Source organism: Etheostoma spectabile, unplaced genomic scaffold (genome assembly GCF_008692095.1).
Source record: "Etheostoma spectabile isolate EspeVRDwgs_2016 unplaced genomic scaffold, UIUC_Espe_1.0 scaffold00018313, whole genome shotgun sequence".
Taxonomy (NCBI): domain Eukaryota; kingdom Metazoa; phylum Chordata; class Actinopteri; order Perciformes; family Percidae; genus Etheostoma; species Etheostoma spectabile.
The window spans coordinates 50,251-121,178 of record NW_022604203.1 but is presented as its reverse complement, the minus strand read 5'-3'; the positions used below and the strand labels follow the sequence as shown (position 1 = coordinate 121,178).

The window sequence follows — 70,928 nt, the reverse complement described above, 5'->3', positions numbered from 1 at the left end:
CAATCTGACCAGCAGCTAAACACCTTCCACCATCAAGCACTGGCGACCGGGATCCTTGTAACACGTTTATTTGAGTAACAAAGGGTGAAACTGTGAGAAAACAACAATGACCAGTTACTAGATAGTAATGAGTCACAGATATTAAACAAAGATAATTTTAAAAACAATATAACTACACAACCAGGCTAGCAAAATGTAAATGAAATAAAGAAACACGTAATGTATTGTTATACAGTGTACGTAGTATAACCTATGTTGGGTATCTAAATAACTAAGATATACTTACATGTGGCATTACCCAAGATAAAGTGGTAAACTAGCTTACTGAAGTATATCGTCAGTAGGGCTGAACAATATTGTGTTTTAGCATTGACATCGCGATGAGCGCATGCGCGAAAGTCACATTGCAGGACGTTACGATGTTGACGTTAATACTTTTTTGTTGCTGCTTGATAGAAAGTAACCTTTCACCGTTTCTCCTTTACATGATTATTACCATCCGAACATTCCCCTTTAAGACAGGTACCATGCGGGCAACGTGTGTATGTGACGTTTGTTATGGAAGTGAGGCTCTTCGTGTATAGAAAAGCATAGACATAATAAAGGGTAGACGCCGCATTGGCTCCTGAGCGCGAGATTTCAGCCGCCATCTTGGACCGGTCATACTCGTTACTTAGCAGCAGAAGATACAAGAAGCCAGAGCACTGTGCAGGATATTCCTTTTCAGATCGGCAGATTTTTATCTTATCTTTTTAACTCTGGGTTCTGTAAAGCATTTTGAATCTATGTTTTGAAAAATTGCTACATAATTTAGGTTTCCTGAGTTTTAAAGGGAGATTCTTCCACGTAAATGTGCAGTTTAAATAAAAACTGCCACTTACATTTCATAGGCCTACTGCTACTTTAAATAAGTACTGGTACGCGTGCTTGTTAGGGGTGAAAGATATATCAACGCAATATCGTTTACACAGTACATCGTTATAGAAGTGAGTATAACCATTAATCTGGGGGTCCAAAAGCAGCACTAATGTATGCTTATGTTGTTATTACATTGGGATTGTCTCTGGTTTAGTTGGGATTTGTTTGATTAGACTTGCACGTTACTCTTATAATTATTTATGCATTTTTTACTGTCCAACCAGTAGAACAGGTCCTGTTCTGTAGACATGGTCCAGTTATTTATTCATGTTGGACCAGTCCAATTTGACTGTCAGTTGATATAAACCTGTTGTAAGAAAACTTGTAATTTTACATATGTTTAAAAATATCGGAATTCATATAGATGTTGCAATATCACATTCTGTCAATGTCGTGCAACCCTAGTGTGTGTGTGTATGTGTGTGTCTGTGTGTGGTGTCTGTGTGTTTGTGTGTGTGTGTGTGTGTGTGTGTTGGGAGTGGGGCTGCTAAATGTAAGGTCCGGGAGGCGATTGATGCAGAACAACGGGGTAGTCCTGTGTGTGTGTGTGTGTGTGTGTGTGTGTTGTGTGTGTGTGTGTGTGTGTGTGTGTGTGAGAGAGAGAGACAGAGAGAGAGACAAATATAAAAAGCTTCAAGTAGACTCTAATAACATAACGTTTTTGGTTGTCTGTCCCTAACTAAATACAGAAGAAAAATTACCTCGTCCCTGTTCTGTTTTTAAAAAAACATTAGGTTTTTGGGGATTATGTTCCCAGTTTTGATCTCGGACGTCTGGTGAATTTATATCATATCAGAATATTCTATTACTGTTACGCCCACTATGCCTATAAAATACGCCTAACCATGTGTCCTGTGTCATAGCTACATGTATGACACAATGTATGACCTTTGTAGCAAAAAAAAACATGAAAATCAGGTTTGTATTCAGTGAGATTAACTAATTAAACGCGCTGACAGCTCATTTCACCTGCCAAACTCATTACACTGAGTGGAGCGGGTGACCGGTCCAAGATGGCGGCCCCACGTCTCGTCAGCGCCAGTAGGCAGTACGGTCGATGCGGCGTCTACTCTTTTATGTCTATGTAGAAAAGTACCGGAGGCAGCAGCTGCCGCTGATACAGTGATGTCATAGTTTTCATGGGTAGTCAGGGACGCTACAGTAGTCAGTGTTTTATGTTCTCTACAAATACAAACTAAATCCCCTGATTAATGCAACATAATCACACGTCTCCCGGCCATTTCCCACCGCAGAAAGCTGCTATCAGCCAAGCTAAAGCTAATATAGTTAGCTTAAAGAAACCAGTAGAAAGCTGCTACCAGCCAGGCTAAAGCTAATATAGTTAGCTTAAAGAACCAGTAGAAAGCTGCTACCAGCCAGGCTAAAGCTAATATAGTTAGCCCAAAGAAACAAGCAGAAAGTTGCTACCAGCCAGGCTCAAGCTAATACAGTTAGCCCAGAAAAAAAGCAGAAAGTTGCTACCAAACAGGCTAAAATGAATACAGTTAGCCCAAAGAAACAAGCAGAAAGCTGTTACCAGCCAGGCTAAAGCTAATATAGTTTGCCCCAAAAAACAAGCGGAAAGCTGCTACTAGCCAGGCTACAGCTAATATAGTTAGCTTAAAGAAACAAGCACAAAGCTGCTACCAGCCGGTCTAAAGCTAATACTACAAGCAAATACATGAGGCTCCACCCAACAGTTTTTGTGATGTCTGGCGTGTGCAGTAACAAAACATCAAGTGCATCCAGGACCTGCCTGGTGTGCAGCTTCATACAGAGATGGTACTATCAAGAAGGGGGGTGTTGTCCTGACCAAGTATCGCTGTGCCAGAGGGTCCACGTCTCTGGAATCATTTCATTGCCACCTGAACAAGTTCATTCTATCTAAGTAGTATGTGTTTCATGATTGTACTTTTGTTTTTTGAATGGTAAATGGACATATTTTAAAGAATAATTTTAGAACTGTGCTGGAATTTGCAATAAAAACCTGACCTTTCCCATTTTGACAAATTGTTTTGAATCACTTGAGGTATTTCAATGAAGTATTTGGTCTTTGACAGTTACCTTGCAATCTAAAACTGTATATCCTATTGTCTCTGGAACAATAGTTGGCAGTTGGAGGAGTAATGGCTCTTTACAGTGAATATGCAAAAGAAGATGTTCACAAATTCAGTCCAGGTAAATGCTCAGCCCATATTCACACAGACCTAAACCTACTCACTTAATGCTGGTTACAATATTCTAATAATCAACAATGCCAGAGAAAAATGACAAAGAGTGATAACAGTTAACAAGCATTACGTTAGTTAAAGTCCCTGTTGTTTTACGATGTGAAGCATTGTCATCTGCAGGTAGTGTGGCCGAGTGGCCTAAGGTGCTGGATTAAGACTCCAGTCTCTCTGGAGGCGTGGGTTCAAATCCCACCACTGCCATTTGCAAATGTTACATTGCTGGAAGGTAACCAATTTGATGACTTGGTGTTCGGATGAAGTTATCCCTTGTGACATAGCTAAGTGAAGTACCTAAAGACCCCTTTCTGACTCTGGATTTTATATCTGTACTTGCAATGCCCTGTTTTTAATGACCACCCAATCGTAAGTGTTCAATGTGAAATACTCATTCATTAACAAAATTGTCGGTAACTGTGACGGGGCGCATGTCAGCCGTCACGGTAGCGATACGCTACCTATACCATCCTGAGACTGAGACTGTAGGTATATATTATGTGCCCGTATATGTTTAACGTGTTCATATGTTTCATACATTTTTTACAATGTTTAAAATCTTCAGTTAACCGAGCCAGTCTCTATTTCCCCACAGTAATCTCTTAGCTTTCTTGTGCGCACATTTAAACATCTAAAACTACAGTGATTTACCTGCTTATTTGAACCTGTGGCCTTGTCCAGCAGAGCAGAGTGGCGCAGCGGAAGCGTGCTGGGCCCATAACCCAGAAGTCGATGGATCGAAACCATCCTCTGCTAATTGCTGTGCTTTGTCTCCACATAAAGTCCACTCCCAGGCTGGTGAAAATTAACAATGTATCTGTTTGTGAAGTGAAATGTTTCCTCCTGCTGAAGGGTACAGTCTTTATGTTATGTTATTCCATCCATTAAAATGGAAATTAGAGTGCTCATCCCGCTGTAACACCCATTAAAACTGGAGCATTAATATTGTATAGATAAAGTACAATAAAAACTGTAAAATGTGTATGTTTGAAGTGGTTGTTGTGCTGTCTACAATAGCCTGAGGTATAAAAGGGAGAGCATACTGCTTAGTTTGCGTCACAGGAGGTCTTAGTCTAACACTACGCTCCAAAACCCTTCAAGTCAGATTACCACAGGAGGCCTTGGTCTACCACTATGTTCCATAACCCTATCAGTCAGATTACCACAGGAGGTCTTAGGCTGAATCTCATTTCTCTATCTTACCCCTACCCCTTTCCCTACGTCTTGAGCGTTCACGTGAGTGCTGTCCCAATATGTTTTTGATCGAGGGGTAAGGGGTGTATGGCCCTAGGAACCATAGACAATGAATGAAAAAAATCAAGGGAGAACGCCAGCTTACTTGAAACCGAGGGTAGCGATATACAATGTGCAACAGGCAACAATGGCTGCCGCATCGACCAGAGAGACGCATTTCTGGTATTTTCGGCTTAAATAATGATTTAAAAATTACGACAGTCTTGTTTTGTGGTCTATACAGTCCTGTCCGTACATGCTTGCAACCATGTTCCTAACTGAAACTTTTTAAAAATCGCTAGCTTGCTATGCTATCGCCAATCGCTAACCACTAACGTTAACATTGATTTTTACAACAGTCCCGCATTTCTCTGCCTTAAATGGACTGTATACATCGCATAGACTATATATATTAATATTACCGGTCTATGATACATCGCTACGTGCTTTACATATACCGCCCTGTATCACACAGGAGGACACAGCAGCTGATCCACTTTAGGGCTGAAAACCAGCAACGTTTCCTAAATCATGTGTTCATGTTGTACCCATTCATTATTGCATTGGTACTGTATTATTGTAATCATTTGTAATTAATTCCTGTTCATGCACTTGTGTATTGTTGTTGGTTTTGATACGGGACACTGATGATTTGGGGGGGGGGGGGGGGGGGTTACTGACCAACAGGCATTAGCCTGGTCAGGAATATCAGAATAGCTGTAGTTAATTTGTTTGTTTTTGGTCTTGTGTGTCTTCTTTTTAGTTTTACACATTCGTGGAGAGTTAGCCAGAGTGGCTAAGATGGCGGTAGGTTGGCAGACTCTTTTTCAAAGGTGATTAGTTATTTCCATGGTCTGCAGTACACGGATAATTAACCCATCAAACTTAAAGACAGTGGCACATTAAACTAATAGTAGCAATAACATGCATATATGCAGGGCAGGGCAGGGCAGGGCAGGGCAGGGCAGGGCAGGGCAGGGCAGGGCAGGGCAGGGCAGGGCAGGGCAGGGCAGCCTCACCTCCCTCTCTCCTCCCAGGAGCACAAATCCCCCCATTTATATAGGGTTGTCAATTACCACCCCACTGCTTCAGTCCATCCCATCCTAAAGCAGGTTGATCTACTCCATAACATTAATACCTTGCCATCTCTTAACCTATGGAACTTGGTCACCAGTTCCCTCCTATCTTGCTGACTACAAAACAGGTCAGGATTTGCATACCTTTTTATAAAATGACCAAAAACAACCAAAATAAACATTCCTATACGAAAGAAAACCCTCTACTTGGTTTGGCCCGGTGATGTCATCCATGACCACCCTATTCCTATAAAACAGGAAATACTTAGGCCGGCCCCTCCCCAACCAATTGTCTTGCATGGTGGAACTGAACAAAGGAACAAACAATTGTAAGTAGCAATACAGGGAAAACCATGTTTCAACTTGCAACCTATTAAAATGGAACTGAAACTAACGTGACTGTGTGTTTACTTTACTAATGACCTGTATGGGACAAGTGGTGAGCAAACCCACTTCGTCACACACCCTCCCTCTTAAAACCGTTACTCATCAGAGTCAGCAATGACATTCTTCTTTCTATGTCTGTACCGGACCTGAAAACGATACGGCTTGTAATGGGAAAATTACATTTAACCAATGATTTTCATATTAATTATTCATGATAAGATCTCCAATGCCTCTCAGAGTATATGACTTCTGTATCTGTCATATGTGTGTTTCCTTGATGGAAGACAACTGGGTTTGTTACAGAAACAGTTGTCTAAAACTGTGTTTATCATAGCAGGTCCCAGGTCGAGACCATAGCCCATCCTAGAGACAAGATGTCCTTTTTCAGATGAGATAGAATGACCGGTCAAGAAACTTGACACACAAGGGGCAGGTTCAGAATTACGTAAGAGCTCCAACTGTCTGCCTAAGGTTCACTAATTGTTGTGTTTGAGATTAAACTGTTTTCCAAACAAGGTTTATTTTCCTCTGGGGGCACTGGATATAAGGAAGTGTATTACTGATTGTATTCACCAGAACTGTTGTCACTCTGTAACTTGCATTGTGAGAGCTGTTCTTGTCATTTTTCCAGGCCTGATTTCAACATCTTTGATGCTGCTGGAATAAAAATTAATAAATAAATTATTTGATATTAGTTGACTATAATAGGATATGTAACTGAAGGAAGAATCACCGGGTCGTCATGGATCTAAGAAGAGGGAGCCAACTCGTAAGGATCTGCACCGCCAATAAACTGTAATTTTTCGAAATATCATCCTTCCCTAAATGCCTTTGCATCTTGGATGCTTTTCTGTTGTTTAGACATGGCTACATTCACATAAAATATCCAAAGTGCACAATACTGCGCTGTACTCTGTTCAGGTGTTTACACCGAGTTCCTCCAACATGGCCCGGGCATCTGGGTTCACACCCAGAGGTGCTGTGGCTTAGTAGGTTAAAGTGCCTGTCTAGTAAACAGGAGATCCTGGGTTCAATTCCCAACAGCACGTTGTTGCAGAGATTACCTCTGTTTGCACCATGTCTATCCATTCCACATGCTACCCATTAAACCCTGGTTGCAAATGAAAAAGGCATGTTATGTTAACACAGACTAAAGATGACAAATTAAATTCAAGTTTAAGCCACAATATACACAAAGTTCATTCATCAGCCATTTCTGTTCATTTGGCCAAAGTATGTTGTTTGCACACTGTGTACGCTGTACACTGCAGCCTCGGCTACCTCTTGAGTAAGCCAGAGATCAAGGTTGTCTGATCTGGCCTCTTTTGGCAGGTGATTAACTACGCTGGAAACATTACTGGCCCAGTGGCGCAGCTCCAACCCTCCGGAGGCTAGGAGGGCCCATAGCTTGCTCACTAGCTGTGTGGCAGTCCTTGATGTTGGCAGGCTCAGGAGGCAGTTATCCACATAAAACATCTTTCCACTGATGACCGGACGTTATCTCCAGACGCACCGTGATCTGAGACATGCTTCTGCAAGGCATAGCTAGCGCAGCACGGATTGCCAGGTACTTATACCTCTTCTGCAGACTGGCTACTGGATAGGATTGATCCACCAAGCCTAGGCAAGCTGAGTAGAAAGCCCGATCTCCCGGGAACGCCTCAGGATCCCCCAGTCAGAGCTGGATGATGTGGCTCGGCAAAGTGGAGTTTGGGGTCCCCTGCTGGAGCTGCTGGACAAAGATGGATGGATGGAGGGAACCCTTTTCACTAGCTCATTGTATTCTTGCGAGATGAACTTTGCTACAGGAGGCGCTGTAGCTTAGTAGTTGAAGCGCCTGTCTCGTGAACAGGAGATCCTGGGTCCAAATCCCAGCAGTGCCTGGTTATCACTTAATGAAGTGTTTCCACATGGTTCCTGATACTTAACATGTGCAACAAAGTTATAGCCTGATTTTCTAGAGCACTAAAGTGACATGTGATGTTGTTTTGTACCATAACATTACATATGTCCATGTAAAGCGAATAAAAGCCTTTTGTTGGAGGTGTTGTTGCAACTTTAGTGTGAAGATTATAAAGTTTTTATTATCATGAATTTCAGTCTTACCTTGGAAGCTTAGGGCTCCTGCACACTGCCTGCATGACGTGAGCGTGTCAGCTGAGGTTAGAATACCTACCGTATTGGTCAATACTGTTAACATGGGAGGAATAAAAACAGACCCGCCACACAGCAAACGCTATGTTGACTGTTGAGGAGGACTAAATTAGGACTGTGTTTTAAGCTTTCCATGGCTTTCCATAAGAAATGGCATGATAACAGCTGTTTTCAGTGTTGATGGAACATGGCCTGACCGGAGGGAGTGGTTAATGACCTTTGTGATGAGGGGACTTATGGCATGGAGGTTGGATTTTACCAGGGCTGTGGGGAAAGGGTCTCTCATTTCTCAAGGTCCTTGCATAGGACTTCTGTTGTTCTCGGTAGGCCTGCCTATAAACAATGAGTCCTGAGGCGTCGCTCAAGGACACGTCCAGCTGTTTTCATTTGCCGGAGTTCGTAGGGTTCCCCTACTGGAGCTGCTGGACGAAGATGGATGGATGGAAGCAACCCTGTTCATTAGCTCATTGTATTCTTGCCAGATAGGCTTTTCTGTAGAAGGCGCTGTAGCTTAGTGGTTAAAGCGCTTGTCTTGTAAGCAGGAGATCCTGGGTCCAAATCCCAGCAGTGCCTGGTTCTCAATTAATGAAGTGTATTATATGCATATGACTAGTGATTCATAACAGGTGCAACAAAGTTACCAGTTGCCTGCTTTTACAGAGCACAAAAGTGACATGGGATGTTGTCTTATAACATTATATGTGGCTGAAAACAGTCTATACCAGTGGAGTGGAATGCTGGCTTTCATAGGTGCAGGTGGGCTGCACGCTGTTAGGTCAGCCATTTTGGGAATTACTGGTTTAGACTTCCACCGATGACACTCATCAAGTGTGCAGGTGACGACGGATGGCCTCGCGCACTCTCACCCATCTCACTCCGGACACCCATCTCACCCCGGACACAACCTGTTCCAGCTTCTCCCCTCTGGTAAGCGCTGCTTTACGCCAAAACCAACGGAGTCAGGACCAATTTCTTACCACAAGCCATCACTCTGATGAAATATTTGCACCGCTCTTCTGTGGCTCCTGAATGAGAGTAAGTTTGTTGTTTTGTTTGTGAATAATACTCATGGGGGTGCTGTGGCGTGAGGAGCATTAACTAAGATCAATCCAATGCCAATGCTTGAGTTAGACCAATGTCAAAGTCTTACAGTAAGCAACCTTCTTTGCTCATGATCTTCTCCATAGTCCCGATGTTTCTTCTGGCATCTTCTGTGTTGTGATATAGAAGTAGTGGAAGTGGTTCCTTACACAGATTTTCCATCTTAAATACTGAATGCAGCCATTTCCACTCAACTCCACCTTCTTTTTGATCAAGTTTCAGTGGTCTTGACTATTGTAAGTAATGAATGGCTTCATGAATAGACAACCATCATCCCAATGTATGCCATTAACAGTCTATGAGTGGTCGATTAGAGTCCAATAACTTTCTTTGGGCAACTCTTTTTTCCTCCAGATAGAGCTCATTCAGCATTAGAAAGTACCACTTAGTGCTGAATATCTATTCCAAAACTCCCATTCTTTTATTTATTTAGCCAGCGGTGGACAACTGCTGAAATGTACTTGCTCTGCATGTGTTAGTGTCTGATGATGAACTCACTACCAAGACAAGGGTTGGGGTGAGTGAGGGTGGGGAGGGGCATGCCATGAACAGATTGTAGTATGTGGGGGTGATGGGGGTTGGGCAGGCCATTGCAGCAGAAGCAGGGCAATTAAAGCTGTTGTAGAACTGGTTGAGTTGGTTTGCCCCCACCCCCCACACCCCCCCACCCCACCCCACCCCACCCCCACCCCCCCTCCAGTAAGACCAGGACGAGGTGGACACCAACACCGAGCCCAGTATCAGACCCTGTGGATGTGAGGAAAGCATCTAAACATCTCTGCCTGCTTTGATTTGTACTCAACAGAATCCAGAGTTGGTCCAGCTGTCACTGTGGAGATCTGCTGGAGTTCAGTACAAAAGAGGAATGGAGGAGGACCAGAACCCGGAGCAGTGGACCAACCAGGTCCCCAGAGGACCAGCAGCAGGCCCGGCCTATGGTACCAGCCATGTTCAGGTCAGTGTTCAGGACACAACAGCCAGTCTAAACTAAGAGGCCTATTCACAAGACCTAGATAGTGGATTAGGCCGGGGTTTTTTAGGGTTTCTGGATGTATAAACAAGGCTAACAGCTAGCCTGCCCTTGACCAGGCTAACAGCCAGGCTAAGAGCTAGCATGCTCCTGACCAGGCTAACAGACAGGCTAACAGCTAGCCTGCTCCTGACCAGGCTAACAGCCAGGCTAACAGCTAGCCTACTCCTGACCAGGCTAACAGCCAGGATTTATAAATCCTGCAGCCTTTGTTCACTCAGCAGTGCTTTTACCTTCTTATTGTTATAATTAGCCTGCATTAAAATAAAACAGGAGCCTTCTGCTGTTCAGTTAAGTCCTGATATTATTTTAACATTGTGATCATTATTTAAATAAATATCCATATGACAGTCATTGGTGCTGTTACGTTGCCTCTATGAAGACTAATAAACTATTGGTCATATTGTTGGTAGAAGTCTGTTGAATATAGTATGACAGTTGTTGAGATCATAAGAAAAGGCTGATACAGTTCTTAATGAGTCAGTGATGAAGGATAATATATAACATCCTCTACACGTGTTTCTATAACGGTTCTAACAGCAGCAGACTGGCCAGAGACCAGCACATCTCTTTTTGTATTCATGAGAATAACAGTATTTCCCTTTTCCATGTGCATTGTATTTGCCATTCTTAGCACACAGTGTGTGTTCTTTCCAATAAACCGGGACTATAATTTGGGATGATTCTACAATTATAATGTCCAATCCTCCTTATTTATAGTCTTAGTTCACTGGACCAGTTACTATATAGTGAAGACTACTGTACACTCATGAAACAACAGGACGAGGACACCTCAAGGGTTTTTGTTTATATTATTATATGACAGTGGCGGCTGGTGAAAAATATTCTCGGTGGGGCTCTTTGTGCTGGGGGGGGGGGGGGTTCTGGGGTTTCTTTTTTAATTTTGTAGACACGATTTCCCGCATTCTGGTGCATTTTAGGGTGTCCAGCTGGAAGTCCCACATCATTCACAATGATCAATTCATGTGTTGGTAAATTGTAATGTTTCACTCATATAGGCCAATAAAGTAAAAACGAAACATTGTGAGCTGTTGATGCAGTTTAAAAAACGCCTAGTTAGTTCTACACTTCGACTCGGCGACACAGGCACTGATTTCTTCATTTAATGATCATAAATGCATATTGTGTTGAGATATTTCTTTTGTTGTAGACATGATTATAGAATATCATCAGTTAAAGTTATATTTGGCCACAGTGCAAAAGAAGCTGTGTGCATTCAATTGAGGATGTGGTTCAATGGGAGGCCACTGATGCATAGAAGGTTATGCTTGCTAGAAGTCACCCCCCCCCCCCCTCTTTGTAAGGTTATGGTAAAGGTATTCATCATATTCTAGCATTGTAGATAAGATTTTTTATTTTATCTTAATGGTAATTTCCTGATTAACATAATCTTCTGCTAACTTTTAAAGTGCTCAAATTATATTTGTAGACTGCTTACGCATTCAGGTGGTCCACCATCATCTGCCACACTCTCTTGTTTCATAACAGCGTTGCAGTTGTTTCATTAAAGTTTGTCTGGAAGATTTAGAATATATCAAGACATAAAAAGTGCATTTGCTTTCATTAAAACATGTCAGCAATACATGTCAGCAATATTTTCCTTAATTTTGTCATAATTTGTATGAAGAGTTAAAATTGTGAGTAAGAGAAAATCCAGGGTTTAAAGAAGGCTGTTCACTAACTTTCTCTGTTTGTCGGTTGCTTTAGAAACGGAGAGGAGAGGGACCCAAACGTCACCACTGTCAGCACTGTGAGAAATCCTTCACAACATCTGGACATTTAAAGCTTCATCAGAGAGTTCCCACTGGAGAGAATCTACACAGCTGTGAGCAATGTGGGGCAGCTTTCACACAGCAGGGACACCTAAAAACACATCAACGCATTCACACTGGAGAGAAGCCGTACAGCTGTGATCAATGTGGGAAAAGGTTTTCTCTGAGTGGTAACCTTGAAAGACACCGGCGTGTTCACACTGGAGAGAAGCCGTACTGGTGTGATCAATGTGGGGCAGCTTTCACACAACAGGGTGCCCTCAAAACACATCAACGCATTCACACTGGAGAGAAGCCATACAGCTGTGATCAATGTGGGAAAAGGTTTTCTCTGAGTGGTAACCTTGAAAGACACCGGCGTGTTCACACTGGAGAGAAGCCGTACTGGTGTGATCAGTGTGGGAAAAGGTTTTCTCACAGTATTAGCCTTAAAAATCACCAGCTCATTCACTCTGCCTCGTTGTGAACATGTTTCAGAGCCAAGCTGTTTCCTCCTCCTCCTCCTCATGCCCTGATAGCTGTGTTCTTATATTCTGATCTTCTCTCCTCATTGAAGGCTGACACCAAGTATCGACAATTTAAGATTAGGAAATATAACGTGTTTGCATTAAAACACTATCAAAGGAAACACATTCTTCTGCTTTGAATTAGGCAGACTAGTTGCTGCAATAGGGTATTGCTGCCCTCCACTGTTTGTTACCGACATTCACATAAATTATTAGTTTTTTACCATAAAGTCCACAGCTAAAAAAGCACACCAGCCTAATGAGAGTAATAAACATAGTTTATAAATTGAACACACATCCTACTTAAATGTTCCTTTTAAAGCTTGGATCCCACTCTTACTTACAGTGCCCTCAAGTCAACCTAGCACAGTGTTCCAGACTCCAGACTAATCCACAGCTGCTGAAGCGCCTGCATGGATGTCCCTTCATCATCTTTATCCAGCTCCCGACAGAACATGTCCAGATTCTTTGCTGTAGTGAATGTGAGCGTTCTCCCTCCGCGGGTTACTTTCAGGGTGGCTGGATAAAAAAGAAAGTTTGAGATGCCTTTAGCATGTAATTTACGCTGCACTCCTATACATTCCTGGCGCTGTTGGACGGTGAAAGCACTGTAGCCTGTGTCATTGTACCCGTGCATTGATTCTGTGTGCTCTGTCCATGTTGATGGTGGCCCTGTTCTGTAAGGAGGGAATCCAAACCAGTAGCTGTTTCTGCAGGAATCCCACTGGGTCGTCTTTTTCAGTCCAAAAATGCGAACATTGTTGTATCTCAATCTGTCCTCCATTTTGGATAGCTTAAACTCAAATTTCTTCTGGTTATCAATGTAAATGGCAGCGAGGCCTGTCTTATTGCGCTTGCAGGCGTTCCACTAAGTGGAACCAAATACCTATGGTAATAACTAAAATGACTGACGTTGAATGAAAAAGAATGACCTGGTTTTTATTGTAAAAAGCAGAGGAGGGTGTAAAGCCTCAGCTCTGAGCAACCCTTATCCCCCTTTATCTGCCTGTTGTCTCTCTGCACCAGGTCGGGCTGTTGCACCAGGTCCCGTACCGTAGCTCCCTGCCTCTCAATCTCTGTCCTGATGTGTTGCAGCAATGCTTCCTTCAATGCGTCGTGGACTGCTGATTGAAGTAAATTTGTTGCATTTCCAGGACCTTTCCAGGCAACAATGTTCCGCTAGCGTTCGCCATGTTGGAAGACTTCTGTGCTCGGGAAACGGCAGCGAGGCCTGTCTTTTAGCGCCTGCAGACATTCCACTAAGTCAGTGATTCCCAAAGTGGGGGTCGGGACCCACAGGGGGGTCGCAAGCCAGAGAGTGGGGGTCGCAAGTTGATTTCCAGAAATAAAATAAAAATGTAAAAACAATTAGAAATAGCATATGTTAGCCATGATTTCAACACAAGATAAAACTGTTGTGTTATTTTGTGTGTTATTTTGTGTTGTCAATATGCTCGTGTTTGGATACGCCTATAGTGCGTGCGCGGTTGCGCGCAACGTTTATATACATTTATAATGGGGGGGGTCGCAAGTCACTTGGACCGTTACTTTGGGGGTCGTGGGCTGAAAGTTTTGGGGACCCCTGCACTAAGTCACAGTCTGACGCCTCATACTCCACATACACACACTCACTATATGATCACACGCTACCCACCCCTATTCCTCCCCCTTTGAACTGTCTGCCTCGGAAACCTTTTTCTTTTGTTCTTTCACCCTCCCAAGCCACTTCAAAAAAATCCCTTCATGTGACCACATGTACTGTGTGTTGTCCTGAGCATTATGTTGTTATGTACTATATACTATGTTGCTCTCTGCATTAATCCTTTTCAGGCGAGCGTGTGGCGGCGTGACAAATAAAGCTGTATCTGTCTCTAAAATGAGACGGGTGCGGAGCCTCAGCTCTGAGCCACCCTTGCAAACACCGGTCACGTGATCTTTTCTATAATTTAGAAAATACATGTTTAAGGACATCAGGATGAACAGAAACAGCAATGTTCAGTCTAGCTGCTTTCTCATTTGGGCCTTGACGTGGCATGGCTGCTCTAGGGCTATTACTTTTAACCTTTGAACACACTTTTGAACCCTTTAAATATCCAAAACTTCCAACAGTTGGAAAACAAAACGTTTTAGCATTGTGAGACTACACAGCGATTTGGTCCATGGTTTAACAACCAATGTGTGGAAGGCCTGAATTTGGACTTTAGTTCAAATTCGGTTTAAAACCTTTTAAAGTCAACTCTGCCTGAACAGTGTAATTGCTTTTAACTAAGTGCCCTTTAAGTTGGATGTCTGCATTAGCTTAAGTTAAGTGTAATGTCTTGTTTGTGTTGTAGTATCTATAGAGATTTGTGGTGTAGTATGGAACCATTGTCCTGTCTTTTATGTTTTATTACTGTAGCTCAATGGGATTGTTCCTGGTTAAATGAAGGTTAAAAAAAAAAAGAATCTTTAATATGTCCAAACATTCCTCTCTTCATTACCGACATACTGGAAGTCGGCCATGTTTAATTGGATGCTCTCCAGTTATTGTTGTTTGGTAGATTAACATTATATTTTCCTACTTTAGGGACTTTTCATTTCATATTCTTTGTCTGACATTTTCTATTCCCTGTTTGTATTTTCTGTGACTGCACGTGGTTTTAAATCTGTTGGAGTTTCTTCAGACTAAAGCAAAGACACTGATGATGTCATCCAAAAGAAACATAAAGGACAGCAACCTGTTTCCAGAGGACACTAAAGAATGACGGAGCAGCAGGAAACAGAGCAGCTCAAATAGCAAACAGCTGATTTATTCATCTGACTCGTAGAATAACGCCAATGATTGACTTGTTTTAAATGTCTGGGAATGTGGAACAGCTCCATGCTGACTACCTGAAATAAAACAAGGCCACATGCTGATTATGGGGGACTTGATTTGATGGATTTATTCGTCCTGTCATAAAGTTCCGACGTTAAGTTTTTTACCGCCAGTTCAACATGGAGCTGAACACGGAGGAGGATTCCTCCCTATCGGCCGCTCTGCTCTGCTCCGTGCCCCCGCTGTCCGGTAATAGTTAAAGCAGATAAAAACCTAAAGAACACTCAAAAGCTTCAAGATAAAACTTACTCAAGAAGCTTCTTCATTCATGTTCAAGAGAGGGCCTGTTTCCAGCCAGACCATTAATTGATTTATGAAATCCCTGTTATTAATATGTGGTCAGTCCCATATGGTCTAGGGGTTAGGATTCCTGGTTTTCACCCAGGTGGCCTGGGTTCAACTCCCGGTATGGGAATTGGTATTTAGCCGGTGAAGGTCTGCAGAAAGATCTGTATGATCTCTGACATTGGTATTGAATCAGAGCTGTAGTTATGTACATTCCCAACACGGTTAGACTTTGCTATAATTTCTACAGTTACTTACCGTAAAATACGATAACTTTCTTTTCCGGTTCATTACTGTAATATGCATTGCATTATGGGTAGTAACATTTAATTTACATTTATTTACTGTATTTTTTGAATTTGCTGTAGTCTGCTGTAAAACAACAGCAGTAGTGCTACTGTGGGTGAATAAAATTGTTTGTTCATGTTATAGAAGCATAGAAATGAAATGGAAAAATAAAATATCTCTAAAAAATTAAACTATTTCATTTTATTGAAATATTTTACATTTTCTTTATTATGCTTTTAGCAGTGCAGGTAATTTAAAATTGTGAATTGCTTTTCAGCAGTGTAAATAACTTATTATGTTCACACTCAGGGGAATTTTGGGAGTCACATTTTGAGGGACAGTGGCAACAAAAGGGTTACGGGTTGCAAAGTTAAACATTTGGTAGACCTTGCAACTATCATTTATGTGAGCTTCCTCCTTACCTCGAAGAATCTTGACACAAGACTCACAGACACACATAGTGTGCTGATCTCCCTGCTTGGATGGCAAGTCATCTGGTGGATTTTTCCCGTCAAGAGGAAGCGGATCAAGAGGGAGAGTTGTTTTATTGTATTCACCAGCAATGAAGTTTATTTGTCCACAAATTGCAATAGGTTATCAACGTTTTCAGCGAAAAAGAATACCACAGCTCAAGTCCCTGGTAAGGCAACAGCTTGATTCTGGGATATGTATGAAGTGCTCGCTATTGTCATCTGTCATGCAGGTTTGCAGGATGTTCACAGTCTGCTAGTGGCCATGATGAGTTGTGACTTTGAGCTTTTTAACCGTTTTGGTCAATTTAGCCAATTTTCAACCAGTTTGTGCAATAACATTTGGTGTTCTCAGGCAATGTGCAAATCGTGGTCTACCATCCCTCTGTCCAGAAGACTGTGATTATGGCAACAGCTTAATGGTCTAAATTAACTTGCACTTTAATTTGTAGTTCAGGAGATTGTTTTTTCCACAGCCAATTGCTTTTGAAGCCTGGGTAGCTCAGTCGGTAGAGCATCAGACTTTTAATCTGAGGGTCCAGGGTTTAAGTCCCTGTTCAGGTGTAGAGCTGTACATTCTGCTAGATGAGTTGTCCATTTGACATGCCTGAACTCTTCAGACAATGTCATATCATGTGTGTTCCATGTGCAAGTCTTTAAAAAGAATTGTGGCTGTTTTTCAAGCAGGTTTGTATCATAACAATGTTGCTGGTACGTCTAAATGAACAATGGGCAACCTACATCCATCTTGCTAGCACCCAAATCTCTGTACTCATCTCCCTGCTTGGATAGTATGTCTAAGGACATACCACATATGTTCTATAACCCTTTTCATTGGTTTGCTACGACTCTTAAATAATTCCTTTCATTGTATCAATCTCAGAAATAACCAAAGAATGACAAATTCCATTAATGTGCTTGTGCCAGTATTCAACCACCTGTCACTGTATTTTTAGCAGCAGTAGTGTTTTTTTTTTTTTTAAAACACCTGCCCCATGTGAGGGTTGAACTCACGACCTTCAGATTATGAGACTACCTACTGCGCCAACGAGGCTATGAAAGGCATTGCAATGGTTTGCAAAATTTCAGAAAAACTAACAATTTGGTCGTCAATCTTAATAAAAACAATGTATGTGGAAATGAAGACCATTGTTCAGAAAGCTTAATGAAGCTTCATTTGACCATAACTACTAACCACTTGAACCTGGTAAAAGGTATGAGGTAGTCCTGCATAGCTAGCCAGTGATTTACCTCCTGTAGATAGTGGTCGGCATGCCAACGAGGCTTGGAAATTTGCAGATGGTGATTCAGAGGAGATGTAACAGTGTAAAGTTTAAAGTAACTTAATTTTCTAAATTGTCCGCCTACAGTGCCAACGAGAGCTCTTCTCTAATATTACCAGGTACGCAATAGCTATTCAACTTTAGAAGGTATTGTTGATTTCAGAAACAACGATAGACTCTTATCACAACGCCCATGTTTGTGTTTCTTCAAAGTTTGCAAAAACATTCATCTGAACTCGCAAATCAATTGATGAGATTTTGGAGGTCATAGGTTCAATGTCAAGGTGACTGTGTCCTCATGTCTGTCCATCCAATTCTTGTGAATGCAATATCTCTTAACGCCTAGAGGGAAGCACTTTAAATTTAAAATACATAACCACTAGGAGTTGCGGATGAACTGATTTCAATTTTGGAGGTCAAAGGTCAAGGTTACTGTTTCATTACGTCTCCAGAACAGAATGTATTTCTCCTGAACTGGTGATGGGGATGCTTTGGAGATGTAAAGCCCCAGTTGCCTAATGGATAAGGCCCTGGCCTCCTAAACCAGGGATTGTTAGTTTAGGTCCCATCTGGGGTGAATTTCAGCAGATTAGCACAATGGAAGCTTCCATGGTGCTAAGGAGAGGTTGAGGGGATTGAAGCCATCCTCTGCTGACTCTGATCTCCATGGTGAGATGAATCATGATATAACTGCTGGACAAGTTTTTGACAGCCCATGAAAAGTGGCAAGTCATGTTCTGGCAGATTAAAAAATTGACATCCACTACCCTGTCAGGATCCTGTAGTAATGCTGACTTTCCAGTGATGTTAACAGGTTTTGATCATATCCATCGGTTGCATGGATGGGACATCAATACCCCGGTTCTATCACCTGATCGCTGTCTTGTCTTTGTCGTTCAACGACTATTTGGGCTCACACCTTAACACACCCGAACCATCTCAGCCTAAAATCACGCTGCACCTCAAAGGACTCTCAAGCACTCCCAGCTGTGCTTTTGCAGAAGAGCGCCTTGTTTTCTTTTAGCTTGGGAAAAGGCTTTAGCTTATGACAAGGTAAACAGATTGCACCATTGTGCTACTCCTTAGTGTGTCCACTTCAGTTATGTATTGAAGCACATCCTTAGAGCTAATGGCCCTCATTTATTAACCTAACGTACGACTGGCTTCACGTGAGATTCATGAAACGTTCGTATCACACCAATCAGAGCGTAAGAATGATCGTACATTGATAAATGCAGCGGCTAGAAACGATTGTAATTTAAATATCACGCCCCAATATATTCTCAGTTTTGAGGCCTCGCCTCTATTATTTATGACATGGCCAGACATAATCCGGCTAAGAAGCGGCACTTTTCAGAGGTGGGGATTTAAAGCCTGACATCCCAGGTGCTCTGGTGCAGCCAGATACCACCAGGCCCAGGGGAATATGCCGCCTAAGAAAAATGCAATCCTACCCGATGAGAAGAATAAACATTGTGAAAATAACGAAACTATGAATACATTAAACATATACGGGCATTGAACATATTGCTGCAGTCTCGGTCTTTGGATGGTATAGGTAGCGCCCCGTCAGACATGTCATGATATAGCAGGTTCTCATGACTGAGAACCTACTATATCATGACATGTTTAATTTACTATATAATAATTTTTGAGACAGGTCCTACTTAAGATCTGTTGGATCAGTCAGGATGGCCGAGAGGTCCAATGCGCTGCGTTCAGGTCGCAATCCCCACTGGAGGTGTGGGTTCAAATCCCACTTCTGACAACTAGTATTTTCATTTGGAACTAATGTCTAAGAGTTGATATTGGGAATAAAGAACTTAGCAGTTCTTTGTATTTAAGAGGACATGAATGTGCATGAGAAACGCAATTCCAAGTGCAGCGTTTTGTGAGCATCTTTATTGTCGACACATGTAAAGTTCCTTAGGGGCCCGTAGTGGATGAAATGGTAAAACATTTGGCCCTGGATGCATAGAATTCCTGCCATATTGAGCGACAAAGTTTGGGTGTCCTGAAAAAAGGGTCTTGAACTCTATCTCGCCTACCTCTTTTTTTTACTGTTTCTTGTTATGTCACGGCAAGAAGTATTATGCTTTTGAGTCGTTTGTCCATCTCTACATCAGAATCAGAAATAAAAAAAACATCAAACGTATGCAGTCTCTGTGGCGCAATAGGTCAGCGCAGTCGGCTGTTAACCGAAAGGATGGTGGTTCAAGTCCACCCAGGGACGTTTGTTGCTTAAATAATCTGGAGTGAGCCAACTCTGGGATTTATCCTTCTGCAGGTAAATATAGAGCAGCCCAAAGATAACCCAAGTGGCTTTACCTCTATCAGAAGGTACAGTTCTGAAAACCATGTACCATGTATATTAATGTTTACGGTCATTGGTATGCAGGTCACTTGATCTAATACAAGCAAATACATAAGGCCAGACAGAGACAAAAAGTGAGAGAAAAGAAAAAGAGACTAGCTGTCTAAAGGATAACCAGTTGAGATTGTGTGCGTCTTTGAGAACTGTAAGCCATATAACTGATGTTGTCAGTTCATTTAAACTAATGTGGAAGAATTTGACAAATCAAAATCAAGTCCAGGAACTTATTCTTTTAAACATCACACCTGAGTCTCTCAAGTCCTGACCATTCCCTGACCGGGAATCGAACCCGGGCCGCGGCGGTAAGAGCGCCGAATCCTAGCCACTAGACCATCAGGGAGTTATATCTATCAAGTTTATCTTTGTAGATGTGTTTTCTCTTTTCACTTACTGGAATAACTCACATTGTTTTAGGTGAGGAATGGTGCCTGGCTAGAGCTTCAGAAGGCAGGACATGACAGATTACACATCTGTCACATAGTCAGTTTGTATTCTTAAATACCAAGTCTCTTGCTGTTCCTTGACTAGTTGACCACCCCTGCTTTGCATCGCTCCAGGTATGTAGAAAAAAAATCTGTTATGCACCTTTGCATTGTACTAAAATGTCAAAATTTGTACCTGAATCCAACAATAACATTACTTGACACTCACATACATTGGTTTTCAGTTAAAAATGTTGGTTAGGGGTTTAGTTACTGTTTGAAAAAATGAAAAGAATTGTTATTGAGATAGAGGCAGATGAAGTGTTTATGACCCATCAATGATGAATAAAGGATACATCCACTGTCGGGGTCTGCTTTAAAGGAAATGGTACTCTTTAAAACGTTAAACTAATGAGGAAGAATTTGACAAATCAACCAAAAACGTACTCTTTTAAATCTGTATCTGTCAAGTCCTGAGCATTCCCTGACCGGGAATTGAACCCCGGCCGCGGCGGTGAGGGCGCCAAATCCTAGCCATTAGACCATCAGGGAGTTACATCTATCAAATTTAATTTAACATATTGTTGGTTATATTGTTTTAGGCAAGAAATGGCGCATGGTTAGAGATTTAGAAGGCAGTGGTGCCAAATGCAAAACTGCCTGTTTCGATTTAATTACATGGTAATATTACAATAACAGAGGTGTAGTGATTATTTGGAAATGATTAACCGGTAGTTTCTGAAATAAAAACCATGAATCAGTGGTGGAAAATGCAAAACTACCTGTTTCTATTTTATTACGTAGTAAGACAGAGGTGTAGTGATCACCTGGAAATGCTTCTGGTAGTTACTGTCAAACAACCATGAATCAGTGGTGGAAAATGCAAAACTGCCTGTTTCAATTTTATTACATGGTAATATTAGAATAACAGAGGTGCAGAGATTAGAGGTGCAGAGATTACCTGGAAATACTTACCATGAAATATGTCTTGTCCTTCACGTACGTAACGCTGTGCAATCTGACCAGCAGCTAAACACCTTCCACCATCAAGCACTGGCGACCGGATCCTTGTAACACATTTATTTGAGTAACAAAGGGTGAAACTGGGAGAAAACATAATGACCAGTTACTTAGATAGTAATGAGTCACAGATATTAAACAAAGATAATTGTAAAAACAATATAACTACACAACAGGCTAGCAAAAATGTAAGATGAAATAAAGAAACACGTAATGTATTGTTATACAGTGTACGTAGTATAACCTATGTTGGGTATCTAAATAAACTAAGATATACACTCACCGGCCACTTTATTAGGTACACCTGTCCAACTGCTCGTTAACACTTAATTTCTAAGCAGCCAATCACATGGCGGCAACTCAGTGCATTTAGGCATGTAGACATGGTCAAGAGAATCTCCTGCAGTTCAAACCGAGCATCAGTATGGGGAAGAAAGGTGATTTGAGTGACTTTCAACGTGGCATGATTGTTGGTGCCAGAAGGGCTGGTCTGAGTATTTCAGAAACTGCTAATCTACTGGGATTTTCACGCACAACCATCTCTAGGGTTTACAGAGAATGGTCCGAAAAAGAAAAAACATCCAGTGAGCGGCAGTTCTGTGGGCGGAAATGCCTTGTTGATGCCAGAGGTCAGAGGAGAATGGCCAGACTGGTTCGAGCTGATAGAAGGGCAACAGTGACTCAAATAACCACCCGTTACAACCAAGGTGGGCAGAAGAGCATCTCTGAACGCACAGTACGTCGAACTTTGAGGCAGATGGGCTACAGCAGCAGAAGACCACATCGGGTGCCACTCCTTTCAGCTAAGAACAGGAAACTGAGACTACAATTTGCACAAGCTCATCGAAATTGGACAATAGAAGATTGGAAAAACGTTGCCTGGTCTGATGAGTCTCGATTTCTGCTGCGACAGTCGGATGGTAGGGTCAGAATTTGGCGTCAACAACATGAAAGCATGGATCCATCCTGCTTTGTATCAACGGTTCAGGCTGGTGGTGGTGGTGTCATGGTGTGGGGAATATTTTCTTGGCACTCTTTGGGCCCCTTGGTACCAATTGAGCATTGTTGCAACGCCACAGCCTACCTGAGTATTGTTGCTGACCATGTCCATCCCTTTATGACCATAATGTACCCAACTTCTGATGGCTACTTTCAGCAGGATAATGCGCCATGTCATAAAGCTGGAATCATCACAGACTGGTTTCTTGAACATGACAATGAGTTTGCTGTACTCAAATGGCCTCCACAGTCACCAGATCTCAATCCAATAGAGCATCTTGGGGATGTGGTGGAACGGGAGATTCGCATCATGGATGTGCAGCCGACAAATCTGCGGCAACTGTGTGATGCCATCATGTCAATATGGACCAAACTCCCTGAGGAATGCTTCCAGCACCTTGTTGAATCTATGCCACGAAGAATTGAGGCAGTTCTGAAGGCAAAAAGGGGTCCAACCCGTTACTAGCATGGGGTACCTAATAAAGTGGCCGGTGAGTGTAGTTTAAAGTGAGCTTACTGGTTCAAAATGGAGCTGAACACGGAGGAAGATTCCTCCCTAACGGCCGCTCTGCTCTGCTCCGTGCCCCCGCCGTCCGGTAATAGTTAAAGCAGATAAAAACCTAAAGAACACTCAAAAGCTTCAAGATAAAAGTTTTTTAAGAAGCTTCTTCACGTTCAAGAGAAGGCCTATTTCGAGCCAGCCTATGAATTGATTCATGAAATCATTTCCCTGTTACCAATGTAGTCAGTCCCATATGGTCTAGCGGTTAGGATTCCTGGTTTTCACCCAGCCAAATATATGTATTATATGTCTCAATGATCAAACATTGTTAAACTTTAACTAGACGTGGTGGAGAAAATGTGACAATCTGAATTCTGACTACCAGACTTCTTGCAGTATGTTATCAACAAGTGATATATGTATTTATTTGCCCTGTTCCTGGCATATCTATGGATGTATTCATAAAATCACTGTTATTATTCAACGTGTCAGTCCCATATGGTCTAGAAGTCTGGATTCTGCCTAAATAACCTTTACATACATTCTTAAGGAGTCCTCTGGAGACTACAATCAGTAGATCTGAGAAAGCGTTCAGTTAGTTTGATTTTACATTCATTTGGCCTAAGTGGTGTCCAAAAGGTCTTGGTTGCTGCTTCTAGACTTCTAATAGTAAGGAAAACCCTGATTTTCACCCAGGTGGCCCTGGTTCAGCTCCCGGTATGGGAATTGGTATTTATATTATTATTTTTTATATTTATTGCTGAATGCCAGGGACCCGAATGGCGAGGCTGCGGCCTCAAGGGTAGTAAAAAGATGACATCGAACAGGGATGGCATAATAAATAAAACAGGGGGGGCTCTAAGACCCAAAGGATGAGGTCATGATGGCATTTGACATGAAATGAAAGTGGTAGGCTAGTACAAAAGGTCACATAAACTAAACATGTCCCTGTGACACAAAAGACAATACAAAAGGTTAAGTTGGCCAGTAATTTTTGCTTTTTAATTTGCGTTGTGATTGTTGTGTGCATTTAATATCACACATATGGATATTATGAAAGAAACTGCCTAACAAACCCTCGCATTACTTATGAAGGTTCCATGGTGTAACGGTTAGCACTCTGGACTCTGAATCCAGCGATCTGAGTTCAAATCTCAGTGGAACCTGTATTTAAGCCACAGCAAAGGTGAAAAAGATCAACCTTTCAACTTTCCACATCTAGTTTACAGTAAGCTTACAGGTTTAATGTCCTTGGCCATTTAGACTGTAAACAGTACGTTGGTGGGGGCATGTTGAGGAGTCACCTGGTCATTAATGTAATCAGAAGGAGCTCCAAATTTGACAGTATTGACTGGAAGTGATAGTCTTTGAGTTACATGGGGGATACACACTTTGTATTCAGTCTCGTAATCACCATAAAAATTAGGGATCACTGGAATTTTAATTTGTGTTGCTGCAGTCAGAGTATACAGTGCTCATCCTGAATGGGCCAGTATAGTGCATCAGAATTGCTTGTTGAATGATCTATTAGCTTTGGAACCCCCCTTTCCCCACAGCTTTCAATTGTCATATATGGGTGGGGGAGTGGGCACTGTGTCAAACCCTTTCTGTGTAAAAAACAACTAAAGTAGTCTCTTGGATAAGAGACAAAACTTCTGCGGAGGACCTTTTACCAAGTCCAATGTCCCTTGGCCTAGTTGAGCACTTTTGGGGTAATAGCATGGATCAAGAACCAAAACGGACACATCTGGACTCATTGTGGGAATTGTACGGCAATATATGACAGGTTTAGACCATGAAGACAGTTATTAGTTTATTTCCAATCTGGCAGGTTTATTTGTGGACTCAGTTGGACATTTTGAAGATAATTGCACAATGTTGATCCAATTGTCAGTCTATTTCCCATCTGGCAGGGACATTTCTGGATTCAGGTGGACATTGTGGACAGAAACATTGGTGGATCTTGATTCCCAACATAGGATTTGGCCTGTATTGCACATTGCCTTCACATCCCGTGCAATGCATTGCCATTGTCAAGCACATTGCCACCCTGGGGACTTTCTTCCATGTCTCCATATATTTGGGCTGACAGTTGAGAAACCTTCCCTTGTTAACTATGACATGGATGACTGAGAACCTACTATATCATGACATGTTTCATTCACTATATTATAATTTTTCAAACAGGTCCTACTGAACATCTGTTGGATCAGTCAGGATGGCCGAGCGGTCCAAGGCGCTGCGTTCAGGTCGCAGTCTCCACTGGAGGCGTGGGTTCAAATCCCACTTCTGACAATAATTGTTTCATTTGGAACTAATGTCTGAGATTGATATTTTTTTACACAGAAAGGTTTGGACACAGTGCATGTGTTGTCAACACATGTAAAGTTACTGACTGTGATTTAACTGAGGGATTCGGTGAAAGTTATCTTTTGTCTTGTAAAACTTTGGGTTGTGTACAAAACAGGAGAAAAGGGTTCTTTGTTGCACCCAGGTTGTTATGTATAACAGATAAAAAGTGCAAATTGACATCATTCCATCCAGTACGGGCAAGATGGGGTTGACAGATAGATTTTAAAATCCACACAAATAAACAGTCAACATAGCTGTTTGCAGGATTTCCGTAAAATTTACGGAGCGTAAACTGGGCCGTATAGTAGAGACAGGTCCTACTGATCAGCTGTTGGATCAGTCAGGATGGCCGGGTGGTCCAAGACGCTGCCTTCGGGTCCCAGTCTCCACTGGAGGCGTGGATTCAAATCCCACTTCTGACAACTAGTGTTTTCATCTGCAACTGATGTCTGAGACATGATATTGTGAATAAAGAATTTAGCAATTCTTTGTATTTAAGAGGAAATGAATGTGCGCAAGAAACTCAATGGTAAGTACAGTGTTTTGTGAGCATCTTTATTGTAAACACATGTAAAGTTACCATGTGTTTGTACACAGTAGACATATCTACTGCTGTATTCACTGTCTGTGGCAAGTCCTTTAAAACCTGTTCTTAACATCCTCTGAACAATTAGCTAACTAAATGACTTAAGTTGGACAATAATTGTTTTTTTTTTCATCTTCACTGTGATTGTTGTGTGCCTTTAATATCATACATGTGGAGATTATGAAAGAAACTGCCTAGCAAACCCTTGCAACACTTTTAAAGGTTCCATGGTCTAATGGTTAGCATGCTGGACTTCAAATCTTGGTGGAACCTGCTTTTAAGTTGTTGTTTGCATTAGCTTAAGTTAAGTGTAATGTCATGTTTGTGTTGTAGTATCTATAGAGATTTGTGGTGTATTATGGAACCATTGTCCCGTCTTTTATGTATTATGAAACTTATTTCCGCCTGTCTTGCCAGGACTCCCTGGAAGAAGAGTTAGTGTAGCTCAATGGGATTGTTCCTGGTTAAATAAAGGTTAAATAAAAATAAAAATTATTCTGTAATATGTCCAAACATTCCTCTCTTCATTATTGACATACTGGAAGTCAGCCATGTTTAATTGGATGCTGTCCAGTTATTGTTGTTTGGTAGATTAACATTATATTTTCCTACTTTGGGGACTTTTCATTACATATTCTTTGTCTGACATTTTCTATTCCCTGTTTGTATTTTCTGTGACTGCATGTGGTTTTAAATCTCTTGGAGTTTCTTCAGACTAAAGCAAAGACACTGATGATGTCATCCGTAAGAAAGATAAAGGACAGCAACCTGTTTCCAGAGGACACTAAAGAATGACGGAGCAGCAGGAAACAGAGCAGCTCAAATAGCAAACAGCTGATTTATTCATCTGACTCGTAGGATAACGCCAATGATTGACTTGTTTTAAATGTCTGGGAATGTGGAACAGCTCCATGCTGACTACCTGAAATAAAACAAGGCCACATGCTGATTATTGGGGACTTGATTTGATGGATTTATTCGTCCTGTTGTGTCTCTGTTTAAACTCCTAATTTAAAGGTAAAGTCAGCGTCCACTAAAGGTTGTGTTGTTGCTGCTGACAGACTCAGATTATTATTCTAAGTGTGTGACAACATTATGGGATGGATCCCTACAGAGATAGACCTGTTAGTTAAAGAGGAACATCCTTTTAGTTTAGATCCTTTAGTTTCCAACCAGACCAGAGTGGTGATTGTAGGAACAGTGGAAAGATGAACCAAGATGGCTTTTAATATATATTTTCTTTTTCTATTGACTATAGTTGTGTTTGTTATTAACAGAAATCAACCTGTCAACATTTCTATTCGTCATAAAGTTCCAACGTTAAGTTTTTTACTGCCAGTTCAAAATGGAGCTGAACACGGAGGAGGATTCCTCCCTAACGGCCGCTCTGCTCTGCTCCGAGCCCCCGCTGTCCGGTAATAGTTAAAGCAGATAAAAACCTAAAGGACACTCAAAAGCTTTAAGATATAAGAACTTAAGAAGCTTTTTCATTCACGTTCAAGACAAGGCCTGTGTCCAGCCAGACTATGACTTGATTCATGAAATCCCTGTTATTAATATGTAGTCAGTCCCATATGGTCTAGCGGTTAGGATACCTGGTTTTCACCCAGTTGGCCCGTGTTCAACTACCGGTATGGGAATTGGTATTTAGCCGGTGAAGGTCTGCAGAAAGATCTGTACGATCTCTGACATTGGCCTGTATTGAATCAGAGCTGTAGTTATGTAATCTAAGTCATATGTGTTTTCCCTTGCAAACGTTTTGTTCCAATATCATTAACAAGCATACAGTTAGTTATGTTCCTTGTGTTTGTCACGATTTGGGTAAGTGATATTTGCAGGTAGTGTGGCTGAGTGGTCTAAGGCACTGGATTAAGGCTCCAGTCTCTCTGGAGGCGTGGGTTCAAATCCCACCACTGCCAACTGCTGAAATGTTACATACATTGGAGTACAGTCCTTGCTGAGGATTGGCTGAACTTGAATTTCCAGCACCTTGGAGTAGAGTTTACCAAGGAGCCTGAGCATGCCATTCTTCTTGAAAAGGGGAACAACCACCCTGGTCTGCCACTCCTTAGGCACTGCCACAGACCTCCACGCAATGTTAAAGAGGTATGTCAACCAAGACAGCCTCTCCTTACAATATTTCTCAACGAATTTAATCAATCCCTGGGGCTTTGCCACTGTGGGGTTCTTTAAACAGTAAAACCAAGGATATTTTACTACTGTAAAACTAAGTTACAGTAAGGGTATTATACTGTAAAAAAAACATGTACAGTTATGATACTGTAATCAGGAAGTTACAGCACGTTGCCAGTAAGTTAACGCAAATTTACAAAAAAAGTCTAACAGTTTTCAGACAAACATCATTGACTTTCTTTCTTGTAAAAAACACAACTTCCTGGACTTTCTTTACAATATAGTCTGTACGTGTCCCTTGCTTCCAAATTCCCATTTTTCATGGGCTAAATCTCAACTAGCACTGACTCTGCAGAGAGAGCCAATCAGAGCTGATCAGCAACAGCTGTGCTACCTGCATTATGGGTTTTTACCTGGCATGTAGCACAGGAACCATTTTCTATTGGTGACTGGAGTGATGGCAGCATTTTGGGTCTTTGTTGTTTGTGCGCTGACTGTTTGGATTAACACAGGTTGTTACATTTCTTCTGTTTGAAGCTTGTATTCAAATATGTAGTGGAGTATAGCGAATGTAAAGAGTGGGTAAATTACTCAATTACTGAAATGAAATTTAGCTGGAATAAGTTCATGATATGTGGCGTCAAACAGCAGAAACATTTGATTAACAGCAGTTGCATTGTCATTAGGCTTGAGTTTGCCAGTTGGCGGCACAAATGAAAGACATGATGATGCGCTGCAGAGGAGAATGATTAGAGGTAAGAACGTTAGTGACAGAATCTTTCAAGAGCTACTTACGGATACTAACGGAATTTATTTTGTACTACAGATATGTCTCCAAATGATATCTCCATGAAGAGGGCCTTTGCACTTCTCCAGTCAATGGAGTCCATGTTGATCCAAGCTGCTAAAAAAGGTGAGCAGGTTCTATGAAACCATATTGGGAAAATGCTGCAATTGTATTTACAGCTGAGGTTCTTTGTGGCATAATGTAGTAAATTAAGGTTAAGTTGTCTGGCTTTTGGAATGGGAATTCCAACCCATGTTTAATTTAAGCTATTATGACCATACAATGTGGGTATAAAGCTGGCTTCTCAAATTATTCAGACATTTATATAGTCAGTCAGCCAACTTAAGCTAAGGTAGCTCTGTAGAGATTGTGGAATTTCCCAAACCAAGTAAATGCAGCACGTGAACACAACTGCTGTGCTAACTTAAAGGGGTGATAGAATGCAAAACCGATTTTACCCTGTCATATGTGAATAACGACAGTTCGGTGGGTAAATAGGACATACATAGAAGCTTTAAATCCCATTGACATGCCTTTCCTCTGAAAATCCCACATTTTGAATCTGCCGCTGAAAACGGGCGAATCCCAACAAAGCCAAAAGATGACGTCAGGCTCTCAGAACCATTAGCTTTGTCACGCCCATGGCCGTATTGGGAGAACGGTCCAGCCCCAACATTAACATACAGGCCACTGACCTGAGAACAGTAGTAGCTAGGTTAAGTGGATGTAAAACGGAGAACGCTGCTCGTGTATTTTGACGGGATTTACAAAGGTTGGAATATTTTCCAGGATACTGACAATGAACCCGGGTCGTAAATGCAGTGTTCCAGGCTGTACAGGGAACGGAGACACTTGTCATAGTCTTCCCAAGGAAGCAAACACTCGGCGGGCATGGCTGACGTTTCTGTATAAGGACATCCCTGTGAGGTTCGACACTCAATTATTAATTTGCTCGAACCATTTCACCCAAGACAGTTTTCAAAACTATGGACAATTTAAAGCTGGATTTGCTAAGCTGCTGTTGCTGAAAAAAGGGGCTGTTCCAACTGTCTGGTCATCACAACCACAAGCTGTAAGTATATTTTCGTCACTAGCAGTAACGTTAGCAATGCTAACGTATCCTGTAGCTAACATAGGTAGAATGTGTGCTGGCAAAGGGGCTAACGTTTCCTTTTCCTAACTGTTCACTGTAGCTGCATCTACTGTTCACGATGCATGTTTGTCCACTTTGTTAGGTTAATCTTTATTGTATTTCAGAAAGATAGCTAACTGCAGTTGAGTAGAATCATGCTAGTTTGGTTGCTAGCAAAGCTGTAACGTTACTCAGCTAGCTAGCTCCGTCATCCCGTTAGCTTCGACAACAGAACTGGAAACGTTATCATTTCATGTGATATCGAGTCAATCTCGTGAAAACAGTGTGTTTATAGGCTGCAGTGTATTTATTTGCAGTGTGTTTTTATTTCAGAGCACATCACAAGAACGACAAGACACGAAAGATGCAGCTTGCCAAACGGATGATCCGTGTGTGGCATCTCGTGGGACACAACTGTCTCATATGACATTAAGATCTCATATACGAAGCAAAGGTAACCTTTCTAATTATTCTTACAAACCAGACGTCTTATGGTGTTTGTGTAGCATTGTGACTGGGTAGCATTTAGCAGAGCACTGTTATCTAACAATGTTACCATGATGAATGAGTGACTTGTTTTATCAAATATGTGAGCCATTTCAAACACATTGGTGAACTATTTGTTGTAGGAATGTAACTATTAATCGGTATTATCACTGATTGGTCTGATCTCAATCAATTGCATTTCCTTTTGTGGGGGAGGCTGGTGAAAAAAATTTAGACAAAAGGTAAGATTGTGTTTGTATACAAAAGATATGACTGAATGCTAGATTGTGTGTTGAAGATGCCTTTTTATTTACTTTTATTATTGTATCACAGTAGTACATTGTCATTAGGCACTAAGCACTCCATAACACACCCCACTCTCCCCCTCCCCCATTTGAAGGCATACAGGCAACAGTGATGTGCCAAAGTGTGGCAGTAGGTGCCACTGCTCCTTCAGTCTATGGGCCATTATCTTCAACTCCTTTGAAGGGTGTGAGGACAGCAAAGAGACCTCGCCTTGAATTTGAGGAAGAGGAGGAGGAGGAGGTTCATGATGTTCCCTATGCAGGCCTTGATCCTCAAGATTCCACATTCAATCCTGCACAGTCAGTAACAACGGAGACAGAATCATCTAAGCTTTTGTAAGCAAACTTAAAACTCTCACAAGCCTTTTTTTTTTTTTACATACAGCGTGTCACATTCTGATATTGATTTTTGACTGAGATGGACAATGTTGTTTTTTCTTTGCCTCTTATAGTACATCACCGGTATCATCGTATGGTGATGCAAAATACATTGTTTTTGAGCAATGCCTTCTCAGCCTGTTTGAGACCTGCCCTGTGTGCACAAGGGTCTGCAATGTCCTGCCACGCAGAAGAGGGACCTTTGTAGCTATTGACCAACTATGCCCTCACTGCCAGTTCTTCAGACAGTGGAAGAGTCAGCCAGTTACTGGGAGCACCCCTATGGGCAACCTTCAGCTGTCTGCTGCCATTTATTTTTGTGGTGCTTCATTTTCAAAAATGAAAAAGGTACTGTGATCATTGTCCTCCGCAGAATGTGTTTCTCTAGCCTTCACTTCCCAACTGATATACTTTTAATTCTTATATAGATTTTTGAGGCAATGCAGCTGAGAACACATACTTATGATGCCTTCAGAAGACATGCCAGGACATACCTGGAACCAGCTATAATCCACAAATGGACTGAATGGCGAACACAAAAGCTTAAAATGCTCAGTGAGGCAAAGAGTGTCATCATCGGGGGTGATATGCGAGCAGACTCACCAGGTACACTGTAGTACTTTCTGTTTGAATGTGTATGCATTATTACAAGAATTTCAGGTAAGGTGTTGCCTTCCACTGAATAATTTCCCTGTCATGTTTGTTGATTTAAATTTTAAAAACCGTTACATTCTAGGACATTCTGCAAAGTATGGGAGCTACACAATGATGGATGTGCAGACCACTAAAATCGCAGACATACAGCTGGTGCAGGTATTTTAAATCATTGGGACTAAGTGCGGCCACACACTGGCTGCGTCACGTGAGCGTGTCAGCTGTGTGATGTGTCTGTTTTTATTTCTGCTCCCATATGAAAAGGTTAGAGTTTTCACACTGAATGTGTGACACGCACGTCTTAGGCACGGCTTGAGCATGCATGGTGTGTGGCCGGCCTAACGCAATGGATCGCAGACACGTGCACAAGTAGTACTGACAAGTGTCATTAGAACCCATTATAAGCTTCATCTGTCTTATCAATGTTATGTATGTGGTCAACATGGTCAGAAAAGTGTGTGCACATCATCACCTGTTTTGATACACAATGGAAAAATGTTAATGGTTACCGTGTGTGTGTCTCTTTCTACACAGAGTAACGAGGTTGGGGGAAGCTCATACATGGAGAAGGAGGGTCTTATAAGAAGCTTGGACATCCTACATGGAAGTGGTGTAAAGTTGGACTGTATCATCACTGATCGTCACCCTCAGATCCAAAAGTTCCTGAGAGAACGTAAAATCCCCCAATACTATGACGTATGGCATGTAGCAAAAGGTACTCTGATCTTTTATTTTTCTATATATATAGTTAATTACATTATAATTATGTATTTTATTTTACACTTTTGTGAAGTTATCAAAACTTAAAAAAACAATGAACACTCAACAATTTGTATATCTAAGTATGTTTGCTATGTGAACTAATTTCATTAGGGTTGTCAAAGAAGCTGGAACAACTTGGCAAAGACAAGGACTGTGCTTTGGTGAAAAAGTGGCATAAAAGCATAGTCAACCACCTGTACTGGTGTGCCGCAAGCTCCGTTTCCGGACCAGAGAAGGTAGCAAAATGGAAGTCTTTGTTGAACCACATTCAAAATGTCCACAGTCATTCTGACCCAGCCTTCCCCAAGTGTGTACATCCACCAAAGGCCACAAAGGACCATAGCAAGTGGTTTCAACCAGGTCTGTATTATAAAGCAATGATAACACATTGATGTGTATCTTCAACAGTCATGGTTTTAAATTACTGTTTAAATTGACTTTCTCATAGGCACGTCAGCTCTTAACAGACTTGAAAGGGTCCTAACAAACAAGAGATACCTTACTGATGTTGAAAAGCTTAGCCATCATTTCCAGACATCAACTGTGGAGTCATTCCACAGTGTCATCCAGCGGTTTGCTCCCAAAAATGTTGTTTTTCCCTTCATTGGAATGTTATGCAGGTATGTACACTCCCTATGAACTTCGTCATTCAACAAAACAAATCTTTTGAAAAGGCAAATGTGGCTGGGGGACAAATTGACTGCAGAAACTGGTTTTGTTTAGTGAAGGTATGAGACATGAGCAATGGTCTATAGACATCAAGCCTTATTGCCGGCCATTAAAATGCAAATCATTTCAGTTTTAAGCTGCTCTAAGTAAGGCACTTGTAACACTGGTTAGAGTCCAGCTTTGGCACAGCTTAGAGGTTTAGTAACTGCTTTTGCTGTGAGTTAACTGGAGTATTTTTCTTGTTGTGTGTAAAAGTTAATACACTTGTTATCAAATTTATTTTTTGTTTCAGGTTGTATCTTGCAGCCTTACACTTCAATGAGAATGCTGATCGCCCACAACGGAAGACAGCCAAGGGGAAACTAATGTACAGGCTTCTGTTCCCAAAGGCTAAAAGGGGAGGTTACACCGTCAAAGAAGTAAAGACGGAGCCAACAATTTGTAAGTTTAAATATTTTTTTATTATAAACAAAAAATAAAAATTTGCATCATATAGGCACTAAAAAAAACTTTTCACACACTACAAACAACAAATCAAAATGTGCAAGTGTATAGGTGCTAAATAAGACTTTTTCACACCCAACAGGCTATGTCTTTGACCTGATTCAACTGGTGTTCGAGGAGATCATCCATGACCCTCTTCCTTATCTGGAAGCAGTCCGGCAGATTCCTGTGCCCCAGACCCTGTGTGCTCAGCTCGACAGGCCTTCCATGGACGATGCTGTTGCTGCCCATGTGTCACGGTTCAGTCGAGGGGGGGTCTGAACCCGACATACTGCCCTGAAGCATCCAGAAACTCCCTCCGGATACGCAGCACGACACAAGAGGGGATCACAACACGAACACTTCTCCCAAGATAACCCCAGCACCAGCTCACAAAAGTCCTATAGGCCAGGTGTCTGCATTGCCTGCAAAGACAACAGGGTGTAGTGGACAATCACATTTTTTTATCTTTTAGATTTCAAAGTAATGATGAATGTTTTGAAACAAAATAAAGTTTTTCATTTTGTTGTCTTGATAATACTGTGTTTTTATAATAATGCTGAACCAATAATCAATGGGTATTGTTATAAACATTTTTACTTATATACTTGAACTGCTAACAGTGGTATAAAATTGGCCTCACCTTTCCATCCCTCTGATTCTCAACCGGCCATGGTCAACTCTGTAAATATTCATTGCATTTTGCAAAGAATATATATTGAGGCACACCGGATGAAGGCCAGGATGGTGAGTCATACAGGTTATGTCTTCAGGAACCTGGGTCATTCTTCTCATGACCTGTAAAAACAAACATAATGAGCCTGTTGTTATTTCATAATGTTGAATGAGCAGAAAGCATAAAGTAGCTTGAGTTAATGTATCTCGTTTTAGTTACCTGAGGTATTTCTCTGCAACATATATTTTCTCTCTCCTGGGGCATGTGTGCACAGTTTCCACAAGAACACCTGCCAAGGTAAGATTGATGCACCGTAGTTGTAATTTTACATATTACTACATGGTAAGAAGGTAATCTCATTGTCAGATGATCTAATCAGCAGGATAGTAGTTACAAGATAACATTAGACCTACTGACACAGGCGAGAGTAGTAATAATGCTTTAGACGTAGCATAAAAACTGAACTGAAATAGGCTGTCCAGCTAAGTGTAACAGAATTTACGTAACTCATAATCACAATCAATTACTATTCAGCAGGATAGTATACGGTAACAATATTACGATAGTGACTAAGATACTTTTGTTGTGAGCAGCTTTATGAATTGGCCACTACAAACTAGCCACTAACTTTTCAGCCAACTGGACATCTTGACTCAAATTGCGAGGGTGCAATTTTGAAAATATTTGTCCGCGTGCAAATTCATAACTTATGTTGCTTACAATACTAAAAAAATAGTCTAATACAAAGAAATATGCTTAGGCTACAACACTGAAGTGTGAGTGTTACACTAGTATTACAACTAACGGCTAATGTAGGGCTAAGTGTTGAAAATGCAAGTAAATGCTAAATGACCAAACTTACCAGTTTGAAGGAGTCATTTCCAATCTACTGGCAAGTTGCTCCTCTACATCAGATTCTTCTTCTGAATCAGGCTCAAAAAGATACGGTTCAACACCTAGAGTCTCCATGCTATCTCCACTCCAGACGTGTTAGTGAGTGTTGTTGGTCCTGTTGCTCTGTGTGCCACAGCAAAGCTCGTCATACACCAACCAATCAGCGCGCAGCTAATTTAAATATTCATGAGCAGACCATATAAGGCAGAACACCTCTCGTTTCAAACCAGGGCAATTTAGCAGGGTGGTGTGAGGGTCAAAAGAACAGCAAAAGCAACATTTTCAGCCCAACAAATGTCACATACCCTATCAGGAGACCTCAAGGAACAGCGTGATATACTCCATACAACCATTCTATCACCCCTTTAATCTCAATACAGATTCTGTAATGATGTAAACAAACGCCACTGGCCTAATTACCAATTAAATGTTTTGGAGATATCAAGTCTTAAAAGGAAGTCTTAATACTTTACTTTTTAATCAAAAACAAAGAAGCCTTAATGGTAAATTATTTACAGTATTAATGTCAAGGGTAGTTGGGAATAAACTATTTCTACGTATTTTTCAGCACAACTGGAAACCAATGAAGTGGAAGCTGAGGCAGCTATTCAAAAACTTGCAGATGTTCAATTGCCCCTGAACGGACCCAAACGGCTCAAAACCAACCAGACGCTGGGCGACCAGGCCGTCAACCAGACGCTGGGCGACCAGGCCGCCAACCAGACGCTGGGCGACCAGGCCGCCAACCAGACGCTGGGCGACCAGGCCGCCAACCAGACGCTGGGCGACCAGGCCGCCAACCAGACGCTGGGCGACCAGGCCGCCAACCTGACGCTGGGCGACCAGGCCGCCAACCTGACGCTGGGCGACCAGGCCGCCAACCTGACGCTGGGCGACCAGGCCGCCAACCTGACGCTGGGCGACCAGGCCGCCAACCTGACGCCTGTTACCTTGTCAACCTGATGTGCCTTTGACATGTTTCTGCATGTACCTACTTATATCTGTGGTGATATTAAACTGAACTGATTTTACCATACTTCTCTGATAAATTCTAAGCTATGAATGATTTAATCTGCCTGGAAGCACAACTGTTTCTTTTTGCCATTACTTTATGCATGCCTCCAAACTAAAACAATTGCACAAAAAGGTGATCACTTTGGGATCAACACTTCAAATTTTACATGTTAAGTTTCTTTATCAGAAATGAGTTTCTATTAACAAAATAACCTGGGTTTAAAATTTTATGATTTAAATTTATGAATTTTAGGGTTTTAAAATACATAGTTTGGTTTTCCTAGGTCAATTTTTGACCTGTTGGTCCAATGTATGTTCCTGATTCTTGTGAATGCAACATCTCTGAACGCCTAGAGGGAGTCCCTTTTTAAATTTGGCATACATAACCACTTGGAGTCGCGGATGAACTGATTTCGATTTTGGAAGTCAAAGGTCAAGGTTACTGTTTCATTAAGTCTCCAGAACTGTATATGTATTTCTCCTGAACTGGTGTATTTGGTTAATGTAAAGCCCCAGTGGCCTAATAGATAAGGCACTGGCCTCCTAAGCCAGGGAGTGTGGGTTCGAGTCCCATCTGGGGTGTTTTTCAGCAGAGTGGTGCAGTGGAAGCGTGCTGGGCCCACAACCCAGAGGTTGGTGCATTGAAACCATCCTCCGCTAATCTCCATTGCTAGTGACACAATGTTAGACACTATAAAACTCATTGTCTCTGCTCACCTATGCCGGGCATGTGACCAACTTCAGGCCACCCTCCAAATACACTGGTATACTAATGTAATAATAACTGTCTACCTAGTACAGTGAGGAAAATGAGGATTTGAACACCCTGCTGTTTTGCAAGTTCTCCAACTTAGAAATCATGGAGGGGTCTGAAATTGTCATCGTAGGTGCATGTCCACTGTGAGAGACATAATCTAAAAAACAATATCCAGAAATCACAATGTATGGTTTTTAAACTATTTATTTGAGAAGTGGGAGAACTTGCAAAATAGCAGGGTGTTCAAATACTTATTTTCCTCACTGTATGAGGAAAAATGTCTTTTTAAAAGGCAGAAACCTCAAACTTAAACTGGCTCATGGTGGGCAGTCATCGGACACAACCAGTTGGGGGAGAGGGTGAGAGAGAGAGAGAATGGAATGAAAAGATGACCGGTGGTAATTATGGCAGCAGTAAAGGTAACAGAACTATTACTAATAATAGTAGCAGTAGTAGTGCAGGGCGTAGCAGGGCATCCAGCAGGACCACGACAGCAGCTGCATCCACTACTGAGGTGCCACCACAATCAAAGGAAATCTGAGAGGGGAGAAAGCACAAGGGATTCTGGAAAGAAGCAACATTAGTATGCATGCTTCTTTCAAGTATCAACAATTACTAACATATGATAGCCTACACACATCTTTGCAGGGGGCACCCAGATTTGAACTGGGGACCTCTTGATCTACAGTCAAATGCTCTACCACTGAGCTATACCCCCACATAATCTATGTTGGATATGATTATGGTGCAGCAAAACAATGGCTGGGCCTCCACCATGTGGTTACCTTCACAGTCTGAGAAAGTATTCAAATCTCATCTACTGTATGAAAGGGAGTTACAGTTTTTTTACAATTGCTATGACAGATTTTTCAATACTTTTAACACATTTTTAAATTATTAACACAGCACTACATCCGCATGTGTAAGCTATACTGTTACAGATTTTTCAATACATTTAACAAGTTTCCTAAAACTCTTAACACACCAACACACCCAAAACACACAACTGGCAAAACAGTAAATTTCATGCTCAAAATCACACATTGTAAACTGAACTCCAAAACTAATTTTCACAATACAATAATACACTAACACAACACACTATGTCTAACAAAACACTGCAAACATGTTTCAAAATGAAATAATTATTCCAAACACTAACACATGTTCTCCTCCAACAGGAACATTTAGTCAATCATAACACAATGACAAAAAAAACTCTATCATCAGCTAACTTCATTATTTTAGATGTGTCAGGTATGCCCTTATACAATAGACATTATATTGTATTGATCATAGATTGTGTTTTGCACATGCATTTTCAATTCAATTTTATTCATAGTATCAATTCATAACAAGAGTTATCTCGAGACCCTATACAGATAGAGTAGGTCTAGACCACACTCCAGAATTTACAAGGACCCAACAGTTCTAGTAGTTTCCTCCAGAGCAGCAACAGTGCGACAGTGGCGAGGAAAAACTTCCTTTTAGGCAGAAACCTCGGACAGACCCAGGCTCTTGGTAGGCGGTGTCTGACGGGCCAGTTGGGGTTAGAATGAAGAGTGGCAATAACAAAAAGTAGAAAAAATAGTAGTTTGTAGCAGTTCTTTGTAGTAGTTCATGGCATAGCAGGGCACTGTGGGCATTACAAGGCACAGCAGGAGAATTTTTTGAAAAATCTCATAAAGTCGTTACTACTAAGAGCTATGGGAATACTTGGCTCAGTAGAGCTGTGACCATCCGTCAGCCTGGCTACAGTGCTGAAAAGAAACCTCACTTCACTTTGTTCACCATTGCATTGTTTTTTGAACCGGAGCTACAATACAGCTAATTCTACAGTCTATGGTTAAGGTCACATTTATATTCAGATTATGTAAAGATATATATACCAAAGGTTCTGTAGAGTAGTAGTTGTCATGTCTGCTTTACATGCAGAAGGTCCTGGGTTCAATCCCCAGTGGAACCAAATTTAAGGTTTAAAGTAAGAACTATGTCCTGTTACCGTCTTGCAGGCGTCCCTTGAAAAGTCTTAAAAAAGTGAGTGAACGACACTTGACAATAAAAAAAAACCTGCTCCAAAGACATATTGTCTATCTGAAAGACTTCTTCAATGCTCTTGCATTGGTTTCACTTCTTAGAACCTGACCTCCATCCATTTTATTTACAGTATGGTTCTGATTATGTTAAAGATAACAGTATTACAGAGTTTCCATAGTGTAATAATTATCACGTCTGCTTTACACGCAGAAGGTCCTGGGTTCAATCCCCAGTGGAACCAGATTTATGCTTTAAAGTAAGAACTATGTATTTGGTACCACCTGGCAATTGTCATTTGAAAAGTCTTTAGAAAGAAATGAATGCAAATAATGAAAAATAAGCCCATGTCTTTTCAGAATCTCACCTTCAGCCATTATTTTAATGTATTGTTACGATTATGTTAAAGATGACAGTACGTTGAGGTTCCGTAGTGTAGTAGTTATCACATCTGCCTTACACGCAGAAGGTCCTGGGTTCAATCCCCAGTGGAATTAGACTTATAATTTGAAGTGAGAACTATGTCCTCTAACCACCTGACCTGCTTTAAAGGTGCTCTAAAGACGTTTTGTCTCTTCTCTGAAAGACGTCTTAAGTTCTGATTTAACAACAGGGAAACCCAACTATTTACCTTTGTGGGGTGGTTGAATGGTGTTTACTGTGAGAATGGTTGATGGTTGTTCCAACTTGGCGTTGGGCATCTCCAAGAACCATGACTGTCAGAACTGAAGAGTTGGTTGAAGCTGCTCCAAAGACATTTTGTCTCCTATCTGAAGACGTCTTCATGTCTTTTGCTTTTGCATTGGTTTCACTTTTCAGAACCTGAGCTAAATCCATTATTTATACAGTATGGTTCAGATCACATTTATACACCAGTCATGTTAAGGATAGCCATGTCACAGAGGTTCCATAGTGTAGTAGTTATCACATCTGCTTTGCATGCAGAAGGGTATATCAATAAACATCTATCTATCTATCTATCTATCTATCTATCTATCTATCTATCTATCTATCTATCTATCTATCTATCTATCTTATTGAGATAGAGGCAGATGAAGTGTTTATGACCCATCAATGATGAAAAAAGGATACATTTGCTGTCGGTGGTCAGATTTAAAGGAAAAGGTACTCTTTTAAAGTTTTGGGGTTCTAGCGTTAAACTAACGAGGAAGAATTTGACAAATCTAAATCAAGTCCAGGAACTAACTCTAACAGATATTACATCTGAATCTGTCAGGTCCTGATCATTCCCTGACCAGGAATCAAATCCAGGCCGCGGCGGTGATAGCACCGAATCCTAGCCACTAGATCATCAGGGAGTCTCATCTATGAGAATTATCTTTGTAGATTTGATTTTCCTTTTCACTTACTGGAATGACTCATATTGTTTTAGGCGAGGAATGGTGCCTGGCTAGAGCTTCAGAAGGCAGGACATGACAGATTACACATCTGTCACATAGTCAATTTGTATTCTTAAACTATTGGCATTATTGTCCTATTGTCCTGTTCAGTTTAATCTCAGATGGCATCTAAGGCTAAGAAGCATCGTGCCATGGGGGACCATGAATGGCTGTCCTGGCTGAGGACGTTTGCCGCTACAGGGGTCTGGCCTACTGATGCTGGGAATAGACCAGCCCCTAGGCAAAGAGATGGCATGAGCTCTATCTTAAGGTACAGCTTTTTACATGTTTTTTTAACAACTATCAACAATTAATTAATGTCATGTAACAGTCTGGTGCATTTTAATTTGGGTTAATTACAGATAGAGAAGTGTCCACTCCAGCAGCGGGGGCAGATGTCTCTTTTTGGTGGAGCACAGGTCTGCACGTGTGGATTTCACACTAAGAAGGTAAAGTTAATTGGGATACTTAAATGATAGAAGTTTACTAAAGATGCAACCATAATGTATGTTGTTAAAATTGACTTTTAGCTGTGGCTGTTGATTTCTTTGATATTTGTATTAGAAAACTAATGTGCAGACAGCCACACCTGCTGCTGCAGCTGGCCCAGCTCCGTCAACTGCAGCTGACCCTGCTGCTCCAACTGGTGCTGGACCCTCTGCTGGTCCAGTGCAACCCAAATTTTCCCTTGAAATGGTAAAGGGCATTACTATTTAATAAAACATATAAACAGAATCAATGCAAACAGTAGCTTTAATTCCATGTATATTGCTTTGACCTGTACAACTCTATGATCATTTACTGTAACTTGTGACATTTCATCCTTCCCCAGTTATTCAAACCACGGTTCGGTGGCTCACACACTGCAACACTGAAGCCCAACCTCAGTATGGCCAGGAAACCTTCTCAGGTAGGATGCCACATATTGTTTATTTGTAATGCATTTAGTTAATAATGCCTTTTATTAGTTTGCACTCCCTTCTTCTTAAATAAACTGAATTAAAATGACGTTGTGTTAAACTTGAAACTTTAAAATTGTATCTCTTTGGGAGAATAGTTTGCGTGCTACTCTGCGTGCAATTTCTCTTTTCTTCCAGGTCGTTTCCAGCACTGCCACCACGTCATCTGGCAGTTTGATTGACACCTCTGCAAAAAAAAACACTATCCCTCTTGCTGCACCTCAATCAAACCTTGCTGCCGCCTCTGTGTCCTCCCCAGCTACCCAGCCTGCTGCCGTCTTCATGCCTGAAGAACAACTAGTAAGAAGGATTAAAGAATAGCTAAGAAAAAGAATACCTAAATGGGTAATTATTCCACTGTATTGTGTGCGTAATATTAGTGATAACTTTTAATCGTTGGTCTGATGTTGTTTTTCAGGCTGTGGATGAACACAACATGCCGGGAATGGATCTTGTGGACAGCCCAGCAGAGTATCTGTTGGGTGTGAAGAACCATACTGGTTTGACCTTGAGCAACCAACAGGCCAGCACCATCATTGACCTCTGGCAGAGCCTGCTGCCATATGACCAGCAACGGGTGGTGTTTGCTGCCAGACACCAAGACAGGCTCATAGTAGGAAAGTTCAGGTCTCCAAAACTACGGGCAGAGTTTACTCCTGGTGTGGAGAGCCTGAAGCGGTGTGTGCTGGGATCCATTGCCTCCCCTGCCCAGTGGCCAGACTGCTGCTGCTTGGTGGAAGCCATTTGTATCAGACTCTGTGATTTACACAAGAATCCGAAAAGGAAAGTAAAGGGTAAAGGTATATACTACAAAAAAGTATAACAGGACTATACTACAAGATGGACTTGTGTCCTGCAGGATTACGGCAAAATCCGGCAGCTTATTCTGGGTAATGGAGCCATCATGCAGAGCACTACACTGCAGCTGGTTGAGATCAATCAAACAACCCTCATGCAGTGGCATAATAAACGGGTGAAGCGCCAGGATGTTACACTGATCCTGCAGGGAATAAATCTACCTGCCCGAATTGGTGTGGCCTCGGAGGCCCTTCCACCTGCCAACATCCACGCTGCTGCTCCTCCTCAAACACACTGCACTGAACATGTTTACAACCTGCCCCAAGCACTGTGGGGTTGGCAAAGACAAAGTGGTGGCAGGGAGTAGCCCCCGTCACCGCTGCCCCACAGGCAATCATGCCAAAGCCATCAGCCCAGAATCAGATTTTTCCACAGCCTCCTGCTTCTGGTCCTCTGTTGTTCTTCCCTCAAGCAACCTCTGTCTCTCCTCAAGCCCCAGGAACTTTGTTTGCTGTTCCAACACTAGCATACCGTGCCCCCCATACACCTGTTGCCCCTCTTGCTCCATCCGCACCTCCACCTGCCAGTGGTCGCCCTGCCTCTAAGGCAAGGTTTAATAAGAGGAAGGGGGAGTACAACACTTGCAGGAAGTGTGGACAATTCAGAACCGCAGAAACTGGGCACAGCCAATATCAAGGCACTATCTACTGCCCAAATACAGAAACACTGTCAAAAGAGTTGTGGTTAGATCAGATTAAAAAATCAAAAATGTAAATGTATAATGTAAATAGAAAATGTAAATAGTTAGATTTTACTATGCATACAATATTATGATGTATTGTCATTTATATGTTATGTGTGTTTTACTCTTTGTACAGAATTAGTTTGTTGATTCTCTTATTTTCCTCCCTGGTGTAAAAACCTTTGTATAGTCAGTCATTTCTTGTGCTAAACAATATTATTCGTTACCTAAAGACATATTGTTTTGTTGAGATCAATAATGTAATAAAGTTGGCATGTATTATATTAATTGGCTTCATTTCAATATTATTCCAAATTATAGTGTACACACTGCTGAGCATATGACTTGCCTTTATACACCCTACTTCCCTGCAATGATTACTGTAAGACATACTAGCTTTTAGAGAAAAGAGAACTAAAAATGCTTGGTTTTACCTGTCATACATTGTTTAAAGAAAGAGAAAATTATTTATTACTAAACAATACTTATTATAAAGACTAACTTTTAATATTGACCAAATATAGCTCGATTACTAAATGTATGCAGTACTAAAAACAGATATATTGTTCAAAAGTCAATCTAAACGTTATAAATTATTTGTTTAAATTGTTTCCCAACCTTACTAATATCTTATTTCTCCAAAACTTTGTTTAGTAGAACAATAAAGTTGTGGACAGTGGAATTGGATCTTCTGGCACTAGGTGGTGATCGAACCTAAGATCTGGTGCTAGGTGGGGATTGAACCTAAGATCTGGTGCTGGGTGGGGATCGAACCTGTGACCTTTGAATCTACGTTAAACTTCCCTTATTTCCCAGAAACATTCCAATTTCAGCAATTAAATTAAAATCTGACTTAATAGAAACTATAAAACTCTTACACTATGTGTGTAATTTAGCATCTTTCTCATCTTTTCCCCGTTTCTTCTTTTTTCCTCCTTTTTCCTCTTCCTTTTCCTCTTTTTCCTTCTTACCTCCCTCTTCCCCTTTTTCCTCTTCTTCCCCCCCCCTTACAGACTATTGTTCCCCAGCTTTGGCGCAGCGGAAGCGTGCTGGGCCCATAACCCAGAGGTTGATGAATCAAAACCATCCTCTGCTAATTGCTGTGCTTTGTCTCCATATAAAGTCCACTCCCAGGCTGTTGAAAATTAACAATGCATCTGTTTGTAAAATGTTTCCTCCTGCTGAAGAGTACAGTCTTTATGTTATGTTTATTTCATCCATTAAAATGGAAATTAGAGTGCTCATACCCGCTGTAACACCCATTAAAACTGGAGCATTAATATTGTATAGATAATCTACAATAAAAACTGTAAAATGTGTATGTTTGAAGTGGTTGTTGTGCTGTCTACAATAGCCTGAGGTATAAAAGGGAGAGCATACTGCTTAGTTTGTGTCACAGGAGGTCTTAGTCTAACACTACGCTCCAAAACCCTTCAAGTCAGATTACCACAGGAGGCCTTGGTCTACCACTATGTTCCATAACCCTATCAGTCAGATTAACACAAGAGGTCTTAGGCTGAATCTCATTTCTCTATCTTACCCCTACCCCTTTCCCTACGTCTTGAGCGCTCACGTGAGTGCTGTCCCAATAATGTTTTTGATCGAGGGGTAAGGGGTGTATGGCCCTAGGAACCATAGACAATGAATGAAAAAAATCAAGGGAGAACGCCAGCTTACTTGAAACCGAGGGGTAGCGATATACAATGTGCAACAGGCAACAATGGCTGCCGCATCGACCAGAGAGACGCATTTCTGGTATTTTCGGCTTAAATAATTGATTTAAGTCTTATTTTGTGGTCTATACAGTCCTGTCCATACATGCTTGCAACCATGTTCCTAACTGAAACTTTTTAAAAATCGCTAGCTTGCTATGCTAACGCCAACGTATGCTATCGCTAACCACTAACGTTAACGTTGATTTTTACAACAGTCCCGCATTTCTCTGCCTTAAATGGACTGTATACATCGCATAGACTATATATTTTAATATTACCGGTCTATGATACATCGCTACGTGCTTTACATATACCGTCCTGTATCACACAGGAGGACACAGCAGCTGATCCACTTTAGGGCTGAAAACCAGCAACGTTTCCTAAATCATGTGTTCATGTTGTACCCATTCATTATTGCATTGGTACTGTATTATTGTAAACATTTGTAATTAATTCCTGTTCATGCACTTGTGTATTGTTTTTGGTTTTGATGCGGGACACTGATGGGGGGGGGGGGTTACTGGCCAACAGGCATATGCCTGGTCAGGAATGTCAGAATAGCTGTAGTTAATTTGTTAGTTTTTGGTCTTGTGTGTCTTCTTTTTAGTTTTACACATTCGTGGAGAGTTAGCCAGAGTGGCTAGGATGGCGGCAGGTTGGCAGACTCGAACATTGCACATTTTCAAAGGTGATTAGTTTATTTCCATGGTCTGCAGTGAGTACACGGATAATTAACCCATCAAACTTAAAGACAGTGGCACATTAAACTAATAGTAGCAATAACAGGCACATGTTCCTGGCAGGGCAGGGCAGGGCAGGGCAGGGCAGGGCAGGGCAGCGCAGCGCAGCGCAGCGCAGCGCAGCGCAGCGCAGCGCAGCGCAGCGCAGCGCAGCGCAGCCTCACCTCCCTCTCTCCTCCCAGGAGCAGAAATCCCCCCATTTATATAGGGTTGTCAATTCCCACCCCACTGCTTCAGTCCATCCCATCCTAAAGCAGGTTGATCTACTCCAAACCATAATACCTTGCCATCTCTTAACCTATGGAACTTGGTCACCAGTTCCCTCCTATCCTGCTGACTACAAAACAGGTCAGGATTTTGCATACCTTTTTTATACAATGACCAAAAACAACCAAAATAAACATTCCTATACAAAAGAAAACCCTCTACTTGGTTTGGCCCGGTGATGTCATCCATGACCACCCTATTCCTATAAAACAGGAAATACTTAGGCCGGCCCCTCCCCAACCAATTGTCTTGCATGGTGGAACTGAACAACGGAACAAACAATTGTAAGTATCAATACAGGGAAAACCATGTTTCAACTTGCAACCTAATAAAATGGAACTGAAACTAACGTGACTGTGTGTTTACTTTACTAATGACCTGTATGGGACAAGTGGTGAGCAAACCCACTTCGTCACACACCCTCCCTCTTAAAACCGTTACTCATCAGAGTCAGTAATGACATTCTTCTTTCCATGATTGTATTAACCAGAACTGTTGTCACTCTGTAACTTGCATTGTGAGAGCTGTTCTTGTCATTTTTCCAGGCCTGATTTCAACATCTTTGATGCTGCTGGAATGAAAATTAATAAATAAATAATTTGATATTAGTTGACTATATCGGGATATGTAACTGAAGGAAGAATCACCGGGTCGTTATGGATCTAAGAAGAGGGAGCCAACTCGTAAGGATCTGCACCGTCAATAAACTGTAATTTTTCGAAATATCATCCTTCCCTAAATGCCTTTGCATCTTTGATGCTTTTCTGTTGTTTAGACATGGCTACATTCACAAAGTATCCAAAGTGGACAATACTGCACTGTAATCTGTTCAGGTGTTTACACCGAGTTCCTCCAACATGGCCGGGCATCTGGGTTCACACCCTGAGGTGCTGTGGCTTAGTTGGTTAAAGTACCTGTCTAGTAAACAGGTGATCCTGGGTTCAATTCCCAACAGCACGTTGTTGTTGCAGAGATTACCTCTGTTTGCATCATTGCTACCCATTAAACCCTGGTTGCAAATGAAAAAGGCATGTTACGTTAACACAGACTAAAGATGATGAATTAAATTCAAGTTTAAGCCACACTATACACAAAGTTAATTCATCAGCCATTTCTGTTCATTTGGCCTAAGTATGTTTGTACACTGTGTACGCTGTACACTGCAGCCTCTGCTACCTCTTGAGTAAGCCAGAGATCAAGGTTGTCTGATCTGGCCTCTTTTGGCAGGTGATTAACTACGCTGGAAACATTACTGGCCCAGTGGCGCAGCTCCAACCCTCCGGAGGCTCGGAGGACCTGTAGCTTGCTCACTAGCTGTGTGGCATTCCTTGATGTTGGCAGGCTCAGGAGGCAGTTATCCACATAGAAACATCTTTCCACTGATGACCGGACGCTTTCTCCAGACGCACCGTGATCTGAGACATGCTTCTGCAAGGCATAGCTAGCGCAGCACGGATTGCCAGGTACTTATACCTCTTCTGCAGACTGGCTACTGGATAGGATTGATCCCCCAAGCCTAGGCAAGCTGAGTAGAAAGCCCGATCTCCTTGGAACGCCTCAGGATCCCCCTGTCAGAGCTGGTTGATGTGGCTCGGCAAAGGGGAGTTTGGGGTAGTGATGGCCAAACGAAGCTTCATGAACCAGTGTTTTTATTTTCTGAGCCCACTAGATGGCGCTCTTGGTTTTAAGAGAAAGACCTAAGGCATTGCAATTCACTATGTTCTCAACCACTTGTGGAACAGAGAGCTCCATCTAGTGGGCTCAGAAAATAAAGACACTGGTTCACGAAGCTTCATTTGGCCATCACTAGTTTGGGGTCCCTTGCTGGAGCTGCTGGACAAAGATGGATGGATGGAGGGAACCCTTTTCACTAGCTCATTGTACTCTTGTAAGAAGAACTTTGCTACAGGAGGCGCTGTAGCTTAGTAGTTGAAGCGCCTGTCTCGTAAACAGGAGGTCCTGGGTCCAAATCCCAGCAGTTCCTGGTTATCACTTAATAAAGTGTTAACACATGGTTGCTGATACTTAACATGTGCAACAAAAAAGTGACATGTGATGTTGTTTTGTACCATTACATTACATGTGTCCATGTAAAGCGAATAAAAGCCTTTTATTGGAGGTGTTTTTTCAACTTTAGTGTGAAAATTATAAAGTTTTTATTATCATGAATTTCTTCAGTCTTACCTTGGAAGCTTAGGGCTCCTGCACACTGCCTACAAGCCGTGAGCGTGTCAGCAGAGTTTAGAATGCCTACCGTATTGGTCAATACTGTTAACATGAGAGAAATATTTAAAAAACAGACACGCCACACAGCAAACGCTATGTTAACTGTTGAGGAGGACTAAATTAGGACTGTGTTTTAAGCTTTTCATGGCTTTCCATGAAACATGGCCTGACCGGAGGGAGTGGTTAATGACCTTTGTGATGAGGGGACTTCTGGCATGGAGGTTGGATTTTACCAGGGCTTTGGGGAAAGGATCTCTCATCTCTCGAAGACCTTGCATAGATAGGACTTCTGATGTTCTGGGTAGGCCTGCCTATGAACAGTGAGTCCTGAGGCGTCGCTCAAGGACACTGTCCAGAGTTCGTAGGGGTCCCCTACGGAAGCTGCTGGACTAAGATGGATGGATGGAAGCAACCCTGTTCATTAGCTCGTTGTATTCTTGCAAGACAGGATTACCTGTAGAAGGTGCTGTAGCTTAGTGGTTAAAGCGCCTGTCTCGTAAACAGGAGATCATGGGTCCAAATCCCAGCAGTGCCTGGTTCTCACTTAATGAAGTGTATTGTGTGTATATGATTTGTGATTCTTAACCGGTGCGACAGAGTTACCAGTTGCCTGATTTTGCAGAGCACCAAAGTGACATGTGATTTTGTCTTATAACATTATATTTGGCTGAAAACAGTCTATACCAGTGGAGTGGAATGCTGGCTTTCATAGGTGCAGGTGGGCTGTTAGGGTCAGCCAGTTTGGGAATTACTGGTTTAGACTTCCACCGATGACACTCATCAAGTGTGCAGGTGACGACGGATGGCCTCGCGCACTCTCACCCATCTCACCCCGGACACAACCTATTCCAGCTTCTCCCCTCTGGTAGGCGCTACAGAGCACTTTCCGCCAAAACCAACAGAGTCAGGACCAATTTCTTACCACAAGCCATCACTCGGATGAAATATTTGCACCGCTCTTCTATGGCTTCTGAATGAGAGTAAGTTTGTTGTTTTGTTTGTGAGTAGTTCTGGAACAATAGGTTGAAGTTGTAGAATTTTAAGAGTTGCGGTCGTAATCTGTTAATTACAGTTCTAAAATGTTACATTGTAGTTCTAGAATGTTAAGCTGCAGTTCTAGGACAAAAGGTTGAAGTTCTAGAATTTGAACATGCATTGTCACCAGACTATAGTTTGATCTGAGGAACATGAGGTCAGCACAGACCATGATGCTGGCACATTATAGTCTGGTGAATTTCAGGGATTTTTACACTGGGATGGAACTGCTAATCTTGCGATTGACAGCCGATCCACCCCAATACAGCCATCTGATACTGTGCAGAACTGAGGGATTCCCATTCTCTAAAACACCACAGCCCATCGTGAGGCTCGAACCCACAACCCTGAGATTAAGAGTCTCATGCTCTACCAACTGAGCTAGCCAGGCGCTTCTTAAGTGTTGAGTTGCAGTCCAAAGATTTTACTTAAAAGTTATGAAATGTAACAGTTCTAGAATGTTACTTGGCAGTTCTAGAATGTTAGGTTGAAGTAAATGAATGTTAAGCTGCCATTCTACAATGTTAGCTTTAAATTCTAGAATGTTAAGCTGCAGTTCTAGAATGTTAGGTTGAAGTTCTAGAATGTTAAGATGCAGTTCTAGAAAGTTAAGCTTTCATTCTTGAAATTTGAGCTGCAATTCAAGAACAATAGGTTGAAGTTTTAGAATTTTTATAAGTTGCGTTACCAAAAGGTTGCTCATAGTCCTAAAAGGTTACATTGTAGTTCTAGAATGTTAAGCTGCAGTTCTAGAACAATAGGTTGAAGTTTTACAACAATAGGTTGAAGTATTAGAATTTAAACATGCATTGTCACCAGACTTTAGTTTGATCTGAGGAACAAGAGGTCAGCACAGGCCATGATTATAGAATGCAGGCACATTTTAGACTGGTAAATTTCAGAGATTTTTATACTGGGACGGAACTGGTAATCTTGCGATTGACAGCCGATCTGCCCCAATACTGCCATCTGATACTGTCCAGAACCACCACCCAACGTGCGGCTCGAAATAACGACTCTGACTTTGCATGTTTGTTTTTTTACTCACTTAATGCTGGTTACAATATTCTAAAATCAATGCCAGAGAAAAATGACAAAGTGTGATAACATTTTTTAATAAAGTATTGGCAGTTTTTAATAAAGTATTGGCGTTTTCCTCGCAAAGGTTTTTTTCCAATAACATTAACAAGCATACTATTAGTTACGGTGCCTGTGTCTGTCACGATGTGGAGAGTTGCTACTTGCAAGTAGTGTGGCTGAGTGGTCTAAGGCGCTGGATAAAGGCTCCAGTCTCTCTGGAGGTGTGGGTTCAAATCCCACCACTGCCATTTGCACATATTACATAGCTGAAAGCCAACCAATGTGGTCTCTTACAGCTGTGTCATTTGGCCTGAACTTGGTGAAGTAACTAGAATCATCCATCAATCACCTTGCTGAGATTGTTCCTTGTTAACCTGAGGTTCAACGATTGGTGAAACCTTCATTTCCAGCACTTTGGAGTAGAAAATCAACAAATGATTGTGATAATCTCCATATTGATCAAACTAATCGTGATTATCACTTTGGCCATAATCGAGCAGCCCAAAGAGATCCAATGTTTAATCAAACCAGGTTTGGCAAGTAATCTTTCTGTTGACTTCTTGTCAAATAAAGCAAGTAACATCACTCAAAGAAAGCTACTGCGATGGCTGGGAATCGAACCAAGGTCAACTGCTTGGAAGGCAGCTATGCTCACCACTATACCACCATCACTGGGCAACGCAATATTCACTTCAAATCTTGTACTACATCTGGGCATTGAGACTGGAAGTGCGCTCTATCACTGAAATTCCCTCCAGGGGGTCCTGTGTTATCACATTCACAAGAATGGGAAGTGTATGTTTATGTGCTAGCTCCCTTCGATAGCTCAGTTGGCAGAGCGGAGGACTGTAGAGTCATAAAGCTGAAATCCTTAGGTCGCTGGTTCAAATCTGGCTCGAAGGAGCATTCTTTTCCAGAGTTTACCTTCAGGGATCCATAAAGACTTTCTGATTCTGATGTAGAGATGGACAGACGACCCAAAAGCATAATACTTCTTGCCGAGACATAACAAGAAACAAAAAAGAGGTGAGGAAAATAGAGTTCAAGAACCTTTTTTCAGGACACCATCTTGACGCTCAATATGGCAGGCATTCTATGCATCCAGGGCCAAATGTTATACCATTTCATCCACTACGGGCCCCTAAGGAAACGTGTGACTGTGAACTCTTGTTACCTATAGCAACGACAGGTAACAACAAGTGGAAGTACTTCTCTCTTTTTGTATAATCGCCACTATACGACCCAGTTTAATCTCGGTAAACTTTGCGGAAATCCTTCAAACAGCTGCGATGACTGTTTATCTTTAATGATTTTAAAATCTATCTGTCAACCCCGTCTGGCCCGTATTGGATGGAATGATGTCAATTTGCGCTTTTTATCTGTTATACATAACAGACTGTACCTGTACACAGTCAGTACTTGTCTCACCAAACAAAATGTCTCAATGTCCAAATTAAATCATTCTTTCAGCAGAATTGAAATTTTAACTTACCCCCGCTGTTTGAAATTGCTTCCTTGTTTTTTTGGGGATTTCAGAGTGGAATCAGCGAGCCCTCAAATTTGTTGACCGGCCATTCTATCTTAGCTGAAAAAGATCATCTTGTCTCTTGGATAGGCTATGGTCTTGACCCGGGACCTGCTATGATAATCACAAAACTGATTCTGTCAGACTTTAGGCCATTTTGACCTTGGTGGGAAAAGGCAAAGTCATAGCAAATCCAGTTGTCTCCTACAAGGAGAAGACACTGAGGAAAGACACAGAAGTCATTTACTCTGAGAGGCATTGGAGATCTTATTATAAATAATTAATATGAAAATCATTGGTTAAATGAAATTTTTCATTACAAGTTACTGTTTGAAAAAATGAAAAGAATTGTTATTGAGATAGAGGCAGATGAAGTGTTTATGACCCATCAATGATGACAAAAGGATACATCCGCTGTTTGGGAGCTGATTTAAAGGACATTGTAGTCTTTAAAAGTGTTAGATTTCTAGCAATAAACTAATGAGGAAGAATTTGACAAATCTAAATGAACAAAAAACAAGTCCACAAACCTTACACCTGAAGATGTCAAGTCCTGACCACACCCTGGCCGGTAATTCAACCCGGGCCACGGCGGTGAGAGCGCTGAATCCTAGCCACTAGACCATCAGGGAGTTACATTTATGAAATTTATCTTTGTAGATGTGAGTTTCCTTTTCACTCACTGGAATGACTCATGTTGTTTTAGGCGAGGAAGGGCACCTGGCTAGAGCTTCAGAAGGCAGGACATGACAGATTACACATCTGTCACATAGTCAGTTTGTATTCTTAAATACCAAGTCTCTTGCTGTTCCTTGACTAGTTGGCCACCCCTGCTTTGCATCGCTCCAGGTAAGTAGAAAGCAATCTGTTATGCACCTTTGCATTGCACTAAAATGTCAAAATTTGGACCTGAATCCAACAATAACATTACTTGACACTCACATACACTCACCTAAAGGATTATTAGGAACACCATACTAATACTGTGTTTGACCCCCTTTCGCCTTCAGAACTTCCTTATTTCTACGTGGCATTGATTCAACAAGGTGCTGAAAGCATTCTTTAGAAATGTTGGCCCATATTGATAGGATAGCATCTTGCAGTTGATGGAGATTTGTCGGATGCAAATCCAGGGCACGAAGCTCCTGTTCCCACATCCCAAAGATGCTCTATTGAGTTGAGATCTGGTGACTGTGGGGGCCATTTTAATACAGTGAAGTCATTGTCATGTTCAAGAAACCAATTTGAAATTATGTGAGCTTTGTGACATGGTACATTATCCTGCTGGAAGTTGCCATCAGAGGATGGGTACATAGTGGCCATAAAGGGATGGACATGGTCAGAAACAATGCTCAGGTAGGCCGTGGCATTTAAACGATGCCCAATTAGGCACTAAGGGGCCTAAAGTGTACCAAGAAATCATCCCCCACACCATTACACCACCACCACCAGCCTGCACAGTGGTAACAAGGCAAGATGGATCCATGTTCTCATTCTGTTTACGCCAAATTCTGACTCTACCATCTGAATGTCTCAACAGAAATTGAGACTCATCAGACCAGGGAACATTTTTCCAGTCTTCAACTGTCCAATTTTGGGGAGCTCTTGCAAATTGTAGCCTCTTTTTCCTATTTGTAGTGGAGATGAGTGGTACCCGGTGGGGTCTTCTGCTGTTGTAGCCCACCCGCCTCAAGGTTGTAAAGCAGGGGTGGCCAACTAGTCAAGGAACAGCAAGAGACTTGGTATTTAAGACTACAAACTGACTATGTGACAGATGTGTAATCTGTCATGTCCTGCCTTCTTAAACTCTAGCCAGGCGCTATTCCTCGCCTAAAACAATATGAGTCCTTCCAGGAAGTGAAAGGGAAACTCAAATCTACAAAGATAAAAATGAAAGATGAATCCCTGATGGTCTAGTGGCTAGGATTTGGTGCTCTCACCGCCGCGGCCAGGGTTCAATTCCCGGTCAGGGAATGGTCAGGACTTGACACACTGTTAAAAAAAATCTGTACATTTTCCTGTTAATTTTACAGATTATTTCTGTTTTGTTTTTTTAAATACAGAAAAAAACACCAATAAATCACAAAAATAAACTGTGAATTTAAGGGACAACAAGCACGTTTGAACCACCTGTGGGAGTAGAACATGGATGTGTAGAGATGGGCTATCAAACAATGCACCTTTTGACATTTTGACATGTCCCATTAGGAAAAGCAAGGATATAAATAAAAGTGAATTATGGCCCAACTCATTTTAGATTTTCACAGTAGAAATAAGGCATTACAAAGTCAAGAAACTAGGTGCTGATTGTGAAGGGCAAATTAAGCTTTGGTAAAGCATTGAACCACTTAGAGGAATTGGTTTGAAAATGGGTTAATTACTAGAAGCTTCAGTAACAGCGACCTCGCCTGGTGAAGGGCCAAGGCTGCATCCAAATGATCCCGACAAGATAGAGGACAGGAGGCTTTAGACTAGTGACACTCATGTGTACTAACAATGGGATAGCATTCTTTTTAAAATAAAGATTGATGGATTTGTGTATTGTATTATCGGGTATTAGGTAAGGAGGGCTTGGGGAAACAGAGGATGTGCTGGGAAAATATGGCACAAGTTGGGTGTGCTTTTGTAACTATGGCCGGGGGATATGTGGGACAGGGACCACTCATCAATTTTTATTAAGGAACATTATTTTTTCCACATTATTGGACCGGAAAACTCTGACTGTTGTTTGTGCATATGCACCAAACAAGAGTTTGGAATATTCTGCCTTCTTAGAGACCTTGAACAGAGTCCTGTATGGGTTTCCAGAACTCCATAGTTCTGCTGGGGGACTTCAACGCACACGTGGGCAATGATGGAGATACTTGGAGAGGCGTGATTGGGAGGAACGGCCTCCCTGATCTGAACCAGAGTGGTTGTCTGTTGTTGGACTTCTGTGCTAGTCATGGATTGTCCATAACAAACACCATGTTCAAACACAGGGTGCTCATAAGTGTACGTGGTACCAGAGCACCCTAGGCCAAAGATCAATGATCAATTTTATAATTGTTTCATCTGATCTGAGGCCGTATGTTTTGGACACTAGTGTGAAGAGAGGGGCGGAACGGTCAACTGATCACCATCTGGTGGTAAATTGGGTCAGGGGATGGGGAAGGACTCTGGACAGACCTGGTAAGTCCAAACGGGTGGTACGGGTAAACTGGGAACGTCCGGAAGAGGCCCTTGTCCATCAGACTTTCAACTCGCACCTCTGGCGGAGCTTTTCGGGCATCCCTGTGGAGGCTGGGGGCATTGGACCTGAGTGGACAATGTTAAAAGTTTCCATTGCTGAAGCTGCGACAGGGAGCTGTGGTTTTAGGATCTTAGGTGCCTCTAGGGGCGGTAACCCACCAACACCCTGGTGGACACCGTTGGTAGGGGAGAACTCCTGACCCTAAATGGGAATACTGTCAAGCGATGGAAAGAGCACAACTCTTGGACATGAACAACACGTCTCAAGGTGCAGCAGGAGGTGGGAGCGTGTCAAGTCTGGGCACCTTAGAATTCCTTTCATGCTCTTTGCAGATGATGTGGTTCTGTTGGCTTCATCAGGCAGTAATCTACAGCGCCCACTGGGGCAGATTAAAGTCCTCGCCTAAAACAATATGTGTCATTCCAGTAAGTGAAAAGGAAACTCACATCTAAAAAGATATATTTGCTAGATGTGACTCCCTGATGATCTAGTGGCTAGGATTCTGCGCTCTCACCGCAGCAGCCCGGGTTCAATTCCCGGTCAGGAAATGGTCAGGATAAAGGAGATATAGATGATAGATAAAGGAGTAATATTTGAAAGATTAAGTTCCTGTTTCAAAACAACGTGTTTTGAAACCATATACAACCGAAATATTACATATTTTACTCAGGGTTCTTCTCTTATTCAATGATCTCTGAAAAAGAAAAAAACCTGAGAATGTGCAGAGGATGTAGCTCAGTAGTAGAGCGCATGCTTTGCATGTATGAGTCCCCGGGTTCAATCCCCGGCATCTCCATCAAGTGTTATTGTCCAGTCTATAAAATTCTTTGATAAAAATTATTCTGAAAGAGAAAAGTATTAAAAGGCGATCTCCTTGTGTTCATGGTGATTAATGCAAAAGTCAGTCTTGATGTCCAGATGTGTTGCAAGATTTGCAGTGAGCAGTACGTTGCCCAGTGATGGTGGTTTAGTTGTCAGCATAGCTACCTTCCAAGCAGTTGACCGATGTTGGAGTCTCAGCCATCGCAGTTGCTTTTTTTTAGTGATGTCAGTTTTTAACTATGATTTATACCATAGCAGTGCGAGCATTTTGCCATGGTTTGATTTCCAGCCACTACCAGGTTTTGAAGCAATATACAACATTAACATGGCATATTCCACCCAGGTTTCTTCTCTCATTCAGTGATCTCACAAAAAAGTCAAAAGAATCTGAAAATCTTTAGGGGCTGCAGCTCAGTGATAGAGCCCATTTTGAGTCTCAATGCCCAGATGTGTTACAAGATTTTCAGTGAATATTGTGTTGTCCAGTGATGGTGGTATAGTGGTGAACATAGCTGCCTTCCATGGAGTTGGCCTCGGTTTGATTCCCAGCCATCGCAGTAGTTTTCTTTGTGTGGTTACTTGCTTTATTTGTCAAGAAGTAACCAGAAAGGTTACTTGCCCAACCCGATTTGATAAAACATTAGATCTCTGTTATGGTACAAATAAGGGAGCACATCAATCAATCAAGCTGCCTCCATGAGGATCCACAGACACAGGCAGTGCACTTTGATTTGCACTTCGCCCGTGTCTTGTAACTACTACTAACTAATTGAAAGTTTATGAACATTTGGCTTTTCAGGTTGTCGTGGCCAAGTGGTTAAGGCGATGGACTAGCAATCCATTGGGGTCTCCCTACGCAGATTTGAATCCTGCCGACAACGAGAGACTTTCTTTAAGAGTTGTAGCAAACCCAAAACACATCACAGTATACCAAACCGCAGATGTGCCTTCATGAACAATATTGTGTTATCTCATTGGTACTGGAAGCCACCATTCCCCACCAATGTAATTCTTAGCATTTGTTTTCAGTCTGTATTACAAGATTTGGGGTGAACGTTGTATTGTCCAGCAGAAAGGCAACAGGTGTGTTACTTTTTGACTATGATTTATAGCATAGCAGTGCAATCATTTTGCCCAGGTTTGGCTTTCCAGCCACCACAGTTTTATTCACAGGTTTTGAAGCCATATACAACATTAACATGACATGCTTTACCCAGTTTTCTTCTTTTATTCAGTGATATTTCAATGTCCTTGTGGGAGTCATCCTGGTGAGGTTGACTAGCTTGGGCATCCGGGCATTCTGCCACAGGAACCATCTGGCCTTCAGCAGAAGGAACCATCTGGCCTTCAGCAGAAGATTGCTGAGGAGACGATGGAGCGGTGGCAGGAACGGCTGAAGAAGGGTCTGCAGGGGAATCTGTTACATTAATAACAAAAGCCCCTCTCTTCTTCATCACCGCAACAAGAACGTCAAGGTCTCGGCGATCCCTGACGATCTTTTTGAGCTCGTCATAGTTCCACACTGAGGACATGATGAGAAGCTTATGAGCAGTCTTCTTGGCTTCAGCAACCACCTCAGCTACAAGCTCAGGAGGTCCATTCTTCAAACAGACTCTCCTAAGATGTACTGGCAAGCTCTGCTGAGGCTTGAAGCAGAACTTGCACACCAGAAAGTTTCTATTCCTAAAGAGAGAAAAAAAGAAAGCAGATTAGAAAAACAATAATTTAAAAATGAGAGGCACCATTGAACACAAACAATAATTCATACTTACTCAGAAGAAGACATGGTCAAATCAAGAGGGTTAGAGATAGATCAGCTGTACACAAAGAGTCTTAGCAGTCAGGTAACTGTAAATGACTTGACTGAGGTTTTATTTAAGCTGTGTCTGGCCTTAAGCAACACCCAGGGGGCAGGGTTAGGATTACAATAGACTTGATTACATTAGCTTATGAGACAAACCCACAATGCATGCCTGCTAATGGACCACTTAGAAAGCAATCTCCCACACCCACATGAAATCTCCCCAATCCAGGAATTTAACACATTAGATGAAGTGGTTACTAGCAGGGTCAAACTCTGAGAACAGTGAAACTGAACTCTGAATTTTAAAAGTTAACAGTTTATCAAATGAAACATAACTTCAGGATTTATACCCAGATAGGTGCATATTAAAAATAACCAAACATAATTGAACATATTGACACATTGTTTTCCCTTAAACTGGGAAAATCCACACATCTGTTGAAGTTCTCAGATTAAGGGAAAACACTCACAGTTTATAGCACTATACTCTATTTTGTGTAAATCAATGGACTTAAGCTTCATTCTTCAAACCAACTCCTTTAATTCTTTATACATTTCAATTTTGCCAACATTATAATACCATCACAATGTGAGCACACTGTTACAAGTCAGCACACTAATTTAATCTCTTCCTAATTAATTCTTAACTTCCATATGTCATGTTAGGTCTTGTTTGAAAGAAGCCAACTTGCACATTATGATGAAGAATGAATTCTAGTACTATTTATCTCCTATGAAAAGATGTGCCCTGTAAACACTGCATGGTTGAGTAAACTTTCAAAATCCTTTAACTCCTCCTGCTGTCCTAACATGTGTGCATTCCTGTAATGGCTCTGTAATGCAAATGCAAATGGAGACATGATCACCAAATGAAATCTCCCCAATTTGGGAAATGAACACATTAGGTGAAGTGTTCATTAGAATGCTAGTTTCTGAGAACAGTGAAACTGAACTCTGAATTTAAAAGTTAACAGTTTATCAAATGAAACATAACTTCAGGATTTATACCCAGATAGGTGCATATTAAAAATAACCAAACATAATTGAACATATTGACACATTGTTTTCCCTTAAACTGTGAAAAGCAACACATCTGTTAAAGTTATCTGATTAAGGGGAATTGCTTGAGTGAGCATTTTTATGAGGCATTACTTTTTAATTGCTTTAAATTTTGATTAAATCCCCTTTCAAAGTGCAACAGCACTATAATGCATGTCTGCTTGGGTGAGGATTATTGTGAGGATACCCAGGAGTTCAAAGGCCAGACTGAGAGCCACACAATGGCCCATGGGAGAGTGAGGGAGGGTGATGGAGGATTATAACCCAGCTTTTAACCCAACTTTGAAGGCCGAAGTGGAGAAGGGTTCCATGTGAACAGCAGTTTAACATGGGTCAGTCGGTCGTAAGAGATGGGCGAACGCCGTTCGGAAGGGTGGGGCGATGGCTTACGTCGCCCCCGGCCGATCGAAAGGGAGTCGGGTTCAGATCCCCGAATCTGGAGTGGCGGAGATAGGCGCCGCGAGGCGTCCAGTGCGGTAACGCAAACGATCCCCGAGAAGCTGGCGGGAGCCCCAGGGAGAGTTCTCTTTTCTTTGTGAAGGGCAGGGCGCCCTGGAATGGGTTCGCCCCGAGAGAGGGGCCCGTGCCCTGGAAAGCGTCGCGGTTCCGGCGGCGTCTGGTGAGCTCTCGCTGGCCCTTGAAAATCCGGGGGAGAAGGTGTAAATCTCGCGCCAGGCCGTACCCATATCCGCAGCAGGTCTCCAAGGTGAACAGCCTCTGGCATGTTAGATCAAGGTAGTTAAGGGAAGTCGGCAAATCAGATCCGTAACTTCGGGAAAAGGATTGGCTCTATCCGTAATGATAGAAAAATTTCATATTTAACAATAGCAGGCAGCTCATCTTTTGAGGTCAAATGTGGGTGGGTGCAGAGCATCAGCCTTTAGGCCTCAAATAGGCTCTTTTCTCAAGCCTGTCCTGATCACATAGTACACAATATTCTGCAATGTCACACATCAAACTGAATGACATGCTTTGGCCATTGTAATGCATGTAGGCATGTGTTTTTCAACCTGGCAAGAGGCCCATAATGTGCACTGTAATGCTGTCAACATTTGGCATGGAAAATGCTTCCTCTGTCCTCCACATTTGAGACAATGCAGAGCCCTCTTGCCAAGGCCATGATGGTGTCATTTGCTCAAGTCACACAGTGAATTAATGGCCAGACCCAGCCCTTCTGAATGATACCTAAAATTCATATAAATCAGGAGCAGGAAGCTCATCTTTTGAGGTCAAATGTGGAAGGATTAGGGGTGCTGCAGAGCATCAGCCTTTAGGCCTCAAATAGGGTCTTTTCTCAAGCCTTTCCTGATCACATAGTACACAATATTCTGCAATGTCACACATCAAACTGAAGGTCATGATTTGGCCATTGTAATGCATGTAGGCACATCTTTCTGAACGGGGTCACAGGGTCAAAATGTGCATGTCAATGCTGTCAACATTTGGCAAGGAAAAGCCTTTCTCTGTCCTCCACATTTGACACAATGCAGGGCCCTCTTGCCAAGGCCATGATGGAGGCATTTGCTGAAGTCACACTGTGAATTAATGGCCAGACAAAGCCCTTCTCAATGATACCAAACATTCATATTTATCAGGAGCACAAGAGTTCATCTTTTGAGGTCAAATGTTGGATGGCTAACAGGTACGGCCCAGCATCAACCTTAGGCCTCAAATAGGCTCTATTCTCATGCCTGTCCTGATCACATAGTACACTAATGCTGTGATGTCATACATCAAACTGAAGCCCATGATGTGCCCATTATAATGCATGTAGGCACATCTTTCTGAACGGGGTCACAGGGTCAAAATGTGCATGTCAATGCTGTCAACATTTGGCAAGGAAAAGCCTTTCTCTGTCCTCCACATTTGACACAATGCAGGGCCCTCTTGCCAAGGCCATGATGGAGGCATTTGCTGAAGTCACACTGTGAATTAATGGCCAGACAAAGCCCTTCTCAATGATACCAAACATTCATATTTATCAGGAGCACAAGAGCTCATCTTTTGAGGTCAAATGTTGGATGGCTAACAGGTACGGCCCAGCATCAACCTTAGGCCTCAAATAGGCTCTATTCTCATGCCTGTCCTGATCACATAGTACACTAAATGCTGTGATGTCATACATCAAACTGAAGCCCATGATGTGCCCATTATAATGCATGTAGGCACATCTTTCTGAACGGGGTCACAGGGTCAAAATGTGCATGGCAATGCTGTCAACATTTGGCAAGGAAAAGCCTTTCTCTGTCCTCCACATTTGACACAATGCAGGGCCCTCTTGCCAAGGCCATGATGGAGGCATTTGCTGAAGTCACACTGTGAATTAATGGCCAGACAAAGCCCTTCTCAATGATACCAAACATTCATATTTATCAGGAGCACAAGAGTTCATCTTTTGAGGTCAAATGTTGGATGGCTAACAGGTACGGCCCAGCATCAACCTTAGGCCTCAAATAGGCTCTATTGGTGCTGGGGCATGTCATCCCAGCTCCAGTGCATGTAACTGGGGCCCAGAGTGAAGGCCTGCAGCCCTGGAGGTCACTGTCCAGACCTGGGGCCACTTACTGGGCCTTGGGAGGGTGTGGGAGGGTGCTGGGGCATGTTAACCCGGGCCCAGTGCATGTAACTGGGGCCCAGAGTGAAGGCCTGCAGCCCTGGAGGTCACTGTCCAGACCTGGGGCAACTTACTGGGCCTTGGGAGGGTGTGGGAGGGTGCTGGGGCATGTCATCCCAGCTCCAGTGCATGTAACTGGGGCCCAGAGTGAAGGCCTGCAGCCCTGGAGGTCACTGTCCAGACCTGGGGCCACTTACTGGGCCATGGGAGGGTGTGGGAGGGTGCTGGGGCATGTTAACCCGGGCCCAGTGCATGTAACTGGGGCCCAGAGTGAAGGCCTGCAGCCCTGGAGGTCACTGTCCAGACCTGGGGCCACTTACTGGGCCTTGGGGGGGTGTGGGAGGGTGCTGGACTCTGTCATCCCAGCTCCAGTGCATGTAACTGGGGCCCAGAGTGAAGGCCTGCAGCCCTGGAGGTCACTGTCCAGACCTGTGGCCACTTACTGGGCCTTGGGAGGGTGTGGGAGGGTGCTGGGGCATGTCATCCCAGCTCCAGTGCATGTAACTGGGGCCCAGAGTGAAGGCCTGCGGCCCTGGAGGTCACTGTCCAGACCTGGGGCCACTTACTGGGCCTTGGGGGGGTGTGGGAGGGTGCTGGACTCTGTCATCCGAGCTCCAGTGCATGTAACTGGGGCCCAGAGTGAAGGCCTGCAGCCCTGGAGGTCACTGTCCAGACCTGTGGCCACTTACTGGGCCTTGGGAGGGTGTGGGAGGGTGCTGGAGCCTTTCATCCCAGCTCCAGTGCATGTAACTGGGGCCCAGAGTGAAGGCCTGCGGCCCTAGAGGTCACTGTCCAGACCTGGGGCACTTACTGGGCCTTGGGAGGGGGGGGGTGGGAGGGTGCTGGAGCCTTTCATCCCAGCTCCAGTGCATGTAACTGGGGCCCAGAGTGAAGGCCTGCGGCCCTGGAGGTCACTGTCCAGACCTGGGGCCACTTACTGGGCCTTGGGAGGGTGTGGGAGGGTGCTGGGGCATGTCATCCCAGCTCCAGTGCATGTAACTGGGGCCCAGAGTGAAGGCCTGCAGCCCTGGAGGTCACTGTCCAGACCTGGGGCCACTTACTGGGCCTTGGGAGGGTGTGGGAGGGTGCTGGGGCATGTTAACCCGGGCCCAGTGCATGTAACTGGGGCCCAGAGTGAAGGCCTGCAGCCCTGGAGGTCACTGTCCAGACCTGGGGCCACTTACTGGGCCTTGGGAGGGTGTGGGAGGGTGCTGGGGCATGTCATCCCAGCTCCAGTGCATGTAACTGGGGCCCAGAGTGAAGGCCTGCAGCCCTGGAGGTCACTGTCCAGACCTGGGGCCACTTACTGGGCCTTGGGAGGGTGTGGGAGGGTGCTGGGGCATGTCATCCCAGCTCCAGTGCATGTAACTGGGGCCCAGAGTGAAGGCCTGCAGCCCTGGAGGTCACTGTCCAGACCTGGGGCCACTTACTGGGCCTTGGGATGGTGTGGGAGGGTGCTGGGGCATGTCATCCCAGCTCCAGTGCATGTAACTGGGGCCCAGAGTGAAGGCCTGCAGCCCTGGAGGTCACTGTCCAGACCTGGGGCCACTTACCGAGCCTTGGGAGGGTGTGGGAGGGTGCTGGGGCATGTTAACCCGGGCCCAGTGCATGTAACTGGGGCCCAGAGTGAAGGCCTGCAGCCCTGGAGGTCACTGTCCAGACCTGGGGCAACTTACTGGGCCTTGGGAGGGTGTGGGAGGGTGCTGGGGCATGTCATCCCAGCTCCAGTGCATGTAACTGTGGCCCAGAGTGAAGGCCTGCAGCCCTGGAGGTCACTGTCCAGACCTGGGGCCACTTACTGGGCCTTGGGAGGGTGTGGGAGGGTGCTGGGGCATGTTAACCCGGGCCCAGTGCATGTAACTGGGGCCCAGAGTGAAGGCCTGCAGCCCTGGAGGTCACTGTCCAGACCTGGGGCCACTTACTGGGCCTTGGGGGGGTGTGGGAGGGTGCTGGAGCCTGTCATCCCAGCTCCAGTGCATGTAACTGGGGCCCAGAGTGAAGGCCTGCAGCCCTGGAGGTCACTGTCCAGACCTGTGGCCACTTACTGGGCCTTTGGAGGGTGTGGGAGGGTGCTGGGGCATGTCATCCCAGCTCCAGTGCATGTAACTGGGGCCCAGAGTGAAGGCCTGCAGCCCTGGAGGTCACTGTCCAGACCTGGGGCCACTTACTGGGCCTTGGGGGGGGGGGGGTGTGGGAGGGTGCTGGAGCCTGTCATCCCAGCTCCAGTGCATGTAACTGGGGCCCAGAGTGAAGGCCTGCAGCCCTGGAGGTCAAAGGCCAGACATGGAGGCATATACTGGGCCTCTGGAGGGTGTGGGGGGGTGCTGGGGCACGTTAACCTCATCTTTTGAGGTCAAATGTTGGATGGCTAACAGGTGCGGCCCTGCATCAATAGTCACCTTCAATGTCAACGGCCTTAGTATGTTTTAAAATAATTTAAAAAAAATACTTCCATGATTTTTTTTGTAGTGAGAGACAGTTGACTGACAAGAATGATACATCTATCCAAATCCTCCTGTGTTTGATTGTCATTGTTAGACTTCCTAATATTTTTAAATGAATATTAATTCATGCTTGATTTCAATGTCCCACCCTTTTGTTGACCTTTGACCTCCGCAGGAGTGGTCATCCGACGGTCTAAGCCAAACGTTTCTGATGTTATCTTGACGTGCCATTGCCCAGGTGTATTTTGCTATACGAATGGACCTTCTACCATCTTCAGCTATCTTGTTATTGTACCTTTTGTGTGTGCCAGTTAGCATTTATTTGCAATTTCCCCTGATTTCCGAAATTAGTTTAAATCTCTAATAATCATTCGTTTATGCAACCAACTTGTGTAAGGGCTCATTATAAAGAAGAATATGGCCAGGATATGAAGAAGAAAGAATTCATTTGCTAGCATGTTCCTAGACAAAGATGTGTCCTGTGGAACAGCGGCTGTCAATAGTCAACTTCAATGTCAACGGCCAAAGTGTGTTGTAAAATAATATAAAAAAAATACTTCCATGAATTCTTTCGTAGTGAGAGACAGTTGACTGACAAGAATGATACATCTAGCCAAATCCCCCTGTGTTTGATTGTCATTTTTAGACTTCCTAATATTTTTTAATGAATATTTATTCATGCATGATTTTAAGGTCACTCCCTCTTTTTGTCTCTTGTAAATTTAAATAAAATGATTAAAAATAGAACAAACTCACAAAAATGGAAAATAAGTACACATGAACTTACACTGATACTCCTAGGAGGTCTGTAGTGCTTTGTCCTTAATTTGTAAACCTTCTAAGTGGCAAATTATTATTGAATTATGCGGTGTTTTCTCTGTCAACACATGTGTTTCTCTCAGGCGAAAGTCAAGGCCAAAAACACTTAAATATTCATATTAAATCACGAAAACATCGTACGATATATTTGAAGGTCTGCCTAGATTTGTGTGTACCAGAGGGACATGAAAATCCTTGAACGATGACGTTGTGTGCAGGAATGGATGATTTATGATTTAATAATCAAATTGTGAGTGAGGTTGAGAAAAAGTGAGAAAGTTTGTAAAAATGTGATACAAGTCGAAAGCGAAAGGCTCTTTCCATGATGGAGGCATTTGCTGAAGTCACACTGTGAATTAATGGCCAGACAAAGCCCTTCTCAATGATACCAAACATTCATATTTATCAGGAGCACAAGAGCTCATCTTTTGAGGTCAAAAGTTGGATGGCTAATAGGTACGGCCCAGCATCAACCTTAGGCCTCAAATAGGCTCTATTCTCATGCCTGTCCTGATCACATAGTACACTAAATGCTGTGATGTCATACATCAAACTGAAGCCCATGATGTGCCCATTATAATGCATGTAGGCACATCTTTCTGAACGGGGTCACAGGGTCAAAATGTGCATGTCAATGCTGTCAACATTTAGCAAGGAAAAGCCTTTCTCTGGGTGTGTGAGGGTGCTGGAAGACGTTTCCCCTGCCCCAGTGCATGTAACTGGGGGTGAGAGTGAAGGCCTGCTGCCCTGGAGGTCATTGGCCGGACTTGGGGCAGTTTACTGGGCCTTGGGAGGGAGTGGGATGGTGCTGGGGCATGTCATCCCAGCTCCAGTGCATGTAACTGGGGCCCAGAGTGAAGGCCTGCAGCCCTGGAGGTCACTGTCCAGACCTGTGGCCACTTACTGGGCCTTGGGAGGGTGTGGGAGGGTGCTGGGGCATGTCATCCCAGCTCCAGTGCATGTAACTGGGGCCCAGAGTGAAGGCCTGCAGCCCTGGAGGTCACTGTCCAGACCTGGGGCCACTTACTGGGCCTTGGGGGGGTGTGGGAGGGTGCTGGGGCATGTCATCCCAGCTCCAGTGCATGTAACTGGGGCCCAGAGTGAAGGCCTGCAGCCCTGGAGGTCACTGTCCAGACCTGGGGCCACTTACTGGGCCTTGGGAGGGTGTGGGAGGGTGCTGGGGCATGTTAACCCGGGCCCAGTGCATGTAACTGGGGCCCAAAGTGAAGGCCTGCATCCCTGGAGGTCACTGTCCAGACCTGGGGCCACTTACTGGGCCTTGGGAGGGTGTGGGAGGGTGCTGGAGCCTGTCATCCCAGCTCCAGTGCATGTAACTGGGGCCCAGAGTGAAGGCCTGCAGCCCTGGAGGTCACTGTCCAGACCTGGGGCCACTTACTGGGCCTTGGGAGGGTGTGGGAGGGTGCTGGGGCATGTCATCCCAGCTCCAGTGCATGTAACTGGGGCCCAGAGTGAAGGCCTGCAGCCCTGGAGGTCACTGTCCAGACCTGGGGCCACGTACTGGGCCTTGGGAGGGTGTGGGAGGGTGCTGGGGCATGTTAACCCGGGCCCAGTGCATGTAACTGGGGCCCAGAGTGAAGGCCTGCAGCCCTGGAGGTCACTGTCCAGACCTGGGGCCACTTACTGGGCCTTGGGAGGGTGTGGGAGTAAGTAAGTAAGTAAGTAAAGTTTATTTATAAAGCGCTTTTCTCAGATAAAAATCACAAAGTGCTGTACAAAAGAGTAAGTAAAAAACAAGCAGTATAAAATGTATATAAATATATAAAATTAAAATGACACTAGCAAAAATCCATCAACCAAAAGCCTTCTTAAACAGACATGTTTTCAGATCTTTTTTAAAAGAGACGACAGTGTCTGCAAGACGCAAGGACAGGGGCAGGGCGTTCCACAGTCTGGGAGCAACAGACTGAAATGACATGTCCCCTCGGGTCTTATAACGGGTCTTAGGGACCGCAAGCAGGTTCTGGGAGGGTGCTGGGGCATGTTAACCCGGGCCCAGTGCATGTAACTGGGGCCCAGAGTGAAGGCCTGCAGCCCTGGAGGTCACTGTCCAGACCTGGGGCCACTTACTGGGCCTTGGGGGGGTGTGGGAGGGTGCTGGAGCCTGTCATCCCAGCTCCAGTGCATGTAACTGGGGCCCAGAGTGAAGGCCTGCAGCCCTGGAGGTCACTGTCCAGACCTGGGGCCACTTACTGGGCCTTGGGAGGGTGTGGGAGGGTGCTGGGGCATGTCATCCCAGCTCCAGTGCATGTAACTGGGGCCCAGAGTGAAGGCCTGCAGCCCTGGAGGTCACTGTCCAGACCTGGGGCCACGTACTGGGCCTTGGGAGGGTGTGGGAGGGTGCTGGGGCATGTTAACCCGGGCCCAGTGCATGTAACTGGGGCCCAGAGTGAAGGCCTGCAGCCCTGGAGGTCACTGTCCAGACCTGGGGCCACTTACTGGGCCTTGGGAGGGTGTGGGAGGGTGCTGGGGCATGTTAACCCGGGCCCAGTGCATGTAACTGGGGCCCAGAGTGAAGGCCTGCAGCCCTGGAGGTCACTGTCCAGACCTGGGGCCACTTACTGGGCCTTGGGGGGGTGTGGGAGGGTGCTGGAGCCTGTCATCCCAGCTCCAGTGCATGTAACTGGGGCCCAGAGTGAAGGCCTGCAGCCCTGGAGGTCACTGTCCAGACCTGGGGCCACTTACTGGGCCTTGGGGGGGGGGGGTGTGGAAGGGTGCTGGAGCCTGTCATCCCACTTCCAGTGCATGTAACTGGGGCCCAGAGTGAAGGCCTGCAGCCCTGGAGGTCAAAGGCCAGACATGGAGGCATATACATGGGCCTCTGGAGGGTGTGGGGGGGTGCTGGGGCACGTTAACCTCATCTTTTGAGGTCAAATGTTGGATGGCTAACAGGTGCGGCCCTGCATCAATAGTCACCTTCAATGTCAACGGCCAAAGTATGTTTTAAAATAATTAAAAAAAAATACTTCCATGATTTTTTTCGTAGTGAGAGACAGTTGACTGACAAGAATGATACATCTATCCAAATCCTCCTGTGTTTGATTGTCATTGTTAGACTTCCTAATATTTTTAAATGAATATTAATTCATGCTTGATTTCAATGTCCCACCCTTTTGTTGACCTTTGACCTCCGCAGGAGTGGTCATCCGACGGTCTAAGCCAAACGTTTCTGATGTTATCTTGACGTGCCATTGCCCAGGTGTATTTTGCTATACGAATGGACCTTCTACCATCTTCAGCTATCTTGTTATTGTACCTTTTGTGTGTGCCAGTTAGCATTTATTTGCAATTTCCCCTGATTTCCGAAATTAGTTTAAATCTCTAATAATCATTCGTTTATGCAACCAACTTGTGTAAGGGCTCATTATAAAGAAGAATATGGCCAGGATATGAAGAAGAAAGAATTCATTTGCTAGCATGTTCCTAGACAAAGATGTGTCCTGTGGAACAGCGGCTGTCAATAGTCAACTTCAATGTCAACGGCCAAAGTGTGTTGTAAAATAATATAAAAAAAATACTTCCATGAATTCTTTCGTAGTGAGAGACAGTTGACTGACAAGAATGATACATCTAGCCAAATCCCCCTGTGTTTGATTGTCATTTTTAGACTTCCTAATATTTTTTAATGAATATTTATTCATGCATGATTTTAAGGTCACTCCCTCTTTTTGTCTCTTGTAAATTTAAATAAAATGATTAAAAATAGAACAAACTCACAAAATGGAAAATAAGTACACATGAACTTACACTGATACTCCTAGGAGGTCTGTAGTGCTTTGTCCTTAATTTGTAAACCTTCTAAGTGGCAAATTATTATTGAATTATGCGGTGTTTTCTCTGTCAACACATGTGTTTCTCTCAGGCGAAAGTCAAGGCCAAAAACACTTAAATATTCATATTAAATCACGAAAACATCGTACGATATATTTGAAGGTCTGCCTAGATTTGTGTGTACCAGAGGGACATGAAAATCCTTGAACGATGACGTTGTGTGCAGGAATGGATGATTTATGATTTAATAATCAAATTGTGAGTGAGGTTGAGAAAAAGTGAGAAAGTTTGTAAAAATGTGATACAAGTCAAAAAATGAAAATGAAACACTTTAGGCGACTCGTAGGGCTGTTAAGCCTCTATTTCAATTTATTTTTTGACTCTGTAGTGTAAGACCACGATTTTAAGTTCCCCCATTATGCAACACATGTGTTGCATAATGGGGTTTGACTCCAAAAGTAACTTCCATACAAAACTTTAATATACATCTTAATCAGCTTTTTATGAAATATATAGATGTATTAAAATTAGTTTTGGGACCTGGAAACGTGTCAAACTGTTGAGACTGAGGACTGATTGCGGCACTGAGAACGGCATAATGGCTGCAATTCAATGTACCCTACGCCACCATCACAGTGACTACTACTCTGGAGCGTCCAGTCACATGTACAGCTCATCTATAAATAGCGTATTGAGTCCTGGTGGTCTATATTTAGAAAGGGGAGGTGAGTGAACGTTCATAAAGGCTCATTGCATCTTTTGGTCATTCGATTTTCTTCTCTGGAACGAGTAATAGAAAAAGAAAAAACGAGCACAATAAAAATATCAGAAAAAATATAAGGAAGGTAGTTCCTGAAAAGAAAATTGAATGACCAAAAGATGCACAACCCATAAATTTCATTACAACTAATCTTTGATTTTATTATTCAAACGTGTATACACTTAAATGTTTAACTAAAATGTATATCCGTTTCTATAGGTCTCAGTTCTGGATGGAGTTATTTACGGACCTTAGAGACGCCGGATACTTTAACGGGAGTCATGAGCATCAGTGTCTCTTGAGATACTGCTTCGGTGAGGTTATTCAGAAGGACTTAGATGAGTGTGTGAGACTGTGGAACAGTCACAGGATTCGCCCTTCCAGAACAGCAGCATGTCCAGGAGGAGTGCCCAATGAACTCTACTACTTACCACACAGGTGATACATTGGTGATAAATAGGTAAAAGTATTAATCTAACATTTTAGTTTAAATGAAAACAAATGCAATTATGTTTTCTATTTAACATAGGTTTGGTTCCAGAGACTGTGCATTTCCAATTCAACAGGCTGAATTGGATGCCCCTCCTGAGGCTAGCCTGTTCATTACTCCTTGTGGGGACCCAAACATGCAGGAGTACTTGGACTTTGCCATGGACCACAATCAGTTACTGAAGCCAGAAAACTGGGAGTCTGCATCAGAACTGTACATGAATCTTAAAAGAAATGGCTCGGCTATGAAAGGATCAAAAAGGGAGTTTTTATTGTAGTGGTGGAACCCTGTCTGAACACAATGTTTACGAATCTGTCACCCACAGCTTTGCTGTTTAAGTGTAAAGTAAATGAATCAAAAATAGTAATGAATATTTATTACAATTTTGTAGGAAAGAACAACTTCTTTTAAGTACTTCTTTATCTAAAACAGTGACATATTAAGGGATCCCAGTCACAGATCTAAAATATTTTTAAAATGTTAACTGAGAAAAAAAAAAAACATGCTCACATACTGTTACATTATAAAATCAACTTCACTTTAAAGTGCACCTTTAACAACAACTTTAACTCTGAGTCATCCATCATATAGCTTAGGAACAGCCAAATCCTGGACTATTTTGAATTGAAGTCCATCACTTAAACAAAGTGAATGAGTCTAGGAGTGGTAATCTCAAGGAGTTTGAACATGTATTTGCCATGGGGAACGCAGAGTCATTCAGGAACTCTATTTGTGGCGGTGGTTCCAAGCCAGATGTTGTGTTGGGAATGTACATAACCACAGCTCTGATTCAATACAGGACCAATGTCAGAGATCATATAGATCTTTCTGCAGACCTTAACCAGCTAAATTCCAATTCCCATACCGGGAGTTGAACCCAGGCCACCTGGGTGAAAACCAGGAATCCTAACCGCTAGACCATATGGGACTGACCACATATTAATAACAGGGATTTCATGAATCAATTCATAGTCTGGCTGGAAACAGGCCTTCTCTTGTTTGTGAACGAAGAAGCTTCTTAAGTAAGTTTTATCTTGAAGCTTTTGAGTGGTCTTTAGGTTTTTATCTGCTTTAACTATTACCGGACAGCGGGGGCACGGAGCAGAGCAGAGCGGCCGTTAGGGAGGAATCTTCCTCCGTGTTCAGCTCCATTTTAAACTGGCGGTGAAAAACTTAACGGCGGAACTTTATGACAAATAGAAATGTTGATAGGTTGATTTCTGTTAATAACAAACACAACTATAGTCAATAGAAAAAGAAAATATACATATGAAAAGCCATCATGGTTCATCTTTCCACTGTTAAATGCACCTCTCCATATTTCCTGACATTTGCCCCCCCATTGTTTCGCTTTGGTTCCACTTTTGTGCGCTCCCCGGGTCATTGGGGCCAACTTGCGGGGGGGGGGGGGGGGGGGAGGTGGGTTGGACCCGTCATAACTGTTGGCAGTTCTAGTTATTCCTGACTTGTATTTCGGTTAACCCTCTGGGGCCTGAGGTTATTTTCAGAGACAGGATATTAGCGGCATTTTTTTTCCTCTGAGAGATGTCCCTAAGATTGAGTAATCGAAAAACAAAATGGTG

General features: G+C 43.0%; 1 protein-coding gene and 17 non-coding genes across 18 annotated transcripts; 15 read left to right on the top strand and 3 right to left on the bottom strand.

Moving 5' to 3' along the window:
• The first annotated feature begins 3,268 nt into the window (after positions 1-3,268).
• trnal-aag (transfer RNA leucine (anticodon AAG)) lies at positions 3,269-3,350 on the top strand. Its single transcript has one exon. It is a non-coding gene; the product is annotated as a tRNA-Leu (tRNA).
• Positions 3,351-7,649: 4,299 nt separating this feature from the next.
• On the top strand, positions 7,650-7,722 carry trnat-cgu (transfer RNA threonine (anticodon CGU)). Its single transcript has one exon. It is a non-coding gene; the product is annotated as a tRNA-Thr (tRNA).
• A 771-nt stretch (positions 7,723-8,493) lies between these two features.
• trnat-ugu (transfer RNA threonine (anticodon UGU)) lies at positions 8,494-8,566 on the top strand. Its single transcript has one exon. It is a non-coding gene; the product is annotated as a tRNA-Thr (tRNA).
• Positions 8,567-15,623: 7,057 nt separating this feature from the next.
• Positions 15,624-15,695, top strand: trnae-uuc (transfer RNA glutamic acid (anticodon UUC)). Its single transcript has one exon. It is a non-coding gene; the product is annotated as a tRNA-Glu (tRNA).
• Positions 15,696-19,765: 4,070 nt separating this feature from the next.
• On the top strand, positions 19,766-19,839 carry trnan-guu (transfer RNA asparagine (anticodon GUU)). Its single transcript has one exon. It is a non-coding gene; the product is annotated as a tRNA-Asn (tRNA).
• Positions 19,840-20,248: 409 nt separating this feature from the next.
• Positions 20,249-20,320, bottom strand: trnak-cuu (transfer RNA lysine (anticodon CUU)). The gene has a single exon. It is a non-coding gene; the product is annotated as a tRNA-Lys (tRNA).
• A 3,697-nt stretch (positions 20,321-24,017) lies between these two features.
• trnaq-cug (transfer RNA glutamine (anticodon CUG)) lies at positions 24,018-24,089 on the top strand. The gene has a single exon. It is a non-coding gene; the product is annotated as a tRNA-Gln (tRNA).
• A 1,046-nt stretch (positions 24,090-25,135) lies between these two features.
• trnal-cag (transfer RNA leucine (anticodon CAG)) lies at positions 25,136-25,218 on the top strand. The gene has a single exon. It is a non-coding gene; the product is annotated as a tRNA-Leu (tRNA).
• A 2,480-nt stretch (positions 25,219-27,698) lies between these two features.
• On the top strand, positions 27,699-27,780 carry trnal-aag (transfer RNA leucine (anticodon AAG)). Its single transcript has one exon. It is a non-coding gene; the product is annotated as a tRNA-Leu (tRNA).
• A 2,403-nt stretch (positions 27,781-30,183) lies between these two features.
• Positions 30,184-34,003, top strand: LOC116680017 (uncharacterized). The gene is made up of 10 exons (XM_032509400.1): positions 30,184-30,367; positions 30,800-31,040; positions 31,157-31,430; positions 31,511-31,688; positions 31,819-31,895; positions 32,271-32,451; positions 32,610-32,858; positions 32,947-33,118; positions 33,460-33,608; positions 33,754-34,003. The coding sequence occupies exons 1-10, from the start codon at positions 30,337-30,339 to the stop codon at positions 33,930-33,932; spliced, it is 1,731 nt and encodes a 576-aa protein (XP_032365291.1). The 5' UTR covers positions 30,184-30,336; the 3' UTR covers positions 33,933-34,003.
• Positions 34,004-36,743: 2,740 nt separating this feature from the next.
• On the top strand, positions 36,744-36,816 carry trnar-ccu (transfer RNA arginine (anticodon CCU)). The gene has a single exon. It is a non-coding gene; the product is annotated as a tRNA-Arg (tRNA).
• Positions 36,817-37,637: 821 nt separating this feature from the next.
• On the bottom strand, positions 37,638-37,709 carry trnay-gua (transfer RNA tyrosine (anticodon GUA)). Its single transcript has one exon. It is a non-coding gene; the product is annotated as a tRNA-Tyr (tRNA).
• Positions 37,710-38,884: 1,175 nt separating this feature from the next.
• trnav-uac (transfer RNA valine (anticodon UAC)) lies at positions 38,885-38,957 on the top strand. Its single transcript has one exon. It is a non-coding gene; the product is annotated as a tRNA-Val (tRNA).
• A 239-nt stretch (positions 38,958-39,196) lies between these two features.
• On the top strand, positions 39,197-39,269 carry trnav-uac (transfer RNA valine (anticodon UAC)). The gene has a single exon. It is a non-coding gene; the product is annotated as a tRNA-Val (tRNA).
• Positions 39,270-39,449: 180 nt separating this feature from the next.
• Positions 39,450-39,522, top strand: trnav-uac (transfer RNA valine (anticodon UAC)). Its single transcript has one exon. It is a non-coding gene; the product is annotated as a tRNA-Val (tRNA).
• Positions 39,523-48,334: 8,812 nt separating this feature from the next.
• On the top strand, positions 48,335-48,407 carry trnat-cgu (transfer RNA threonine (anticodon CGU)). The gene has a single exon. It is a non-coding gene; the product is annotated as a tRNA-Thr (tRNA).
• A 7,958-nt stretch (positions 48,408-56,365) lies between these two features.
• On the top strand, positions 56,366-56,447 carry trnaa-agc (transfer RNA alanine (anticodon AGC)). Its single transcript has one exon. It is a non-coding gene; the product is annotated as a tRNA-Ala (tRNA).
• Positions 56,448-70,201: 13,754 nt separating this feature from the next.
• trnae-uuc (transfer RNA glutamic acid (anticodon UUC)) lies at positions 70,202-70,273 on the bottom strand. The gene has a single exon. It is a non-coding gene; the product is annotated as a tRNA-Glu (tRNA).
• Between the last annotated feature and the right edge of the window lie 655 nt (positions 70,274-70,928).

Bases quoted from the DNA above. Each gene is read 5' to 3' on its own strand.
- LOC116680017 (XM_032509400.1), top strand. From the start codon at position 30,337: ATGACATTAAGATCTCATATACGAAGCAAAG. The intron at 31,689-31,818 runs GTACACTGTAGT...GTTACATTCTAG, and splicing joins TATGCGAGCAGACTCACCAG to GACATTCTGCAAAGTATGGG. The intron at 31,896-32,270 runs GTATTTTAAATC...CTTTCTACACAG, and splicing joins CAGACATACAGCTGGTGCAG to AGTAACGAGGTTGGGGGAAG.